Consider the following 72,089-nt stretch of genomic DNA (forward strand, 5'->3'; position numbering starts at 1 on the left):
TGGGCGTTTAACACCAGAAAGGGGCACCAGACTGGCGTTTAACGCCAGGAATGGGCAAGAAGCTGGCGTTAAACGCCAGAAATGGACACCAGCCCGGCGTCTAATGCCAGGATTGGCAGAAGGAGCATTTTTGCTCGCCACTTGGTGCCGGGATGAATTATCCTTGACACCTCAGGATCTGTGGACCCCACAGGATCCCCACCTACCCCACCACTCTCTCTCTTCTTCACCCATTCACCAATCACCTCAACACCTCTTCCCCAAAAACCCTTCACCTATCAAATCACACCATTCTCTTCACCACTCACATCCATCCTTCATAAAACCCCACCTACCTCACCATTCAAATTCAAACCACTTTCCCTCCCAAACCCACCCATACATGACCGAACCCTACCCCTCTCCCCACCCCTATATAAACCCATCTTCACCCCCTCATTTTCACACATCATACACACTACTTCTCTCCCTTGGCCGAAACACAAAGCCCCCTCCATCTCCTCTATTTTCTTCTTCTTCTACTCTCTTCTTTCTTCTTTTGCTCGAGGACGAGCAAACCTTCTAAGTTTGGTGTGGTAAAAGCATTGCTTTTTGTTTTTCCATAACCATTTATGGCACTTAAGGCCGGAGAAACCTCTAGAAAGAGGAAAGGGAAGGCAAAATCTTCCTCCTCCGAGTCATGGGAGATGGAGAGATTCATCTCAAGGGTGCATCAAGACCACTTCTATGAAGTTGTGGCCATGAAGAAGGTGATCTCTGAGGTCCCTTTCAAACTCAAAAAGAGTGAATATCCTGAGATCCGACATGAGATTTAAAGAAGAGGTTGGGAAGTTCTTACCAACCCTATTCAACAAGTCGGAATCTTAATGGCTCAAGAGTTCTATGCCAATGCATGGATCACCAAGAACCATGATCAAAGTGTGAACCCGGACCCAAAGAATTGGCTTACAATGGTTCGGGGGAAATACTTAGATTTTAGTCCGGAAAATGTAAGGTTGGCATTCAACTTGCCCATGATGCAAGGAGATGAACACCCTTACACTAGAAGGGTCAACTTTGATCAAAGGTTGGACCAAGTCCTCATAGACATTTGTGAAGAGGGCGCTCAATGAAAGAGAGATTCAAGAGGGAAGCCGATTCAACTGAGAAGGCATGACCTCAAGGCCGTGGCTAGGGGATGGTTGGAGTTTATCCAACGCTCAATCATTCCCACTAGCAACCGGTCCGAAGTTACTATAGACCAAGCTATCATGATTCATAGCATCATGATTGGAGAGGAAGTAGAAGTTCATGAGGTTATAGTCCAAGAACTTTATAAGGTGGAGGACAAGTCCTCTACCTTGGCAAGGTTAGCCTTCCCTCATCTCATTTGTCACCTCTGTTATTCAGTTAGAGTTAACATAGAGGGAGACATCCTCATTGATGAGGACAAGCTCATCACTAAGAAGAGGATGAAGCAAACAAGAGATCCCACTCATCATGAAATCCCTGAGATGCCTCAAGGGATGCACTTTCCTCCACAAAACTATTGGGAGCAAATCAACACCTCCCTAGGAGAATTGAGTTCCAACATGGGACAACTAAGGGTGGAGCACCAAGAACATTCCATTCTCCTCCATGAAATTAGAAAAGATCAAAGAATTATGAGAGATGAGCAACAAAGGCAAGGAAGAGACATTGAGGAGCTCAAGCACTCCATAAGATCTTCAAGAGGAAGAACAAGCCGCCATCACTAAGGTGGACCCGTTCTTTAATCTCCTTGTTCTTTATTTTTCTGTTTTTCAAAAATTATGCTTTATGTTTTATTTATGTTTGTGTCTTATGATCATTGGTGTCTTAGTGTCTATGCCTTAAAGTTATAAATGTCCTATGAATCCATCACCTTTCTTAAATGAAAAATGTTCTTAATTGAAAAAGAGAAGAATTGCATGAATTTTGAATTTTATAACAGATTAATTATTTTGATGTGGTGGCAATATTTTTTACTTCTGAATGTATGCTTGAACAGTTCATATGTCTTTTGAATTTGTTGTTCATGAATGTTGGCTCTTGAAAGAATGATGAAAGAAGGAGACATGTTACTGAGGATCTGAAAAATCATAAAAATGATTCTTGAAGCAAGAAAAAGTAGTGAATACAAAAAAAAGAAAAAAAACGAAAAAACAAAAAAAAAGGAAAAAGAAAAAAGAAAAAATATAATAAAGTCGTGATCCAAGGCAAAAAGAGTGTGCTTAAGAACCCTGGACACCTCTAATTGGGGACTCTAGCAAAGCTGAGTCACAATCTGAAAAGGTTCACCCAGTTATGTGTGTATGGCATGTATGTATCCGGTGGTAATACTGGAAGTCAGAGTGCTTTGGGCCACGGCCAAGACTCATAAAGTAGCTGTGTTCAAGAATCATCATACTTAACTAGGAGAATCAATAACACTATCTGGATTCTTAGTTCCTATAGAAGCCAATCATTCTGAATTTCAAAGGATAGAGTGAGATGCCAAAACTATTCAGAGGCAAAAAGCTAAAAGCCCCGCTCATCTAATTAATACTGATCTTCATAGATGTTTTTGGAATGCATTGCATACTCTCTTCTTTTTATCTTATTTGATTTTCAGTTGCTTGGGGACAAGCAACAATTGTTTTTAGTATGTTTTAGTGAGTTTTTATTATATTTTTATTAGTTTTTAGTTAAAATTCACTTTTCTGGACTTTACTATGAGTTTGTGTGTTTTTCTGTGATTTCAGGTATTTTCTGGCTGAAATTGAGGGACCTGAGCAAAAATCTGATTCAGAGGCTGAAAAGGACTGCAGATGCTGTTGGATTCTGACCTCCCTGCACTCGAAGTAGATTTTCTGGAGCTACAGAAACCCAATTGGCACGCTCTCAATTGTGTTGGAAAGTAGACATCCTGGGCTTTCCAGCAATGTATAATAGTTCATACTTTGTCCAAGATTTGATGGCCCAAACTAGTATTCCAAATCAGCTCAAGACTGCCCGGCGTTAAACGCTGGAACTGGCACAAGAATGGGAGTTAAACGCCCAAACTGGCACAAAAGCTGGCGTTTAACTCCAAGAAAAGTCTCTACACATGAAAGCTTCAATGCTCAGCCCAAGCACACACCAAGTGGGCTCGAAAGTGAATTTTTATGTCATTTACTCATCTTTGTAAACCCTAAGCTACTAGTTCTCTACAAATAGAACCTTTTGCTATTGTATTATAATCTTTTGATCACTTTAGATCTTAGGATCATCTTTGGACGTCTAGTTCTTAGATCATTGGGGGCTGGCCTCTCGGCCATGCCTAGACCTTGTTCTTATGTATTTTCAACGGTGGAGTTTCTACACACCATAGATTAAGGTGTGGAGCTCTGCTGTACCTCGAGTATCAATGCAATTACTATTGTTCTTCTATTCAATTCAGCTTATTCTTGTTCTAAGATATCACTTGGTCCTCAACTTGATGAATGTGATGATCCGTGACACTCATCATCATTCTCACCTATGAACGTGTGCCTGACAACCACCTCCGTTCTACCTTAGATTGAGTGCTTATCTCTTGGATCCCTTAATCAGAATCTTCATGGAATAAGCTAGAATTGATGGCGGCATTCAAGAGAATCCGGAAGGTCTAAACCTTATCTGTGGTATTCTGAGTAGGATTCAAGGATTGAATGACTGTAACGAGCTTCAAACTCCTGAAGGCTGGGCGTTAGTGACAGATGCAAAAGAATCACTGGATTCTATTCCAACCTGATTGAGAACCGACAGATGATTAGCCGTGCTGTGACAGAGCGTGTTGAACATTTTCACTGAGAGGACGGGACTGTAGCCATTGACAACGGTGATGCCCAACATACAACTTGCCATGGAAAGGAGGAAGAAGGGTTGGATGAAGACAGTAGGAAAGCAGAGAGACGGAAGGGACAAAGCATCTCTATGCGCTTATCTGAAGTTCTCACCAATGAATTACATAAGTATCTCTATCTTTATTTTATGCTTTAATCATTAATCCTCCATAACCATTTGAATCTGCCTGACTGAGATTTATAAGATGACCATAGCTTGCTTCATACCAACAATCTCCGTGGGATCAACCCTTACTCGCATAAGGTTTATTACTTGGACGACCCAGTGCACTTGCTGGTTAGTTGTGCGAAGTTGTGATAAAGAGTTGAGATTGCAATTGAGCGTACCATGTTGATAGCGCCATTGATGATCACAATTTCGTGCACCATCCACCCATCAAGTTTTATGGTGCCGTTACCGGGGATTGGTTTGAATTTGACAATGATTAAACTGATTGGAGAGCTAGATTAAGCATTTTTTTATTTTTATTTCTTCTCCTTAATTGTTTTCTTATTCATTTCCTAGTGTAACCTTTAAATTCCTTTCTAATCTCTGTTTTTCTTTCTTGTCTTTCTGAGATTTCTTTAGCTATTCATTGTTTATACTTTTCACTCTTCTAACTGTTTGATTAATTGCATCACTCAAGCTAATCACTAATTTTAACTAAGGAGATTCCTTCACTTGCTCTTTTCTTGCTGTGTGTTGACTGTATGACAGGTAGAAAAGGAGAGACTTCATCCTCTTTTGATAGTGAACCTGAGAGAACCTTCCTTAGATTGAGGAGGGAGGCTAGAGGCAAGGGTATAGTTGGAGAAGAACCAATAGAAGAAGATCTAACAACCACCATGGAAGACGAAGTGCACGAAGATGTTGGAGAAGGAGCTGGAAATCAAGTTGGGCAAGAGAGGAGAGTCTTAGGCTCCTATATCAACCCGAATCCAGGAAACTATGGCAACAGCATCCTCAAGCCAACAATCTATGCCAACAACTTTGAGTTGAAACCTCAACTCATCACACTAGTCCATAATAACTGCTCATATAGAGGAGGTGCTCAAGAAGTTCCAAATCAACATCTCAACACATTCTTGAGGACATGCGATACTGTAAAGTCCAATGGTGTACACCCTGACACCTACAAACTACTTCTGTTCCCTTTCTCGCTCAGAGATAAGGCAACAAAGTGGTTAGAATCATTCCCTAAGGAGAGCCTAACCACATGGGAAGATGTTGTGAACAAATTTCTAGCGAGATTTTACCCTCCACAGAGGATCAACAGGCAAAGAGATGAGGTGCAAACCTTCAGACAGCTAGATGGTGAAACACTCTATGAGGCCTGTGAGAGGTTCAAAGATCTAACAAGAAAATGCCCACCAGATATGTTTAATGAGTGGGTGCAGCTCCACATTTTTTATGAAGGATTAACCTATGAATCGAAGAAGGCTGTGGACCACTCTTCAAGGGGTTCACTCAGCAAGAAGAAGACCATTGAGGATGACTACTTCTATGCTTCAGAAAGAGATCAAAAGAAGGGAGTGCTGGAACTCAATTCTACGGATGCCCTGTTGGCATAAAACAAGGCAATTGCAGCACAATTGGCAGCCTTAACCAAGAAAATGGAAAACAATCAAGTTGCAGTTGTCCAAGCTCAATCACCACCCCAAGAAGAAAATGAACCAGAAGTTGAATGTGAGCAAGCAAACTATGTGCATAACCCTTCTCGACCACCATATGACCCTAACTCCAAGACATATAACCCAGGATGGAAGAACCACCCAAATTTTGGGTGGGGGAACCAACAAAATCACAACCAAGATCACAACAAACCATACCAAGCCAATCAATACCAGAATCACAATTCCAATCATCAGTCAAATAATAACAGACCTTACCACAATCCACCTCACACATCATATGCTTCCAACTAGCAAACACACCACCATCAAGACACACTAACCCCAACCTCACAACCGTGTGAAATCAAGGGTAAAGGCCGCAATAGCACAGCTATCATCACAGCTCAGAGAGGCCATTTCCACCCTATTGGAAAGGCAAGCACAAGCTGAAAAGAAGATAGATGCCAACCAAGAAGAATACAGGTCGAATTTGAAGAACCAAGGTGCAACAATCTCAAAGTTGGAAGCACAAGTGGGGTTCTTATCCAAGCAAATCCCGATGCCTACACACACATTTCCAAGCGACACCATGGCCAACCCAAGAGAGGAGTGCAAGGACATCACACTTAGAAGTGGAAAAGTGATAGAAAAAGCCACCCCAAACCAGGAGAACCACGAAGAAGAAGCTACAGAAAAGCCTGAAAACAGGAAGAAAGAAGAGGTCCCTAGCCCATCTTCACCAAAGCCAATCTTGAAGCCTTATGTGCCAAAGGAACCATACCCACAAAGGCTAAGGAAGGATGGGAAGGACAGCCAGTTTTCCAAATTTTTGGAAATCTTCAAAAAGCTCCAAACTAACATACCATTTGCTGAAGCACTGGAGCAAATGCCCCTCTACGCAAAGTTCTTGAAGGAGCTCATGACAAGAAAAAGAAACTGGGGAAAAAAGGAGACTGTAGTCCTAACTGAGGAATGTAGTGCCATCATACAAAAGAAACCCCCCCCAAAAAATGAGGGACCCAGGGAGTTTCCAAATCCCCTGCATCATAGGGGATATCACTATTGAAAAGGCTTTATGTGACTTGGGGCTAGCATCAATATCATGTCCTTGAACATGATGAGAAGGATGAGAATTGAGGAAGCCAAGCCAACAAGAATGGCACTCCAACTAGCTAACAGGACATTCAAGTTTCCACATGGAGTGGTGGAAGATTTATTGGTGAAGGTGGGAGAATTCATCTTCCCAGCTGACTTTGTTGTGCTGGATATGGAAGAAGAGGTAAACACTTCAATTATCCTAGGAAGGTCATTCCTAGTTACTGTTGGAGCCATTATTGATGTGCAAAAAGGAGAACTAGTCTTGAGATTACATGAGGAAAAGATGGTCTTCAATGTCTTCAAGGCAATGAGTTATCCCAAGGAAGCAATAGAAGAATGCATGATGATGGACACCATAGAACAAATAGTCCAAGGAGTTTTTGAAGAAGAGCAATATGAAGGAAGTATGGACTTGGAGCAACAAGCACCACGTGAAGAACCACCATAAGGAACCATGGAAAGTTCAATCATGACAAACCACAAAGACAACAATGGAGAAGAGGCACCAAAACTAGAGCTAAAAACCCTACCTCCAAGCTTGAAATATGCCTATCTAGGTAACAACAGCACCTACCCAATGATCATCAACTCAAGCTTGAGTAAGGAGCAAGAAGAGGAGCTCATCCAAGTGCTAAAACAACACAAGGATACTATAGGCTAGACACTCACAGACTTAAAAGGGATCAGCCCTTCAATGTACATGCACAAGATCCTACTTGAGGAGGGTGCTAAGCCCTCAAAGCAACAACAAAGAAGGTTGAATCTAACCATGAATGAGGTAGTCCAGAAGGAAGTGTTGATGTTGTGGCAAGCTGGGGTGAACTACCCCCCATCTCAGACAGCCCTTGGGTGAGCCTGGTACAAGTAGTTCCAAAGAAAGGAGGAATCACTGTTGTACCAAATGAGAAGAATGAGCTGATACCAACAAGAACAGTGACTGGTTGGCGCATGTGCATCAACTACAGGAAGCTCAATGAAGCCACCAGGAAGGACCACTTCCCCCCACCATTCATGGACCAAATGCTTGAGAGGTTGGCTGGACATGAATACTACTGCTTTCTTGACAGTTATTCGGGTTACAACTAAATAGTTGTAGACCTAAAGGACCAGGAGAAAACTTCATTTACTTGTCCATATGGTGTTTTTGCTTACAGGAGGATGCCCTTTGGACTGTGTAATGCACTTGTAACATTCCAAAGGTGCATGCTCTCCATATTTTCAGACATGATTGAGAGGTTTATTGAGATGTTTATGGATGACTTCTCTGTATTTGGTAACACATATTCTGATTGCTTGCATCACTTAGCCCTGGTACTAAAGAGATGCCAAGAGACCAACCTTGTTTTAAACTGGGAAAAATGCCATTTTATGGTTACGGAAGGAGTGCTCCTTGGTCATAAAATCTCAAAGAAGGGCATAGAAGTGGACAGGGCAAAAGTAGAGGTGATTGAAAAGTTACCTCCACCTTGCAATGTCAAAGAAATTAGAAGCTTTTTGGGACATGCTGGTTTCTATAGGAGGTTTATTAGAGACTTCTCTAAGGTTGCCAAGCCATTGAGCAACCTACTTGTCTCTAATGTGCCTTTTGTTTTGATAATGAATGCATGTTAGCCTTTGAGGAGCTTAAGAACAAACTTTCCTCTGCACCTATCATAGCACCACCATGTTGGGATCTACCCTTTGAGTTGATGTGTGATGCATCAGATTTTACTGTGGATGCTGTTTTAGGACAGAGGAAGGATAAATTGGTGCATGTCATTTATTATGCCAGCAAGGTCCTTAATGAGAATCAAAGGAACTACACCACTACAGAGAAGGAATTACTTACCATTGTCTTTGCTTTTGATAAATTTAGATCATATCTCATTGGTTCTAAAGTAATTGTATTCACTGATCATACAACACTTAAATACTTGCTTGCCAAACAAGAGTCCAAGCCAAGGCTAATAAGATGGATCCTGCTACTCCAAGTGTTTGACATCGAAATTAAGGATAGGAGTGGAGCAGAGAACAAATTTGCTGACCATCTCTCAAGGATCCTACAAGAAGAAGAAGGAGCACACCATCTTGCAGTAAATGAAAGCTTCTCGGATGAGCAATTGATGATGATACAAGAGACTCCTTGGTTTGCTGGCATAGCCAATTTCAAGGCCATTGGGGAATTACCAACCAATATCAACAAACACATGAGGAGAAAGCTCATCAAAGATGCCAAACATTATATCTGGGATGAGCCATATTTGTTCAAAAAGTGTGCTGATGGGATCTTGAGGAGGTGTATATCCCATGAAGAAGGACAATAGGTGCTTTGGCAATGTCATGGATCTGCATATGGAGGCCACTTTAGTGGAGAAACAACAGCAGCCAAGGTTCTCCAATGTGAATTCTACTGGCCAAGCATTTTCAAGGATGCAAAGGACTTGGTGTCAAGGTGTGATGAATGCCAAAGGGCTGGCAATCTACCCAAGAATAATGAAATGCCACAGAGATTTATAATGGAGCTAGAACTATAAAATATATGGGGGATTGACTTCATGGGCCTTTCTCATCCTCCTACTCAAATAGTTATATACTTGTGGATGTAGATTATGTGTCAAAGTGGGTGGAGGATATTGCCACCGACACAAATGACAACAAGGTTGTAATGAGCTTCTTAAGAAAGAACATTTTCAGCAGGTTTGGAGTTCCCAGAACACTCATTAGTGATGGAGGGACACATTTCTGCAATAAACAACTGGAAACACTCCTTCACAGATATGGAGTCAAACACAAGGTGGCAACCTCTTATCATCCACAAACCAACGGGCAAGCAGAGATTTCCAACAGAGAGCTAAAAATAATTCTTGAAAAAACTGTTGGAAGCTCAAGGAAGGACTGGTCTAAGAAGCTAGACGATGCTTTATGGGCTTACAAGACAGCCTTCAAGACCCCCATTGGGATGTCACCATACCAACTGGTATTTGGCAAGGCTTGCCATTTGCCAGTTGAACTGGAGCATAGAGCCTTCTGGGCTTTAAAACTACCAAACTTTGATGAGCGAGCTACTGGAGAAAAGAGGCTAAGGCAACTCAACGAGCTGGAAGAATTTAGGAACCAAGCATACGAAAATGCAAAGATCTACAAAGAGAACACAAAAAGATGGCATGATCAAAAGATAGCAAGGAGGGAGTTCACTAAAGGACAAAATGTGTTATTGTACAATTCTAGACTTAGGTTCTTCCCTAGGAAGCTTAAGTCTAGATGGTCTGGACCCTTCACCATCATCAAAGTGTACCCATATGGTCAAGTGGAGTTCATGAAGGACAAAACACAGAGAACCTTCACTGCAAATGGCCATAGACTCAAGAATTACCTGGGGGACTCATTAGATGAAAGTAGAGCGAGCTACCACCTCAACTGAAAAAGGAAGAACATCAAGCTAGTGACGATAAAGAAGCGCTAGTTGGGAGGCAACCCAACACTTTATATCCTTTTGATTTATTGCTTTATTAGAAGTAGATTGTGAATATTAGCTTAGGAAGTTAATTTTAGTTTTGATAGTTAAGATAGCTTTGTGAGTTAATTTGTCTTCTATTTTTGGAATTGCAGCTGGATGAAAGCATTTACTAATGATGATGAGTGATTAGGCAAAGAACTAGATAAAAAGCTAAGTTTGGTGTGGCCACTCACCAACTTGATCTAGGTTTACAACCATTTGGATAAATTAAATTTTTAAGGAGTAAGCCCAGAGATTAAGTTTGGTGTGGCCACCACCATACGAGAATCAATCAGCAAGCCCAATACCACTCAATTTAGAAGAATTTAATATATTGGTAGAGGCTTGAATGAGAATTTTAATGTATTAAGGGGAGATTAGAAGCAAAGAATGTGAAAGGATTGGAATTACTTCTTCCCCATGAAAACATTAAAAAACCCAATGATGAACCCAATTTATTGAGATGCAAATGAATTAAGTTTGGTGTCCCAAGGGACACCCATCAGTTGCAACTCCATTCACTAGCATTGAAAAGAAATGTGGAGGATCATTTTATCATTACTGATGGGGTTTTTGGTTTCTTTTTTTTCAGGAGATTGAAGGGGGTCCACTTGATAGATAACAAGGAGGTCAAAGTGTACTTACACTTTGGAACCCAACATATTCAGAGGGCATAGAGGGATAAGGGTTGGCGCCTCTTCCCATGCTAGGCGCCACTCCCCAAGTGGAAAACACTGAATTCCCTTTTTTTCCTACCATTCGAACCACACCCTTCACTCCTATAAATCCCCTACCCTTCCCATTCTTTCACACTTCAAAACCCATTCCATACACAAAACAAACTCACAAGAGACCATTTTTTTTCTTTTTCTCTTTTCTCGTTCTTCATTCTCTCTGTCTTTCTACTTGATTGGGACAATCAAGTGCTAAGTTTGGTGTTGGGGCAAAACTCTATTTTGCTTGTGTTTCTTTGCAACACTCCATTAATATCTCAGAACCCTCAAACACCCTCTCTCTCTCTCCATGCAATGGCACCACCAAGATCCTCAACCTCAAAGAAAAGAAAGACCAAAGAACCAACCTCAGGTTCCTCAAGCTCAAACTTCAATGAGTACAAATTCCTCTCAGTATTCAACCAAAACCAATTCTATGGTTAGGTGAGTCAGAGGGAGATCATCCCAGAGGTCGGCTTCTAACTAGGAAGGAATGAGCACCTTGAGATCAACAACAGGGGCTGGGCACTCTTCTGCAACCCACCAAAGAAAGTAGTGGAAGGAGTGGTAAGGGAGTTTTATGCCAATGCAATGCCACAGCCAGGGCAAACTTATGGGTATATTAGCTATGAGGGGGAAGTCCATTGACTATAGTCCTTCTAACATAGAAAGGATGCTGATGGTGAAAAGGATCAACTCTACTCGGAGTTATGAGGAAGGATGAAGCAACCAGACCTAGGATTTGATGAAATCCTGAATGAAATCTGTATACTAAATATGCAATGGATCAATGACAAAGATGGAAAACCCAACCAGCTGAAGAGGAAAGACTTGAGCCCCCAAGCTAGGTGAGAAGATCTTTGATCCCTACATCAAACACATCTGAGGTGACCAAGGAGAGGGCTGTACTTATATACAGTATAATAAAGGGAGATGACGTGAATGTTGGGGAGTTGATTACCAACAACATCAACAAGGTACTGAAAAGCACTAACGAGAGCACAAGATTGGCATTCCTCAGCATCATACAAGAGCTATGTGATGACGCTGGAGTGGAGATGGTGATTGATGAGGTGTTGGTGAAGCAAGATAAACCTATAACTGCCAAGAAGATGGCCAAGGTGTTGGCCGTCAATCCACTTCAAAGTGCTAGAGAGCATAGAGCTCATGCACATATGCCACAACCACAACAACGAGAGGAAGAGGAGGCAGAGGAGCAACCACAATTTCTGGCACTTCAACCACCACCATACGAACAATACCAACAATTTCATGAAGGAATGAACTGGGAGCAGCTGCAAGGAGACGTGCACCAAATGAGGGAGATCTGCATTAATTGAGGGAAGATGTCAACCAATTTCAAAGTAGCCAAAGGGAGCAATGGAACCAAGTGAATGAGAAAATACACAACCTCCAAGGAAGTTTTGAGCAAGCAAGGAAGGAGCAGCAAGAGGAGTTCGATTGGGGTGAGGTGCGAAGTGCACTTAACAAAGTGGTGGAGCAAAATAAATGGCAGCAGAGGAACCTTGCTGAGTTCAGGTATCTCTATGATGCCCGGATCATTTCAAGGAGACAATATGATATCAACACACAAGCAAAACTGAATCACTTGTGTAATGCTGTGGCCGCCATCAACCTCGGATACCCAACTTTCATGCAAGGGTTAAAAGAATTAAGTGCTAGACAAGAGGAGATCCTAGCTAAGCATAAGGAGGATGAAAGAGATTATATGGTAAGGCTGGGTTTCTGGAAGCCCAAGGACAAGAAAGCACAGGAAGGATCTTCCAAAAAGGGTGGAGATGACTCCTCCCCCTCCAAGAAGAAGGACAAAGGCAAGGGGCCAATGAACTAAAGAAGCTGCATAAGGTTGTTGAGTTCCATGGTTGACATTTCCCAAATTTCTGAATTCTGTTTAAGTTTTTATCTGTTTACTTTATGTTTGAGAATAATTGGTAATGTTAGGATAGTTTACATTCTATTTTGCTTGAAGTCTTTTGTGAGTCCTTTGATATGCAAGAAAGAAAATGCAATGATAACTGTAGTCTTTATTTACATCAATAAAGTAGAGTTTGTCTCCATAAGAGTTGTTGTGAGTATGTAAGAACAAGAGAAAATGAGACTAAGACCAAGAAAGCTTATTCAAAAGAACTAAGGAACAAAAGACTAAGTGAAGAACCTTGAATGAAGTGAAAATAAAATGAGTCATGAAAAGTAACTAGTCCTAGAAGGCATGACAAGTAGAAGTTGAGGGGTGTTCCTTGAATATCTATAGAACGAAGTAGTAAGCAACAAAGACCCAAGGCTCTGAGCATCGACTACTAGGGAGGGAAGAAAAACATTGAAAAAGAAAACTCAAAAAGAGTTAGAAACCCTAGTAGATGCTTGTGGTGAAGATGTGTCAAGAAGAGGCCTGGGCAAGTAAATTCTCAGGGGTGTTTCAACACCTAGCACCCTAAAGTCAACTGACTTGGGAATGTTGATTGAAAGCCTAACTAAAGGGTTGTCTTGAGACAAAACACTTAGATTCGTGGTCAATAAACAGAAAAGAAGCACAAAAGAAAAAAAAAGAGTTAACACTTACTACTTCAAGGTGACAATCAATGAAAAGGACACCTAAGAAACATACATGGAAAAACCCTTAAGGTTCTAGGAGCTCTTTGTGATATTCAAAGCATTCATGCATGTGTTGAGCACTTAGTCCAATTCCTAGTTATATTACATCCATTCAAGGTCAAGTCTCAATTCACCAAAAAGACCACTCACATTGATTTGCTTGGGACAAGCAAAGCTTAAGTTTGGTGTTCTGATGACTTACATCATCTACCTTTTTTTCTTGAATAAAAAGGACCATAAAAGGGACATAATCTCATTTGATCATTGCAATTCATGCCTTAATTGATGAATATCATAGTACATTGTTTTGAAATGAGTTTGTTCTAGATTTCAGGTGTAGAAGACATCAAAAATGGGAAAGAAAACAACAAAACAAGTGGGGCGTGTGAAGCAGGCGTGCCACTTGGAACAGACGCCACAAAGATGTATTGGTGTGGCACGCCAAAAGCTGGGCATGGCACGTTGGTACAACATTCCAGAGAGAAAAAATGAAGACCATCAAAGGGGGGTGGCACGCCAGAAGCAGGGCGTGACACGCAAATTTGTTACTAGAAGAACCATCACTATGGCGTGCCACTTTGTGTCGAAGGCGTGGCACGCCAGCCCCAGAGTTCACTAGGGCATGCCACCTGAGGACCAAGGCGTGGCACGCCAAGCCTATAAGACCCACAATTGAATGGGCGTGCCACTTGAGCAACAAGGCATGGCATGCCTGTGAACAAGGAGACAATGCAAAAGCTGGGCGTGCCACATGGTATCGAAGGCGTGGCACGCCAGCTCAAGAAGTCCCACTAAGGCGTGCTACTTGAGTGATGAGGCATGGCATGCCAGCACCTAAGGAGGCCAAATAAAGCTGGGCGTGCCACTTTGTATCGAAGGCGTGGCACGCCAGCTCAATCATCTCACTTTGGCGTGCCACTTGAACATCCAAGCGTCGCACGCCAACCTCTGGGACCATGGCAAATGAAGGGCGTGACACGCCAGTCTCGTGGCGTGGCACGCTGGTAGTGTTTTCCAGAGGAGGAATTAAAGGGCCAGTGAACTCAGGCGTGCCACTTGGAAGATGAGGCGTGGCACGCCAACAAGAAGATGAAGCAAATGAATGGCGTGACACGCCAGTCTCATGGCACGGCACGATGGTAGTATTTTCCAGAGAGGAAGAAGAGGAGCCAATGAACTCAGGCGCGCCACTTGGATGACGAGGCATGGCACGCCGGCAAGAGGGTGAAGCTTTAAGAAGGGCGTGGCACGCCAGACCCTGGGCGTGCTACGCTGGTTCAAATTTCTAGAAGCATAGAGATAAGGAAGATGACCTTGGGCATGCCACTTTGGCTTGAAGGCATGGCACGCCAGGTTACATGGCCATTTAAAATGTCCTGGGCGTGCCACTTTCGCTCGAAGGCATGGCACGCCAGGGGTTAAACAAAGGACAGCGTGCCACTTGAATGGAGAGGTGTGACACGCCAAATCAAAAACAGAAGGAGCGTGACATGTCAAAGAAGCGCCAGTCATATGCCAGCTGGAAGATCACGTTTGTTGAGTTTCTTTTCCCTCCAAATTGTAATTTTCTTTTCACTTTTGTCAATTTCTTTTATTTTCTAGATCTAGGAGTAGTATAAATATCCTTGGAAGTATTAGAAAAAAGGGGTTAGCAAGTCACAAAGTTGAGTTTTGGAATTTCACTTTTTAGTTTTCACACTTCATCTCTTCCATCTTTTGTACTTTCTCTCTGAGCTTTGAGTAGCTAAATTCCCTCTCATCGAGAGAGGGAGCTCTATTGTACTTGATGGATTAACGATAGTGAATTTCTTTTTCTCTTCATCTTCTCTTTGATTTGCTAGAAGGAGTTTCGATTTTCATGCTTAGTGTTCAATTAACTTGGAAAAGATATTGAATGTAAAATGGGTTTCATGGAAACCTTGGAAAAGGAAACATGAAACCATGCTAGAAATCCCTTCTCACACTTGAGTAGAATCTGGGTTTTGGTGTTTGGATATGGTGACATACAATCCTCCCTCTACCTGGACCTATGATGATATGTGGTATAATCAGGGACCAAGCATATCTCTCACCATGAGCAATTAGACCAAGGAATTGGATATTGATCAAGATTTGAGAGATTGAGTCACTAAGGGATTGGAGCTCAATCAATCATGATTGCCAAGAGGTCAATGAGTTGCATGATTGAAGAGGATATGAGCTGGATTTAATCCAAAGAGACAATATCTCCTAATCTCAATGTATTCCCACATTCTTATCTCTCCCATTCTTTTTTAGATTTACTTACATTATGCAAAATCCCATTCCCCTTTACATTCCTGTTATTTCCATTTATGCATTTTATTGCTTTCTTTTATTCCTTTGCCATTTATAATTCTGCACTTACAACTTATTCTGTTGAGCTTGACTAATTCACCAATTGATTAAAATTGCTCAAATCTACCAATCTCTGTGGATACGATCCTACTCCACTGTGGGTTAATACTTGACGATAATTTTGGTGCGCTTGCGAAGAGCGGATTCATCAATATTATTGGGAAAGGGTAGTGAATTCTGCCCATCAGTAGTTTTGAGCAATTTTAATAAATTGGTGAATTAGTCATGCTAAGAAAATAGATGGTGATTACAGAATTGTAAATGGGCAAAAAGTGTAAATGACTGAAAAGTAAAGAAAGCAGTAAAGTGCTGGAATTAAAATGGCAAGAATGTAAAGGACTGAAGATTAAATGACTTAATTGTAAATTGCATAATATAAACGAAAATATAAAGAAAGTGATAGATGAGACTAGTGGAATTCATTGAGATCAGGAGATATTGTCTCTTTGGATTAAATTCAGCTTACATCCTCTTCAATCATACAACTCATTGACCTCTTGGCAATCATGATTGATTGAGCTCCAATCCCTTGGTGACTCAATCTCTCAGATCTTTATCAATAGCCAATTCCTTGGTCTAATTGCTCATGAAGAGAGATAGGCATGGTCCCTGATTATACCACACATCATCGTAGGTCCAGGTAGAGGGAGGATTATATGTCACCATATCCAACACCAAAACCCAGATCATACTCAAGTGTGAGAGGGGATTTCTAGCATGGTTTCATGTTTTCTTTCCCAAGGTTCCCATGAAACCCATTTTGCATTCTCATATCTCTTTTCCAAGATAATTGAACACTAGGCATGAAGCACGAAATTCCTTCTAGCAAATCAAAGAGAAGATGAAGAGAAGAAAAAATTCACTATCATTAATCCATTAAGTACAACAGAGCTCCCTCTCTGAATGAGAGGGAATTTAGCTACTCAAAACTTAAAGAAAAGTACTCTAGATGGAGAAGATGAAGTGGAAAGTGATCTAACTGCTTAACCCCTTTTTCAGTACTTCTTGGGGTTATTCATACTACTCCTAACTCTCAAAATAAAAGAATTACAAAAGTGAAAATAGAAAATTACAATTTGGAGGGAAAAGAAACTCAATAAGCGTGACTTCCCAGCTGGCGTGTGGCTGGCGCTTCAGTGGCGTGCCACGTCCCCCTCCAATTCTGGCTTCGCGTGCCACGCCTAGCTCTTCAAGTGGCACGCCCTTCTTCACTAACATCCCTGGCGTGCCACGCCTTCGAGCCAAAGTGGCACGCCCTGGCCTTTGTCCTCTTCTTCTTGCCTCTGGAAACTTGAACTGGCGTGGGACGCCCAGGCTCTGGTTTTGGTTTCAGTAGCTGGTGTGCCACGCCCAGCATTCAAGTGGCACACCAAAGTGTGATTCTTGGACTGGCGTGCCACGCCTTCGATACCAAGTGGCACGCCCATCCCTTGCTTTGGCCTCTTTGTGCGTTAGCGTGCCATGCATGGTTGCTCAAGTGGCACTCCAAAGTGAGAATGAGAGCCTGGCATGCCACGCCTTTGATGTTAAGTGGCACGCCCAGGCCTTTTTAGGCTTTAACTTCCCTTCGGGAATCATGTACCAGCGTGCCACGCCATGTTGTTCAAGTGGCACGCCTATTCATTTTTTGGTTCTTCAAGCTTGGCGTGACACGCCTGACTCCTCAAGTGGCACGCCCAAGTGACTTTTGAAACTTGTGTGCCACGCCTTCGACATCAAGTGGCACGCCCTATGGTGAGTGATTGGCTAGGCGTGCCACGCCCCTTCAATGGCCTTCAATGTTACTTTCTAGAAAGTTGTATTGGCATGCCAAGCCCAGCTCCTGGTGTGCCATGCCCATGTGATTGTTTGAGGACTCCTCTAGACTTCAGTGTTGGCGTGCCACGCGCAACTCCTGGAGTGCCACGCTAGTGCAGTTTTGTGGCGTTTGCTCCAAGTGGCATGCCAGTTTCACACGCCCAGCTTATTTTGTTGTTTTCTTCCCATTTTTGATGTCTTTTTTACCTGAAATTCAGCACAACTCATTTCAAAGCAATGTTCTAAAATATTCATCAATTATTGCATGAATTGCAATGATCAAATGAGATTATGCTCTCTTATGGTCCTTTTTATGAAAGAAAAAAAGGTAGATGATGCAAGTCGTCACAACACCAAACTTAAGCTTTTCTTGTCCCAAGCAAATCATTGGGAGTAGTCTTTTTATGAATTGAGGCTTTGACCTCTAATAGATGCAAACATGACTAAAGGTAGGACTAAGTATTTAACACATGCCTGAATATTTTTGTCTTAATGTCATAGATAGCTTCTAGATCCTTGAGAGTTCTTTCAAATGTTGACTTCAGGGGTCCTCTTTATTGATTGTCACCTTGAAGTAGTAAAAGTTATTTCATCTTCTTCGTGGCTGTTCTTTTCTTTTTATTTATTGACCACGACTCTAAGTATTTTGTCTCAAGACAGCCCTTTAGTTAGGCTTTCAATTAGCATTCCCAAACCAGTTGGCTTTAGGGTACTAGGTGTTGAAACATCCCTAAGAATTTACTTGCTCAAGTCTCTTCTTGACACATCTTCACCACAAGTATCTACTAGGGTTTTTAACTCTTTTGAGCTTTTTAATGTCCTTTTTATCCTAGTAGTTGATGCTCATAGCCTTGGGTCTTTGTTGCTTACTACTTCTTGGTTCTATAGATGTTCAAGGAATACCTTTTAACCTTCACTTGTCATACCTTCTAAAGCTAGCTACCTATCATGACTCATTTTCCTTTCAATCCATTCAAGGTTCTATACTTAGTTCCTTATTCTTTAGTTTTTTTGAATGATCTCTCTTGTTCTTAGCCTTTTTCACTATTGTTCTTGCACAACTCACAACTCTTTATGGAGACAAACTATTCTTTATTAATATTGAAAAAGACTTGAAATTAACATTGAATTTTCTTTCTTGTAATTCAAAGGACTCACAAAAGACTTCAGTCATAAACAACTAAACATAAAACATAAACTACCCTAATGTTGCAATTTATTATCAAACAGAAAGTAAAACAGAGAGATAAAAACTTAGACATGATTCAGAATTTAGAGAGTGTCAACCATAGGACTTAACCTTGAGCAGCTTCATCCTCAGTTTATTGGCCCCCTTTCCTTTGTCTTTCTTCTTGGAAGGGGAGGAGTCATCTTTCTTGGAGGATCCTTCTTGTGCTTTAGTGTCATTGGGTTTTCAAAATCCTAGCCTTCGCATGTAATTCTTTTCATCCTCCTTGTGCTTGGCCAGAATTTCTTCTTGTCTTGCGATCAACTCCTCCATTCCTTGCATGAATGTTGGATATCCTGGGTTTAGAACGGCTACAGCATTACACAAGTGATTCAGCTTCGCTTGTGTGTTTATGTCATATTGTCTCCTTGAGATGGTTCTGGCATCATAAAGATGTCTGAACTCAGCAAAGTTTCTCTGCTGCCATTTGTTTTGCTCCACTATCTTGTTGAGTGCACTTTGCATTTCTTCTCAGTCGAACTGGTCTTGCTGCTCCTTCAGTTGCTCTATACTTCCTTGGAGTTGTTGCATGTTCTCATTCATGTGGTCCCATTGTTGTTGTTGTTGTCTGAGTTGGTTGACATCTTCTTTCAAGTGGTGGATATCTCCCTTCATTTGATGTATGTCTCCTTGCAGTTGTTCCCAATTGAATCCTTCAGTGAATTATTGGTATTGTTGATATGGTGGTGGTGGTTGGAGTGCTAGGAATTGTGGTTGCTCCTCTGCCTCTTTTTCTTCCCCTTCTTGTTGTTGAGGCCCTTGTTGGGGTACATGAGCATGAGCTCTATGCTCCATGGCCCTTTGAAGTGGGTTAACAGCTACCACTTTGGCCATTTTCTTAGTAGTTATAGGCTTGTCTTGCTTCACTAGCACTTAATCAATGATCTTTTCAACTCCAGCTTCAAAACACAACCTTTGTATGATGCTGGGGAATGCCAACCTTGTGTTGTTACTGGTGTTTTTTAGCACTTTGTTGATGTTGTTAGCAATCAATTCCCCAACTTTGACATTCTCACCTCTCATTATGTTGTAGATGAGCACGACTCTCTCTTTGGTCACCTCCGAAGTGGTAGATGTAGGGATTAAGGATCTTCTCATAAATTCCAGCCACCCTCTAGCTTGGGGGCTCAAATTCCTTCTTCTGAATTGGTTAGGTATCCCATCCTTGTCATTTATCCATTGCACATTCAACACACAGATTTCATTGAGGATTTTATCAAATCCTGGATCTTGTGGCTTCATCTTTTCCTCATAGCTCCGAGTGGAGCTTATCTGCTTCACCATCAACATCCTTTCTATGCTGGAGGGGCTATAATCAATGGACTTCCCCCTCACATAGCTAATATAGCCATAGGATTGTCCTGGCTGAGGCATAGTATTAGCATAAAACTCCCTCACCAAGTTCTCTACCACCTTCCTTGGTGGGTTGCATAGGAGTGCCCAACCCCTATTGTTAATCTCAATGTTGATCTCAAGATGCTCGTTCCTTCCTAGTTGGAAACCAACTTCTGGGATGATTCCCCTCTCACTCACCCAACCATAAAACTGGTTTTGGTTGAATGAGGAGGGGAACTTGTACTCATTAAAGCCCGAACTTGAGGATCCAGAGGTTGGCTCTTTAGTCTTCCTTTTTTTTGAAGCTGAAGTTTTTGGTGGTGCCATTAAGGTGAGAGAGGGTGTTTGAATTTAAAAAAATTGGGTAGTGTTGCAAGAGAAATGAAAGCAAAACAAAGTTTTGCTCCAACACTAAACTTAGAGCATGATTATCCCAATCAAGAAGAAGAAAAGGAGTAGGGAAAGAAAATTAAGAGAAGGATAAAAAAGATGAGAAGAAGAAAGGAAATGCTTGGGTTCTTTTCGTGTATGAAGTGGGGTTTGGAGTGAGAAAAGATGGGAAAGTGAGGGGCTTTTATAGGGGTTGAAAAGTGCTCCGGATGGTAGGAATTGAGTTAATTCAATGTTTTCCCACTTGGGGAGTGGCGCCTTGCGTGAGAAGAGGCACCAACCTTATCCCTCTTTGCTTCCTGCATGTTTTGAGTTCCCAAGTGAAAGTTCATTTTGACTTCTTTGCTTTATGTGCTATCAATCATGTTGGCCCCTTTTTCTCACCTGAAAAATGAAATTGAAACCCCATCAGTAATACCAAAAGAACCTTCCATATTCCTTTTTAATATGAGTGAATGAATTTGCAACTGATGGGTATCCCTTGGGACACCAAACTTAATCCCATTGCATCTTAATAAATTGGGTTCATCATTGGGTTTTTAATGTGTTCATATGAGGTAAAATGAAACTAGTCCTTCCATATTTTTCTGATTCTGACTTCTTATGAACATAATTAAACCACATTCATGCTCTTACCAATGTATTAAATGCTTCCAAATTGAGTAATATTGGGCCTGCTTAAGTGATCATTAGTGGTGGTGGCCACACCAAACTTAATCTCTAGGCTTACTCTTCAAAATTAATTTATCAAAATGGTGGTAAGCCTAGATTAAGTGGTTAAGTGGCCACATCAAACTTAGCTTTTTAGCTAGTTCTCAGCCCAATTACTCATCATCAGTAAATGTATTCATCAAATTGCATTTCCAGAATAGAAGGAATGAAGTGTAATGGTTTTCTAGCTATCAAAACTAACATTAAACTTCTTAATCTACCACTTGCGATCTACTTCTAAATGGCAATGCGACACAAATGTGAAACTGAACTAAACTATCTAAATAGACAAAATTAAGCTACTTCTAAGAAAGCAATAAATAAAAAAGATATAGGGTGTTGGGGTGCCTCTCAACTAGCGCTTCTTTATTGTCACTAGCTTGACACTCCTCCATCTTTAGTTAAGCTTATAGCTCACACTCTGCTCCTCCAAAGAGCCTCCCAAGTAGTGTTTGAGTCTATGATCATTGACAATGAAAGTTCTCTAAGTCTTGTCCTCCATAAGCTCTACATGACCATAGGGAAACACCTTGAGTATGGTAAAGGGTCCTGACCATCGAGACTTAAGTTTCCCCGGGAAGAACTTGAGTCTTGAATTGTACAACAACACCTTTTGTCCTTCAGTGAACTCCCTTCTCGCTATCCTCTGATCATGCCATTTTTTTGTGTTCTCTTTATAGATTTTTGCATTCTCATATGCTTGGTTCCTGAACTCTTCCAGTTCATTGATTTGCATAAGTCTCCTTTCTCCAGCAGCTTGCTCATCAAAATTTAGCATTTTTAGAGCCCTGAATGCTCTATGTTCAAGCTCAACTGGTAAGTGGCAAGCCTTGCCATATATTAGTTGGTATGGAAACATCCCAATGGGTGTCTTGTAGGCTGTCCTGTAGGCCCATAACACATCGTCCAGCTTCTTGGACCAATCCTTTCTTGAGCTTTCAACAGTTTTTTTAATAATTCTTTTCAGTTCTCTGTTTGAAATCTCGGCTAGCCCGTTGGTCTGTGGGTGGTATGGAGTTGCCATCTTGTGCTTGACTCCATACCTGAGAAGGAGTGTCTCAAGTTGTTTGTTGCAGAAGTGTGTCCCTCTATCACTAATGAGGGCTCTAGGAACTCCAAATCTGCTGAAGATGTTCCTTCTCAAGAAGCTTATCACAACCTTGTTGTCATTTGTCGCAGTGGCTATGGCTTCTACCCATCTTAAAACATAATCGACAGCCACTAATATTTAACTATTTGAGTAGGAGGATAGGAAGAGTCCCAAAAAGTGAATTCCCCATACATCAAATAGTTCAAGCTTTAGTATGAATTGCTGTGGCATCTTATTTCTCTTGGTTAGGTTACCGGCTCTTTGGCATTCATCACATCTTGACACCGATTCTTTAGCATCCTTGAACATTGTTGGCTAGTAAAATTCGGATTGAAGTACCTTTGCTGCTGTTCTTTCTCCACTGAAGTGGCCTCCACATGCGGATCCATGGCACTGCCAAAGCACTTCCTGCCGTTCCTCATGGGAATCAGCACACTTTTTGAATAAATAGGGGGTCATCCCAGATGTAGTGTTTGGCATCTTTGATTAGATTTCTCCTCATGTGTTTGTTGATGTTGGTTGGTAGTTTTGATAAACTACTATTTTATGGTTTATCTTGTGCTAAATTGAGTGGTTTTTATCAGCTTTTCACCCACTTATTCATATGAATTGCATGATATTACAATTCCCTCCCAAATTTATTCTATGATTGAAAACTTGCTTCCTAAAGCTTTAAATAGTGTATTTTAATTTCACTATAATACCATTCGATGCCGTGATCTGTGCGTTAAGTGTTTTAGGCTTTATAGGGCAGAAATGGCTTAGAGAATGGAGATGAAGCTTTCAAAAATGGAGGGAAACAAGAATTAAGGAGATGACCAGCGAGAAGCGACGCGGATGCATGGCTCATGCGACCGCGCAAAATGGAGGAAATCGCAGTGACGCGCTCACGTGCCTGATGCGAACGCATGGACAGGAAGCTGCACGAGTGATGTGAACGTGTGGATGACACGTATGCGTGTCAAGGAAAAACACTAAATGACGCGCACGCATGGACGACGCGTACGCGTGACATGCGCGATCTGCAAAATTAACTGAAAATGCTAGGGGTGATTTTGGACCGCGTTTTGACCCAGATTTCGGCCCAGAAACACATATTAAAGTCAGGGAACATGCAAAGACTCAAGATATCAGATCATACACATAATCTTAGGTTTTAGATGTAGTTTTTAGAGAGAGAGAGGTTCTCTCCTCTCTCTTAGGATTTAGGATTAAGATTCCTCTTAAAGGAATTAGGATTTCTTCTCAATTTTCAGGTTCAATGTTCCTTTTATTTATTTTCTCAATTTAGTTTATGAACTCTTTATGTTTAGATTGATTTCCTTTTATTAATGCAATCTGAGATATTTCAGATCTATGATTTTATTTAGCTTTTTACATTCTTAGCTTTGGTTGATTAATTAGAGACACTTGAGTTATCAAACTCAGCTGTTGACTGAAATTGGAATTACTGATTGATCTGGATCACTCTAAAGCTAGTCCTTCCATAGGGATTGACTAGGACATGAGGAACAAGCTAATTAGTCTGCTTGACCTTCCTTTGTTTAGTAAAGGCTGACCAAGTGGGGTTGAAACCCAATTCTCATCATACCTAGTAAGGATAACTAGGATAGGAATTCCAATTCTCATACCTTGCCAAGAGTTTTTCAATTATTAATTTATTTCCCTCACAATTTAATTTCCTTGCTCAATATTTCAAAAAACCCAGAAACACTATTTTCCATAACCAATAATAAAACACACCTCCTTGCAATTCCTTGAGAAGACAACCCGATGTTTGAATACTTCGTTTATTTATTTTTATATGGTTTGCTTAGTGACAAACAAAACTTTTGTACGAAAGGATTTTCTGTTGGTTTAGAAACTATACTTACAACTCGATTATATTTGTGCAATTCTTTACCGATAGAAAATCCGATAGTCAAAATGGCGCCGTTGCCGGGGAATTGCAAACGTGTGCCTTATTATTGGTTATTGTAAATATTTTTTCTTTTGCTTGTTTATTTGTTTTTGTTTTTAATTTTTATTAGCTACTATGAATTCTCACCCATGTCGCTATGAGTTTGGTTCCAATGTTGTTGTAGGGAATGGACGCTATAAGGAGAACATGCATCAAGGATGGAACAATCAAAGATGGGAGGAGCCACAAGGATTTGATCAACCCTCTTGGCAACAACCACCTCCAATGGACTATCAACAACCATTATGTGATGCATATCAAGGCAATGGCTCTGGTGAGCACTCTTTTGATTATCAACAACCACCGCCATATGCTTATGAACCACACCCTCAATACAACTCTTGACCACCATACTCACAAGCCCCCTACTACCAAACACCATCACATGATTCTAACCCTTATCCACAATATCAACCACCCTATGAGCCATATGAGCCATACATAGATCCACCCCAATTCCAACCCAGTTACTCCCAAGGACCACCACCTCCATATACACCACATCCATATCTATCAATCCAAGAGCCTTATGATCCTACTTATGATATCCGAGCAGAACAAGAGTCAAGGGATCGTCTCAAGGAAACAATGGATCAATTTCAAGCAACCCTGCATCAGTTAGACCGAGCGGTAAACCGAATAGCACCCGAAGCTTTCATGGATAAAGAATCTCAACTTGAGAATAAGGAATTGAAGTGTGTTGTGCAACAAGTGAAAAAGATGGAGAGTGATGAACCACCACATTCTTATGATAAACCACCCTTTAATCATGAACCTTTTCTCCCAAATAATGAGCCCTCACATCCACCTCAACCTTCAATGCATGAGACTATTTGTGTTCTTCTTCAAGGGCAAAGAGAGATGAAACGGGGAGTACTAGAATTCGCGACTACCTTGACCGAGGTAGTAAACTGATTAGCTTCCCAACATTTGAACACTCAAAGTACTCCCATGACTACATGTGGAGAATCAAAAGAAGAGCGTAGCATGAAGGAGACACTAGAAACTCCGGTGGACAATGAGGAACATGGCTTTGTATTGGAACAAGTGGAGGAAGCCATAATAGTTACAGAGGAAGAAGTGGATGGGATATTCCTTATGAAGACTTAGATGGGATAGATCCAGAAGTAAGTTTCATTGGTAATGAGGATCATGCCTCAAGTCCTCCCAGTAATAAAACTACATCCGCAATTGAACTTCTTGAATATGAAGCCTCTTCTCTGATTGAGTCTGAGAATGATGTGGAAGCGGAAATCCTTAGAAAAGAGCGGACGGGAGTTGAGTACGCTTTGTCAAGAACGTTGGAGACTTCTCCACCTAGGTTGTCGTCTGATGCTACGATTTTAGGAAATTGCACGATCGGCAAAAATTCCTTCCGGCAAGTGCACCAGTTATCGTCAAGTAAAAACTCACAATAGAGTGAGGTCGAATCCTACAAGGATTGGTTGAGTGAGCAATTTGGATTAGAAGTGTGTTCTAGTTGAGCGGAATCAAGATTTAGATGAGAATTGCGGAATGTAAAATTGGCGGGAAACGTAAATGGCAAGAAATTGAAATTGCGGAATCTTAAATTGCATGAATTAAAGAGCGAGAAGCTAAATTGCTGAAATTAAAAAGGGATCGGGGTGATTGCATGAATTTAATTGCAGAATGTAAAGAGAAAGTGGTTGATCAGAAATGGGGAATTCATTGGGTTTCAGAAGATATTGAGATTTCCGAATCAAAACATTTTTATCCCTTCCTCAACCAATGCATTCATTGAATTTTGCTTGGCAATCTTATATGATTGGATCCCAATCCCTTGGCTCACTAATTCTCTCTAAAAACAAACAAATTCCCAATCCCTTGGTTTAAATGTTCATAAGAAGAGATGATGCTCGATCACTGATTATACCACACAGTTTCATGAACCACAATTTGGTAGGATTACATGTCACAATATCCATCCAAACCCCAATCCAATTCACTGTGAGAAAGCTTCTCTAGCATGAATCCTTCATTCCTTTCCCAAGGTTCCGAAGGATTCCAATTATGGATAGTTTCTTTCCCAAGACAACTAACCAATGGAATTAGATCGAGAAGCTTTCTAACAAAAATTCAAGAGAAAAGATTGAAGAAGAAGATAAAAACTATTATTGATTCATTGAATTGCAATAGAGCTCCCTAACCCAATGAAAGGGGGTTTAGTGAGTCATAGCTCTGAATTCAATTACAAAAAGTATGAAAACTAGAAAAATGATCAAAAGTCCTTTTTACTAACTTAAATTCTATCCTATTTATACACTTTCTAAATTGAGCTTCTGTTGTGTTTCTTGGGCTTTGAGGCCTTTCCCTGATTTCCTTTTGTTTTGGGTTTATGATCCATAATCCTGATGAGGCTGCTGATCCAACTCTGTAACATTCATTGAGCCAACTTAGTGATAATCAAGTAATGACACATGACTCAACAAATTGAAATTCCAGACTCATCAATTCTTCAGGCCCAATCCCATAAACCATGATATTCAATTGGGTTTCATACCAGAGTACGTTTAAGTTAATGTTTGTGCTCAAATGCTAACTTAAAACTGCAATATCTTTGGCCCAGAAACCTTTTCAAATAGTGGCGTTTAAGTTGCAGTTTAAGCTTAAACTGCAACTTAAACGCCAGACACTTCCAGTGATGCCTTTTGTGGAAGCACGTTTAAGTTCCAGTTTAAGCTTAAACTGGAACTTAAACGTTGGACACTCCTTGAGGTGGTATAACTCAAGCACGTTTAAGCTTCAGTTTAAGGTTAAACTGAAGCTTAAACGTGGAAATGGAAGAAAGCAACCATGGAGGGTAAAGTAGTCGAACACGTTTAAGCTTCAGTTTAAGGTTAAACTGAAGCTTAAACGTGGAAATGGAAGAAAGCAACCCTGGAGTGTGGAATGGTCGAACACGTTTAAGCTTCAGTTCAAGGTTAAACTGAAGCTTAAACGTGGAAATGAAGAAAGCAACCCTGGAGGAGAATTTTGGTCGAACACGTTTAAGCTCCAGTTTAAGGTTAAACTGGAGCTTAAACGTGGAAATGGCTCCCTGGTGCATTTCTCATTTCTGGCGTTTAACTTCCAGTTTAAGGTTAAACTGGAGGTTAAACGCCACTTTCAGCTTTTCCTCAGCTTTCATGATTTTGGCGTTTAAGCTCCAGTTTAAGCTTAAACTGGAGCTTAAACGCCACTGATAGTTCCCAGCATTATATGGCTTGGCAGTTTAAGTTCCAGTTTAAGCTTAAACTGGAACTTAAACTGCACATGTGATATTCAAGCTTCCTTTATTGATTTTGTTGCTTCCTTGCCTAGCCTCTTCTTCCCTGAAATCATCCAAACAACTACATCAAAGTCTTGCAAAATTTCATGAGAAATCTTCCATTCATAGCATTCAAGTAATATAACTAAAAACTCATGGAATTTGCATCAAAATCATACTGTTTGGATGGTTCATTGCTTTGTTATTCATTTAACCATTCTTGGTTACTTTAAGCTCAAGAAAATGCATAAAACAACTAAAACTAACAGAAAAATGCTAGTGAAACTAGCCTAAGATGCCTTGGCATCACAACACCAAACTTAATACTTGCTTGTCCCTAAGCAAGTCCTGAGTTATTTGAGAAGAAAGTATGAAACAGAAAGCAATTACATTGGCTATATTAGCAAGCATTTGAAGTTCATCAGAAGGGTTTTATGCAGAAAGTTGCAGCATCACTTTTTCATTCTTATCAGGTAAGATTATCACTTTTTCATTGCATCCATCAAACACTTCTATGGCCTCTTGTTATTCTTATGTCCTTGGCACTTTTCCCTTCTTTGTTTTTCTTTTTCTTAGAGCTCCTTTGCTCCTTGTTTGCTCAGTGTCATGTGTTGCACAAGCCTTTGGCATTTTCTTTTTCTTATCAGTGCACTACACATATCCACTACAGGCATTTTAGTTCACATTTCTTCTTGAGACATTGGTGCCCAGCACCTCTTTGTGTGACTAAATGTTTTGTATTTAGGTTGCTCTTGATAATGGACTTTTGGTTGATAATCCCGGGTTAGTTAACCCAAGTTACCAAGTGTTGAAACACTCCTCAGAACCTATTCATCCAAGCATATCCTTAATACATAAACACCACAGGCATTTGTCTCAGAAGTTCAAACCATTGGTGCCTAGCTTATTTTCTCAATTTTTTTGCTTTTTGGTTGCCCTTTTTCAGTGGCTTTTTCTTCTTTTTTTTCTTTCTTTTTCATGGACAAAGACATTTATTCATCAAGATCCATAGACAGTATTCAAACTTCTACACAAAATGATAATTCTACACTCAATTTCAAGTGATCTGACTAAACAATCAAGCATGCATACCACCACTTAATTTTACTTGATTTGTCACTAATTGAGCAAAGTTACTTTTGTTCAAACTTTTCTTTTATTTTTGGAAACAGAACAAACATGGCAAGCATTTGTTTAAGAAGGTGAAGTTATATCCAAACATCTAGGCATTCACTTTATTCAAAGCATTAAACAGACAAACATAATAGAAATTTCACATAAAACTTAAATGACTTAAAATGAAAGAAAGCTCATAAAGACAATTCACAAACTATTATTTGATTATTAAGGAGCAAGACCACCTCTCATTTGTTGCTTGGTTTTTCTTGATTCTTGGGGTCCTGCTTCTTCTTGCTTCTTGCCTCTTTTTGACCACTTGTACTTACTTTGTCTTTTCTTATGAGCTTTGTCCAGAATCCAGCTTTTTTCATTGTTTCTTCCACTCTTTCTTCAAGGATCACTGCCTTGTTCATTTCTCCTTCTTTCCTCCCCTTGAAATACTCATCAAAAGCTGGGAATGCTGGGTCCATCTTGTGTAGATGTTCCCCTATGTAGTTAAGCTTGATTTGAGAACTGATGTTGTAATCAGCTTGAACTGCATATCTTGCATTCTGCAAAGTGGTGGCTTCCTTGATTGCCAAGATATTGTCATCTTGGTGTTGGCCTATGTGGCTGAGGGATTCCTGTAATTGTAAATTCTGTTCCCTTTGCAGATCTAGGAATCTTGATTCAATGTTCCTTTGCATGTCCATCATTTTTGGGTGAAAGTCCTCTTGCTTCTCTTGAGACCTCATGTATTGTTGAGACATTCCTTCTATGATTTCCTGCATTCTGCTCATATCCATGGGGTCTCTGGGAACTTGTTGCCTTCTTTCTGGATTTCCTTGCTCTTCTTACTCTTCTTCTCTTTCTTGCTCTGCTTCTTGCTCTTCTTCTCTTTCTTGCTCTGCTTCTTGCTCCCCTTCTGCTTGTTGCCCTTCTTCATTTCTTCTTTTTGTATGTCTTGGAGCAATTGGGCCAAGAGTTTTCATGATTGCCTTGGGGCTGAAGTCAACTTCCACCCCTCTCACATAGCTTTTGTATGTGGGTTCCTCGGTTGGATCCTCCCTCACTGCATTTGCATGAAACTCCTTCACCAGGTTGATGTTGATTCTAGTGATTGGCTTAGTCAGGAGCTCCCACTTCCTCTTTTTGATCTTCTCCCAAACACTTGGGAACTCCTCCTCTCCAAGGTCAAAGGGAATCTCAGCTAGTATCCTTTTAGGTTTCATCCATTCGGCCTGAATCTCATGGAAAACTGATTTGTATTTCCATGCATCAAATTCCCTTTCCTCTTCCATTGGATGCTTGTCTTTTCTTCTTTTGTGGCTAGATGAGGCTGCCATTGGTTCTTTAGTTTTGGCAAGTGACAAGCTAAGGTTGACAAGGTTAAGTAAGAAAATGTTGTTAGAAGTGTGGTGAGGTTGTTTTCGGCAAGAGGTAGTTATGCTATGATGAAAGAATATGTGCAAGAAGGAGATTTGGTGGTGTGGAACTCGTTCCCCAAGTGGTTCTTTATAGTGCATGCAAGTGAAAAATGGATGGCTAGGGTGATTTGTGAAGGATGGCTTGATGGTAAATATATGAATTAGGGAGAAAGACGAATTGCTTTTCCCTTTCTTGGAAGTATTCTGGGTGCATTAAATTGTACATGTAGCTATCTTTTCATGCAGAACTTCCTTTTGTACCTGCACAAACAAACAACTTTGCTATCATTTTTTTTTCGGTCCATGTGAATAATGAATAGTACTTGCACATGTTTTTTCCTTCTTTTTGAATTGTAAATCAATGATTAACTTCATGAGCTTATAGCCGTGACCCTTGTATGTATGCGCACTTATTTCTGGACACCAAACTTAGTGTTTGGTAATGTCTCCTGATGACATGAAATCCATGTTGGTTGTCCTTAATGAATGTGCATAATTCTAATAATTCATAGTCACTTTGGCTCTTTGATCCTAAACAATTTTACTACCTAAAGTAATTGAAATCAAAGTATTAAAACATGCAAATGGTATACTTGTCATGAATTTCTAAATCCAGAGGAACTTCTTGCTTTTCATTAACTGTGTTCAAAGAGGAACACCAAACTTAATGTTTGGTTGTGCCCTTGAATGAAAGATTGAATACAATTTGAATAAGATTTGGGGTGCCTTCAGGCACACCAAACTTAGAGACCAATTGTATTTTACATGCAATGTTTAGTGCACCTTATCAACAGTTGTCCTGAGGATTCAAGTTCATGCATAAGAAACCATGCTTTATTAGATGCAAAGCAAAACAATAAAGAGTAAGGATACTAAAACATGGGTTGCCTCCCATGAAGCGCTTCTTTAACGTCACTAGCTTGACGGTTGTCCCTTGTTAGGGTGGATTGTAGTGCTTGATGTCCTCTCCTCTCACTATGAAAACGTCCCCATTTGATTCCTTCATGATTTCCAAATGTTCCATAGAAAGAACTTTCCTGATTGTGAACACTTGAGGGAGCTGGGAAGGAATGGTTTTGAGGCCAGGTGGGATTGGCAGATAATGACTTGATATCACTTTATCTCCCAGAGAGAAACCTTCAGTGGGAATTTTCTTGTTTCTCCACCCTCTTGGCAATTTCTTTACAATTCTTCCCTCTCTCTTGAGGATTTCTTCATTGACCCTTATGCCAGGAGGATCCTTCTGATCTGTTTCTATTGATTCTTGTGGCTTTAACTCTTGCAATTCTTGTTTGCCTTCCAAGGACTGTTTCAGAGTTTCAGCTGCTGGATTGCTTTCCTCCAAACACAGATGGCTACTATCATCCTTAGGCTTTTCAGGTTCTGGTTCAGGCTCAGATGCAGGTTTGAAAACATGGAAAATGAGCTGTTCATCATGTATTCTCAAAATTAGCTCTCCTTGTTCTACATCTATGAGCGCTCTAGCAGTGGCTAGAAATGGCCTTCCCAGAATGATAGGGTGTAGGTAGCTTTCCTCCATGTCCAAAATGACAAAGTCTGTGGGGAAGAAATAATTTTCCACTTTCACCAGCACATTCTCAACTACCCCTTCAGCTTGCTTCTGAGTTTTGTCAGCCAGTTGTATGATTACATCAGTGGATCTCACCTCATTCAGTTGTAGCCTCTTCATAAGAGTCAGAGGCATCACATTTATGCTAGCTCCTAGATCACAGAATCCTCTGTCAATTTTTGTTTCCCCTATGATGCAGGGGATATGAAAACTTCCTGGGTCTATTTTCTTAGAGACTATGTCCTTCTTGATGAGGGCACTGCATTCTTTATTCATTATTACAGTTTGTCCTCCCTTCAAAACTCTTTTCTTGCTCAGCAATTCCTTCAAATACTTGATATGTGTAGGCATCTGCTGGAGAATCTTAAGAAAGGGAATATTGATATGGAGAGACTTCAATGTCTCTAAAAACCTTGAATATGTTTTCCCTTTTTCACCTCCTCCTAACCTCTGAGGAAATGGTGCTTTTGGTTGGTATGTTTCCAGCATGCCTTTATTTTGCAGTTCCTTGGCTTGCTCAATTTCACTTTCCTGCTTAGTTTCTTCCACACCTTCCTTCAAGATTTCTGGCTCCTGTTCTGAGGGTCTGATTCCTTCTTCTTCTGAGACTTCCTTCAATATGGTGATGGCCTTGCATTCTTCCCATCTCACTCCCTTTTGTTCCCCTTTAGGGTTCTTTTCTGTGTCACTAGGGAACACTGCAGTTGACTTGGGGGCCTGTTGAGATAGCTCTCCTACTCGAGACTCCATCCTCTTGAGTTTTTCACCATGGTTCCTTAAGGTAGATCTCACATCATCCCTAAAGCTTTTCAACTCACTTATGTCCTGACCCATGTTTGCAAGCATTCCTTCTATCCTGTTTAATTGATCTTGAAATTGTTGGTTCGGATTAGGTTGGGTAGGTTGATTATTTTGGCCATGATATGATGGTTGGGAGTAAGTGTTTTGTGTGGCTTGGTATGATCTTTGGTTGGAGTTTTGGTATGTGGAATTGTTATGTTGGTTGTGGTTGTAAGGTTTGTGGTTTTGTGGTTGGGTTTGTTGGTTTCCCCACCCAAAGTTTGGGTGGTTTCTCCAGCCTGGGTTGTAAGTGTTGGAATGTGGATCATATGGTTGCCTTTGTTGATTTCCCACATAGTTGGCCTCTTCCCAATCACCTCCTTCAGTGCTTACCTCCTCTTGATCTTGTGTGTGTATTGCAGCCACTTGCTTTGTTTCTAATTGCCTGGTAAGCTCTGCTAGTTGCTTGGCAAACACCTTGTTTTGGGCTAGAATTGTATCAACATGGTTCAGCTCCATGACTCCCTTAGTGTTGTGCCTCTCTGATGCATAGTAGTACTCATTCTCAGCCACTGTCTCGATCACTTCAATGGCTTCTTCCACAGTCTTTTTCCTGTTCAATGAACCTCCTGATGAATGGTCTACAGCCTTCCTTGATTCATAAGAGAGCCCATCATAGAAGATGTGCAATTGCACCCAATCATGGAACATGTTTGGTGGGCATTTCCTTGTCAAGTCCTTGAATCTCTCCCATGCCTCGTAGAGAGTTTCACCATCTTGTTGTCTAAAAGTCTGAACCTCAGATCGAAGCCTATTGACCTTTTGTGGAGGGTAGAAACGTGCCAGAAACTTGCTTTCCACCTCATCCCATGTTGTTAGACTCCCCCTTGGGAATGATTCCAGCCACTTAGCTGCCTTGTCCCTAAGTGAAAATGGGAACAAGAGCAGTTTATAGGCATCTTCCTGGACTCCATTGGACTTCACAGTGTCGCAAATTCTCAGGAATTTTGTGAGATGTTGGTTTGGATCTTCATTAGCACTCCCACCAAATGAACAATGATTCTCCACCAGTGATATTAGTTGTGGTTTGAGTTCAAAATTGTTGGCCTGAATGGGTGGTTTCTGAATGCTGCTACCACAATTCCCAGAGGTTGGGTTTATGTATGAACCAAGAACCCTCCTCTCGGGAATGGCATTATTTCCATCAGCTCTCTCATGGTTGTGAACTTCTCTATCCATGTTGAGATCTAGAGCTTCCTCAAACTTGTCCTCAGATTCTCCTTCAGATTCTTCTTCTACCAGTACTCTCTTCCCTCTTGCTTCCCTTCTAAGTTTATGAAGGGTCCTCTCTGGTTCGGTATATGGAGGAGTTGATGTCTCTCCTCTCCTACCTGTCATACAAGAACACAACACAGGCAACAAACAAGTGAAATACTCTTGGTTAATGGAAGAGTATGGTTAGAGCAGTTGAGGAATTAATTCAAATAGTTAGTGAGTCAGTGAGTTAGTTGCTTGAATTTAAAGGCATAAAGAAAGAAAGCAAGTAATCAGAGTGCAGAAATTAAAATTCAACAAGTAACTTGAACTGAATTAACAAAACAAGAAAAATGCTCAATCTAGTTAACTTCCAATTTGAGAATTGTCAATTGGTGCGCGAAATTGTGATCACTACAACTTCACACAACTAACCAGCAAGTGCACTGGGTCGTCCAAGTAATACCTTACGTGAGTAAGGGTCGATCCCACGGAGATTGTTAGTATTGAAGCAAGCTATGGTCATCTTGTAAATCTTAGTCAGGCAAACTCAGATGTATATGGTGATGAACGAAAATAACATAAAAGATAAAGATAGAGATACTTATGTAATCCATTGGTAGGAACTTCAGATAAGCGCATGAAGATGCCTTCCCTTCCGTCTCTCTGCTTTCCTACTGTCTTCATCCAATCCTTCTTCTTCCTTTCCATGGCAAGCTCGTGTAGGGTTTCACCGTTGTCAATGGCTACCTCCCATCCTCTCAGTGAAAGCGATTGCATATGCTCTGTCACAGCATAGCGGAATTCAGCTGTCGGTTCTCGGTCAGGCCGAAATAATATCCATTGATACTTTTGCGTCTGTCACTAACGCCCCGCCTGCTAGGAGTTTGAAGCACGTCACAGTCATTCAGTCATTGAATCCTACTCAGAATACCACAGACAAGGTTAGACCTTCCGGATTCTCTTGAATGCTGCCATCAGTTCTAGCTTATACCACGAAGATTCTGGTTAAGGAATCCAAGAGATAACTACTCAATCTAAAGTAGAACAGAGGTGGTTGTCAGGCACATGTTCATAGTTGAGAATGATGATGAGTGTCACGGATCATCACATTCATCAAGTTGAAGAACAAGTGATATCTTGGACAAAGAACAAGCGGAACTGAATAGAAGAACAATAGTAATTGCATTAATACTCGAGGTACAGCAGAGCTCCACACCTTAATCTATGGTGTGTAGAAACTCCACCGTTGAAAATACATAAGCATAAGGTCTAGGCATGGCCGAATGGCCAGCCTCCAAATGATCTAAGATAGCATAAAACGAAGATAGCTACCAAAGTCTTTTATACAATAGTAAAGGTCCTACTTATAGATAACTAGTAGCCTAAGGTTTACAGAAATGACATAAAAATCCACTTCCGGGCCCACTTGGTGTGTGCTTGGGCTGAGCAATGAAGCAATTTCGTGTAGAGACTCTTCTTGGAGTTAAACGCCAGCTCTTATGCCAGTTTGGGCGTTTAACTCCCATTTGGGTGCCAGTTCCAGCGTTTAACGCTGGGATTTCTTGAGGTGACTTTGAACGCCGGTTTGGGCCATCAAATCTTGGGCAAAGTATGGACTATCATATATTGCTGGAAAGCCCAGGATGTCTACTTTCCAACGCCGTTGAGAGCGCGCCAATTGGGCTTCTGTAGCTCCAGAAAATCCACTTCGAGTGCAGGGAGGTCAGAATCCAACAACATCTGCAGTCCTTTTTAGTCTCTGAATCAGATTTTTGCTCAGGTCCCTCAATTTCAGCCAGAAAATACCTGAAATCACAGAAAAACACGCAAACTCATAGTAAAGTCCAGAAAAGTGAATTTTAACTAAAAACTAATAAAAATATACTAAAAACTCATCTAAAACTACCAAAAACATACTAAAAACAATGCCAAAAAGTGTATAAATTATCCGCTCATCACAACACCAAACTTAAATTGTTGCTTGTCCTCAAGCAACTGAAAATCAAATAAGATAAAAAGAAGAGAATATGCAATGAATTCCAAAAACATCTATGAAGATCAGTATTAATTAGATGAGCGGGGCTTTTAGCTTTCTGCCTCTGAACAGTTTTGGCATCTCACTCTATCCTTTGAAATTCAGAATGGTTGGCTTCTTTAGGAACTCAGAATCCAGATAGTGTTATTGATTCTCCTAGTTAAGTATGATGATTCTTGAACACAGCTACTTTATGAGTCTTGGCCGTGGCCCAAAGCACTCTGTCTTCCAGTATTACCACCGGATACATACATGCCACAGACACATAATTGGGTGAACCTTTTCAGATTGTGACTCAGCTTTGCTAGAGTCCCCAATTAGAGGTGTCCAGGGTTCTTAAGCACACTCTTTTTGCCTTGGATCACAACTTTATTCTTTCTTTTTCTTTCTTTTTCTCTTTCTTTTTTTTTTCTTTTTTTTTTTTACTGCTTTTTCTTGCTTCAAGAATCATTTTTAATGATTTTTCAGATCCTCAGTAACATGTCTCCTTTTTCATCATTCTTTCAAGAGCCAACCTTCATGAACCACAAATTCAAGATACATATGCACTGTTTAAGCATACATTCAGAGAACAAGAGTATTGCCACCACATCAAAATAATTAAACTATTATAAAATTCAAAACTCATGCAATTCTTTCCTTTTTTCTCAATTAAGCACGTTTTTATTCAAGAAAGGTGATGGATTCATAGGACATTCATAACTTTAAGGCATAGACACTAAGACACTAATGATCATAAGACACAAACATGGACAAACATAAAGCATAATTTTCGAAAAAAAAACAGAAGAATAAAGAACAAGGAAATCAAAGAACGGGTCCACCTTAGTGATGGCGGCTCTTTCTTCCTCTTGAAGATCCTATGGAGTGCTTGAGCTCCTCAATGTCTCTTCCTTGTCTTTGTTGCTCCTCTCTCATGATTCTTTGATCTTCTCTAATTTCATGGAGGATGATGGAGTGTTCTTGGTGCTCCACCCTTAGTTGTCCCATGTTGGAACTCAATTCTCCTAGGGAGGTGTTCAATTGCTCCCAATAGTTGTGTGGAGGAAAGTGCATCCCTTGAGGAATCTCAGGGATCTCATGATGAGTGGGATCTCTTGTGTGCTCCATCCTTTTCTTAGTGATGGGCTTGTCCTCATCAATGGGGGTGTCTCCTTCTATGTCAACTCCAACTAAATAACAGAGGTGACAAATGAGATGAGGAAAGGCTAGCCTTGCCAAGGTGGAAGACTTGTCCGCCACTTTATAGAGTTCTTGGGCTATAACCTCATGAACTTCCACTTCTTCTCTAATCATGATGCTATGAATCATGATGGCCCGGTCTAGAGTAACTTCGGACCGATTGCTAGTGGGAATGATTGAGCGTTGGATGAACTCCAACCATCCTCTAGCCACGGGTTTGAGGTCATGCCTTCTCAATTGAACCGGCTTGCCTCTTGAATCTCTCTTCCATTGTGCGCCCTCTTCACATATGACTGTGAGGACTTGGTCCAACCTTTGATCAAAGTTGACCCTTCTTGTGTAAGGATGTTCATCTCCTTGCATCATAGGCAAGTTGAACGCTACCCTCACACTTTTCGGACTGAAATCCAAGTATTTCCCCCAAACCATAGTGTTCCGAGGGTTACCTGAAACGTGCAGCTCGGTCTTCCGGCAAGGCCCGAGGTGGTGGGTCTGAGACCCGAGCTGGTTGTGCTGAACGGCGGGGGGTTGTACCTGCAATGACACTCCGATGCTTAAGTTAGCATGGGTCCAAGCAGATATCAAGTAGAATTAGAGTATGAGTTATACCTGGGTGCTCCAGTGTATTTATAGTAGTTGGCTGCGATCATCCCTGGATAAGATATTCTTATCTTATCTTATCTTTTGGGAGATTCATCTCTATCTTTGCGGAACCGCCTTTCCCAGGCCCTTTCGGCCTTTAGGTTTTGGGCTTAGTTCCTTCTGATGGGCCTTTCTTTGGCCTGTTTGTCCGAGGTCCGACCTCGAACGTGGGCCTTGGGTCGAGGTCGGGCCTTCTATCAGCTTTACCGAGTTTGGAGAGCTCGGTCAGGGTATGAACAGTGCCCCTGCCCGAGTTCGTCTTTTTTCGGAAGGTCGAGCTCGGGCATAGTAGTTTTTCAAAATTTGAAAACGGTCATTTCAGCATTTATTGCTTGTTACCGTTTCTTCCTCGATTTCCGTGCGGCGCTGTGGAGGCTTTATTTATTTGCCCCTTCTTCATTTTTCTTTGTTTATTCATCACTTCTTTTCGAGCATCTTCTCTTCTTTCTCTCTGTTCTTCGTCTTCCATTTTGTGCGTTTTTTCAGAGTTCTTTTCTGCGCCGCCGTTTTTCCTTTCGTCGGAGCTCGTCGCTTTCTTCTTTTCCAGGTTTGCTTTTTTCGCTTTTATTCTTCGTACGCTTCTTTTTCTGATATCTTCTATGCCCGGGTTGCCCCGAAAAGAGGCGCCGCTATTGCTTTGCATGTGTGTGTGGGGGGACTCTTTTCTCCGATCCATTTTTGTTATTCGAGTTGCTGCCTTCTTGTTTGTAAAAGAACTTTGCTTTCTTTTGTTTTTGTTGAATTTGGTTTTTCTGCCTTTGTGTGATTTTGTCTTGCTGTTGTATTCTTTCTTTGTAGGCAAGATTTTTTTATGTCTCGAAAGGTGTTTCAAGCAATGTCGACCAAGATTCCGAGTGGTCTAGGTTGGGTAGATCCTGCTCCTTTAAGGGTCCCGTCTGTTGTAGATTCTGAGTATCTGATTAGGTTCCGTAGGGAGTGTAGTATTTGTGAGAACAGGGAGTCTGAGCGGGATTACGAGTTAGCAGCCCCGGAGTCCGAGGAGAGGGTATGTTTTCCGCCGTTAGAGAGTTCCGAGAAACTTTTCTTCTATGCTTATGATTGTTTCTTCTCCAAGCTAGGTGTCCGTCTTCCTTTCACCGACCTGGAATCCGAGGTCCTTTGGTCTTGTAACCTTGCCCCTACACAACTCCATCCGAACTCTTGGGCGTTTTAAAGCTTTTCCAACTTTTGTGTCAGATTTTAGGCGTCTCCCCTTCTGTTTCTCTTTTTCTTATCTGTTGTACTGACGAAGCCGGGGTCGGGTGCTGGGAAGGTGTCCTGGGTTTCGTTTAGGGCTAACCAGGGTAGGAAATTTTGCACTTTGTATGATGAGTCGTTTCACGATTTCAAAAACTATTACTTCAAAGTCCGGGCTGTTGGAGATGTCCGACCTTTTTTCTTAGATGAGAGTGGGGAGCCTTCGTTTCCTCTTTGTTGGCAAGAGAGTGTGGTGTCGGTTAAGTACACTTTCGAGAGTCTAGATGAGTGGAACAGGCTTTCGTTGGTGTGTTGAGCAGTCTATGGGGTCGGGCACCTCACTTGGATACGAAGAAAATGTTGGGAGATCCAAGCCTTCTCCGTTCCGAGTTAGGTAGTTCCCGACCTCTTTTGAGATTTCATTTTCATATTTTGACTTTGTTTGATCTTTCTGTTTGATAACCTCTTTGTTTCGTTTCTGCAGAGATGTCTTCTCAGGCTGATTCTATGAAGTTTCTCCGTCGAGCGAAGAAATCTGCGGCATCTCGGAATATCGAGGCTGAAGCTTCTCCCCGACCTTCTCCGCAGAAGACTACAATTGGTGTTCAGACTCGGTCGAAGACCATTCCGGTCCCTCAGTTCCGAGCTATAACTCAGGATCCTCCGACCTCCGGACCCGGTCAGCTTTCCCCGACCTCGACCTGGGTCCTCCCCCCAAGAAACAGAAGACTTCCCGAGAGCCTGCTGGTTTCAATGACAAGGATTTCGATGCTCTCGGTTGGGTTGAGCAGCACATTCTTCCTCAGACTTTTATTTCTACTGATGATGCGTCCATGGAGCATCACTTTCAGTATATGGCGCGGAGTTGTGTTCGGATGGCTAGCCTTCATGCCGCCATTGCTCGGGAGTTTAAGAAAGCTCCCCTTGGGGCGACCAGCTCCCGACTTGAGAAGGCCCGGTCCGAGCTTGATAAGGTTAGTCAGCTGAAGGATGCTAGGATTGCCGAGCTGGAGGAGTCTTTGGAGGAAGAGAAGACTAGGGCTACCGCGGCTGTGGCGGTGGCGAAGACGTCTGAGGAGATGGCGAGGGTGGCGACGGAGAACTATACCAAGCTGTATGCTGAGCTTGTGGAGACGAAGGAGAAGCTGCAATCTGCTCGGGATGACTTTTATGAGCTGGAAGATAATGTGGCCAAGGGTATGGATGCTATGTTTGTGAATTTGAGGGATCAGGTCCGGGTTCTTGCTCCCGAATTGGATCTCAGTTTGTTCAGTACGGATAACATGGTTGTGGAGGGGAAGATTGTTCCTGCCCCTGTTGAGGATGAGGTTCCGATGTCCGACCCCAAGGCTCCGGTGTCCGACCCCGAGGCTCCGGTCGTGAACCCGACTTCACCTTTGGCCGAGGATAGAGTTGGTATGGAGGTTCCAAGCGATGGTGCTGTTCCTGCAGTCCCGATATCCATGTTTCAGCCAGGTGTTGATGCGGAGTCTGGAAAGGGCCTTGATCCTCTGTAATTTTTTGTACTTTTTGTGCTTTTGCCCGAATTGTGGGCTTTTTGTTTTTTGGATGTTTTCTGCAAACATTTTGGACACCTGTTCTGCTATTTTAGCTACTCTTGTAGCTTTATTATGCCATGCTTTGTGTTTCGATTGTCTTCGTTCCGCTTTTATGCTTTTTAGTTGTTCTCGGGTAACAACTTTTTAGCTAGCGTTTTGACTTCTCGCTTTTTGCTTTTTTAGTTGTTTTTGGGTAACAACTTTTTAGCTAGCGCTTTGACTTCTCGCTTTTTGCTTTTTAGTTGTTTTGGGTAACAACTTTTAGCTAGTGCCTTGACTTTCTCGCTTTTTGCTTTTTAGTTGTTTTTGGGTAACAACCTTTTAGCTAGCGCCTGACTTTCTCGCTTTTTGCTTTTTAGTTGTTTTTGGGTAACAACTTTTTAGCTAGCGCCTTGACTTTCTCGCTTTTTGCTTTTTAGTTGTTTTTGGGTAACAACTTTTTAGCTAGCGCCTTGACTTTCTCGCTTTTTGCTTTTAGTTGTTTTTGGGTAACAACTTTTTAGCTAGCGCCTTGACTTTCTCGCTTTTTGCTTTTTAGTTGTTTTGGGTAACAACTTTTTAGCTAGCGCCTTGACTTTCTCGCTTTTTGCTTTTTAGTTGTTTTTGGGTAACAACTTTTTAGCTAGCGCCTTGACTTTCTCGCTTTTTGCTTTTTAGTTGTTTTTGGGGTAACAACTTTTAGCTAGCGTTTCTCGAAGTCCTGGTTCTTTGCCAGCTTCTTTCTTGGGTCCGAGTTTACTCTCGGACATCGGGATCCTTGAGTACCCCTTTGGTCAGGTCCGACTGTTGTTTGGTCGGCCTTTTTTAAGTTATTTTTGTAACTTCTTTTCTATTTGGCTTTTGAGCCATTTCAGAGTTACGTTTATAACTTCTCACATTAATTGAACCTCGTCGCTTCATCTTTGCCGACCTCGTATGGCCTTTGGCAAATGATTTTTTGCGTTTTGCCGAGCATAAATTAATGCGCCTTGGTGGGGTACTTTTTAGGATATGCTTTATAACGAGAAAGAGAAAATAAAGAAATTTGATTAGTATTAAAAAGAAGAATATGTACAAAGTGTTTACCCTTTTGACTAGGTCGGGTGTCCTACTTAACCGGGTGTCTCATTAAAAAACCCTCGTGGGGAAAAAGAGTACACCTCGGGTTAAGTTTTCTTGCTGTAGTATCGTCTTAGGTTACAGGCGTGCCAGGTTCTGGGCAGCTCATTGCCTTCTAGGTCGGATATCTTGTAGTAGCCTGTCCCTAAGACTTCTGTTACTTTGTAGGGCCCCTTCCAATTGCGGCTAGCTTTCCTTCTCCCGATTTTTGTGTTCCGATATCGTTTCGGATTAAAATCAGGTCGTGAGTGGAGAAGCTTCGTTTTATCACCTTTCGGTTATATCTGAGGGCCGTTCGTCGTTTTAAGACTTCTTCTCTGATTCGGGCTCTTCTCGGACCTCGGGTAGGAGGTCGAGTTCTTCCCTTTGTGCCTGAGGGTTACTCCTTCGTTGTAGAAGATGGTTCTGGGTGATCCTTCGTCTATTTCGACGGGAATCATTGCCTCCATTCCGTAGGCTAGTCGGAATGGGGATTCTCCTGTTGTAGAGTGCGGGGTTGTCCGATATGCCATAATACTGGGGGAGTTCATCGGCCCATGCCCCTTTGGCCTCTTGGAGTCTTCGTTTTAACCCGGCCAAGATGACTTTATTTGCGGCCTCTGCTTGTCCATTGGCTTGCGGGTGTTCGACCGATGTGAACTGCTGTTTGATTTTTAGCTCGGCCACCAAGTTCTGAAAACTTGTGTCTGTGAACTGTGTTCCATTGTCTGTTGTGATGGAGTAGGGGACTCCGAACCTCGTGACAATGTTTTTGTATAGGAATTTATGGCTTTTCTGAGCCGTAATAGTGGCTAAGGGTTCAGCCTCGATCCACTTTGTGAAGTAGTCGACCCCTACTATGAGGTACTTGACTTGCCCCGGTCCTTGTGGGAATGGGCCGAGTAGGTCGAGTCCCCACTTTGCGAAGGGCCATGGTGCGGTGATGCTTATGAGGTCTTCGGGCGGTGCTTTGTGAAAATTGGCGTGTTTTTGGCAGGGGGGCATATTTCACAAACTCTGCCGCGTCTCTTTGCAAGGTCGGCCAGTAGAACCCGGCTCTGACTATTTTCTTGGACAGGGCCCGGGCTCCGAGATGGTTCCCACACATGCCTTTGTGGACTTCTTCGAGGACGCTCTTGTTTCTGTGGTCGGGACGCACCTCAGGAGGGGGTTTGAGAATCCTCTTCTGTATAATACGTCGTGGATTAACGTGTAGTTCTGGGCGTCTTTTGTAAGCCTTTTAGCTTCTTTTCTTTCGGGGGGAGAGTTCCCGATTTCAGATAGTTGAGTATGGGGGTTATCCATCCTTGTTGTTGCCCGGATATATTTAGTATTTCTTCCTCCCTTAACACGGAGGGGGATTGTAGAGTTTCTTGGAGGAGACTTCTTGTTGTTCCCTCCGGGCTTGGTGCTAGCAAGTTTTGAGAGGGCGTCTGCCGGGCATTTTGCTCCCGGGGTATGTGCTGGATTTGTATTTCCGGGAAGTGTCGTAATTGCGCCTGTGTTTGGTCTAGGTATTTTTCATAGTAGGGTCTTTGGCCTGGTAGCTTCCATTTACTTGTGATGTGACGACCTGGGAGTCGCTGAAGATCGTGATCCTCTTTGCTCTGACCTCTTCGGCTAGTTTAGTCCGCTAGTAGGGCTTCGTATTCGGCTTGGTTATTTGAGGCCTGGAACTCGAATTTTAGGGATAGCTCAATCCGTGTTCCTTGATCGCTTTCGAGTATAACACCGGCCCCGCTTCCTGTTTTGTTTGAGGATCCGTCGACATACAGATTCCATGAGAGTGGGGTTCCCGGGGTCTCAGTGTATTCTGCGACGAAGTCGGCTAGGTATTGAGATTTTATGGCAGTCCGGGCTTCATAGTGGAGGTCGAACTCGGACAATTCCACCGCCCATTGTAGGATTCGTCCTGCCATGTCTGTCTTTTGTAGGATGTGTCTCATGGGTTGGTTTGTCCGGACTTTGATGGTGTGGGCTTGAAAGTAGGGGCGGAGTCTCCGAGCTGTGAACACTAGTGCATAGGTGAATTTCTCTATTTTCTGATAGTTTAATTCGGCCCCTTGTAGTGCTTTGCTTACGAAGTATATGGGGTGTTGCCCCTCCTCATTTTCTCGTATTAGTGCCGAGGCGACTGCCCAATGTCCGACCGACAGGTATAGTACGAGCTCTTCCCCTTTTAGCGGTCGGGTTAAGATTGGTGGCTGCCCAAGGAATTCCTTGAATTCTTGGAAGGCCTTTTCGCATTCCGGGGTCCAAGAGAAGGGTTTCCCTTTCTTTAGGAGTGAGTAGAGAGGGAGTGATCTTATCGCTGATCCTGCCAAGAATCTTGATAGGGCGGCTAGTCTCCCATTTAGTTGTTGTACTTCTTTGACACACGTCGGGCTTTTCATATTGAGTATTGCTTGGCATTTGTCCGGGTTTGCTTCGATGCCTCTCTGAGTCAGCATGAAGCCTAAGAACTTCCCGGCTTCTGCGGCGAAGGTGCACTTTGTCGGGTTAAGTTCATGTTGTGTTTCCGGAGGGTGTCGAAGATACTGCTGAGGTCGGCGACCAAGTTTCTGTCTCTTGTGTCTTTACTAGCATGTCGTCGACGTACACCTCTAGCTGTAGCCGATGTGTTCTGAGAACATTTGTTCATTAGCCTCTGGTAGGTTGCCCCTGCGTTCTTCAGCCCGAAGGGCATTACTACGTAGCAGTAGTTTGCCCTTGGGGTTATGAACGAGGTCTTTTCTTGGTCGGGTCCATACATCGGGATTGATTGTATCCCGAGTATGCATCCATGAAGGAGAGGTATCTGTAGCCCGAAGCGGCATCGACTAAGGCGTCGATGTTCGGTAGTGGTATGGATCTTTGGGGCAGGCTTTGTTGAGATCCGTGTAGTCGACGCACATCCTCCATTTTCCATTGGGCTTCTTCACTAGGACCACGTTTGCGAGCCATAGGGGGTACTTTACTTCCCTAATGAACCCTGCATCAGGTCGGGGCTTATGCCTGGTATATCGGAGGCTTTCCAGGCGAAGAGGTCGGAATTCTCCCTTAAGAGGGTTGTGAGTTCCTCCTTTAGGCCTGCTTCGAGGTTTGCCCTATGTTTGTTACTTTCTCGGGTGTGTTCCCGATCTGGATCTTTTCGGTCTCTCCTTCTGGTTGTGGCGAAGATCTTCTCGGGCTTGGACTCGCCGAGTTCTATTGTGTTGACCTCTTTCCCTTTTAGGCTCAGGTTTTCGTTGTAGCATTGTCGTGCTAGTTTTTGGTCGCCTTTTAGGGTAGCGATTCCCTTTGCGGTAGGGAACTTCATACAGAGGTGTGGGGTCGAGACTATAGCCGCTAGTCTGTTTAGGGTTGGTCGTCCGATGAGGGCATTGTATGCTGAAGTGACGTCGACTACAATGTAGTCGATGCTTAGTGTTTGGTTTGCTCGCCTTTTCCAAAGGTAGTGTGTAATGAGATGTATCCCAAGGGGCGGATCGGGGTATCTCCTAGTCCAAACAGGTCAGTGGGATAGGCTTTTAGCTCTTTTCTTCGAGTCTGAGCTGTCGAAGGCTGCTTTGAACAGGATATCTGCTGAGCTTCCTTGGTCGATCAGGGTTCGATGTAAGTTGGCGTTGGCTAGGATGATGGTGATCACCATAGGGTCGTTGTGTCCGGGTATTATTCCAAGAGCATCTTCTCGGGTAAATGAGATAGTAGGTAACTCGGGTAAGGGGCTGTCTTCTCGGACATGGTAGACTTCTTTGAGGTGTCTCTTCCGTGAGGATTTGGATGTCCCTCCCCTGCGAAACCTCCGTTTATCATGTATGTGCCTTTCAGGAGTTCGCGGGGTTCGTGTTTGCTCGGCCGATCTTCGTTATCTCCCCGTCTTCTTTCTGGTTTCTCTCCTTTCTCAGCTATGTATCTGTCGAGTTTTCCCTCTCTGGCTAGCTTTTCTATAACATCTTTAAGTCGTGGCAGTCGTTAGTAGAGTGGCCGTAGAGTCTGTGATATTCGCAGTACTCGGACGATCTTTCCTGCTCTCTTGTGCTTCAGAGGTTTGGGTGGTGGGATCTTCTCGGTGTGGCATACTTCTCTGTAGACGTCTACCAGGGAGACTCGGAGGGGAGTGTAGCTGTGGTATTTTGTGGCTTGTCCGAGTTGGATTCTTCTTTCTTTTTCTGTTCCCGATCTCGATCTCGGGGGGGTAGGTTGACTCCTTCTGGAAGAGTCTCTCAGCTGGGAGGTTTCTTCCATGTTGATATACTTTTCTGCCCGTTCTTGTACTTCGTATAAGGAGGTCGGGTATCTTTTGGATAGGGATTGGCTAAACGGTCCTTCTTTTAGGCCGTTTGCTAGTCCCATGATGGCTGCTTCCGTGGGCAAGTGTTGTATGTCCAGGCAGGCCTTGTTGAATCGTCCATGTACTCTCTGAGAGTTTCTTGGTTGCCTTGTTTGATCCCGAGTAGGCTGGGGGCATGTTTGCCTTGTCCTTTTGAATAGAGAACCTTGTTAAGAATTTTTTGGTCAGGTCTTCAAAGCTGGAGATTGATCCTGGTGGCAGGTTGTCGAACCACTTCATGGCGGACTTAGTGAGAGTGGTGGGGAAGGCTTTGCATCGAATCGCGTCGGAGGCGTTGACTAAGTACATTCTGCTTCTGAAATTGCTGAGGTGATGACTTGGATCGGTGGTGCCGTCGTAGAGGTCCATATCTGGTGGTTTGAAGTTTCGCGGTACTTCTCTTTCATGATCTCTTGTGTGAAGGGATCATGGTTGCTTTCGGGAGTGGTGCCGTGTTCCGTCCGATCTTTCAGGTTGGCCTCTATCTTCGCAGTTTTTCTTCCAATTCTCTGCGTTTGCGAGCTTCCCTTCTCAGATCCTGTTCAGTTTCCTTCTGCTTCTTTACGTCCTCTTCGAGTTGTCTCAGCCGGCTTTGTTGTGCCGAACTGTTTCCAGAATCTCCGAACTTTTTTCTCTTTCGGGATTTTGTGGATCTTTGTCTGGGGTGATGTCTTTGGGCGATTCTGTTTGTTTCCTCCTGGAGTGTGTGGTGATAGAGGGCTGTCCGGCCGTTCTCCGGTGTCAACTTCCTCTTCTTTGTTCTGATGTAGCGTGGTTATTGTTGGGAGGGTCGTCCGCCATGCTAAAGGGATGACTTCCAGGTCCCCGGCAACGGCGCCAATGTTCCGAGGGTTACCTGAAACGTGCAGCTCGGTCTTCCGGCAAGGCCCGAGGTGGGGGTCTGAGACCGAGCTGGTTGTGCTGAACGGCGGGGGGTTGTACCTGCAATGACACTCCGATGCTTAAGTTAGCATGGGTCCAAGCAGATATCAAGTAGAATTAGAGTATGAGTTATACCTGGGTGCTCCAGTGTATTTATAGTAGGCTGCGATCATCCCTGGATAGATATTCTTATCTTATTTATCTTTTGGGAGATTCTCTCTATCTTTGCGGAACCGCCTTTCCCAGGCCCTTTCGGCTTTAGGTTTTGGGCTTAGTTCCTTCTGATGGGCCTTTCTTTGGCCTGTTTGTCCGAGGTCCGACCTCGAACGTGGGCCTTGGGTCGAGGGGGCCTTCTATCAGCTTTACCGAGCTTCTATGAGAGCTCGGATCATGGTTCTTTGTGATCCATGCATTGGCATAGAACTTTTGAACCATCAAGATTCCGACTTGTTGAATGGGTTGGTAAGTACTTCCCAACCTCTTCTTCGAATCTCATGGCGGATCTCCGGATATTCACCCTTTTTTGAGTGAAAAGGGGACCTCGGGGATCACCTTCTTCAAGGCCACAACTTCATAGAAGTGGTCTTGATGCACCCTTGAGATGAATCTCTCCATCTCCCATGACTCGGAGGTGGAAGCTTTTGCCTTTCCCTTTCCTCTTTTTAGAGTTTTCTCCGGCCTTGGATGCCATAAATGGTTATGGAAAAACAAAAAGCAATGCTTTTACCACACCAAACTTAAAAGGTTTGCTCGTCCTCGAGCAAAAGAAGAAAAAGAGAGTAGAAGAAGAATGAGGGAGAAAGGGATGGCTTTGTATTCGGCCAAAGAAGGGGAGAAGTGGTGTTTTAAGGTTGTGTGAAAATAAAGGAGTGAAGGAGGGTTATATAGGAGAGGGGGAGAGGGTGTTCGGCCATTGGGTGGGTTTGGGTGGGAAAGTGGTTTGAATTTGAATGGTGGGGTAGGTGGGGTTTTATGAAGGATGTGAGTGGTGAAGAGAAAGATGGGATTTGATAGGTGAAGGGTTTTTGGGAAGAGGTATTGAGGTGATTGGTGAATGGGGGAAGAAGAGAGAGGGTGTGGGGGTAGGTGGGGGTCCTGTGGGGTCCACAGATCCTGTGTGTCAAGGAAAAGTCATCCCTGCACAAATGTTGCTCAAAATCACGTTTTGAGCCATTTCTGGCATTAAACGCCGGGCTGGTGCCCATTCCTGGCGTTTAACGCCAGGTTCTTACCCTTTTCTGGCGTTTAACGCCAGTCTGATGCCCTTTCTGGCGTTAAACGCCCAGAATGGTGCCAGACTGGGCGTTAACGCCCAACAGCTAACCTCACTGGCGTTTAAACGCCAGCAACATCTTCCTCCAGGGTGTGCTGTTTTTCTTCCTGTTTTTCATTTTGTTTTTGCTTTTTTTATTGATTTTGTGACTTCTCATGATCATTAACCTACAAAAAAGATAAAAAACAAAGAGAATAGTAATTATAAAACATGGGTTGCCTCCCAACAAGCGCTTCTTTAATGTCATTAGCTGACAGAGGACTCTCATGGAGCCTCACAGATTCTCAGAGCCATGTTGGAACCTCCAACACCAAACTTAGAGTTTGAATGGGGGTTCAACACCAAACTTAGAGTTTGGTTGTGGCCTCCCAACACCAAACTTAGAGTTTGACTGTGGGGCTCTGTTTGACTCTGAATTGAGAGAAGCTCTTCATGCTTCTTCTCCATGGTGACAGAGGGATATCCTTGACCTAAACACCAAGGATTCTTTATTCACTTGAATGATCAGTTCACCTCTATCACATCAATCACAGCCTTTGCTGTGGCTAGGAAGGGTCTGCCAAGGATGATGGATTCATCCATGCACTTCCCAGTCTCTAGGACTATGAAATCAGTAGGGATAATGGTCTTCAACTTTTACCAAAACATTTTCTACAAGTCCATGAGCTTGTTTCTTGAGTTGTCTGCCATCTCTAATGAGATTCTTGCAGCTTGTACCTCAAAGATCCCTAGCTCTCCATTACAGAGAGAGGCATGAGGTTCACCTTGACCCTAAGTCACACAGGGCCTTCTGAAGGTCATGGTGCCTATGGTAAGGTACTGAAAACTTCCCAGGATCTGTTTCTTTTGAGGTAATTTCTGCCTAGAAAGTCATCCAGTTCTTTGGTGAGCAAAGGATGTTTCATCTTCCAGTCTCATTTCCAAACAAATTGTCATTTAGCTTCATGATTGCTCCAAGGTATTTAGCAACTTGCTCTTCAGTGACATACTCATCCTCTTCAGAGGAAGAATACTCATCAGAGCTCATGAATGGCAGAAGTAATTCCAATGGAATCTCTATGGTCTCATTTTGAGCCTTAGAGTCCCATGGTTCCTCATTGGGGAACTCAGAGGAGGTTGGTGCACGCCCATTGAGGTCTTCCTCAGTGGCGTCCACCTCCTCTCTTTCTTCTCCTGATTCGGCCATGGTTATGGCCTTGCACTCTCCTTTTGGATTTTCTTCTGTGTTGCTTGGAAGAGTACTAGGAGGGAGTTCAGTAATTTTCTTGCTCAGCTGACCCACTTGTCCTTCCAAATTTCTGATGGAGGACCATGTTTCATTCATGAAACTTTGAGTGGTTTTGATTAGATCAGAGACCATTGTTGCTAAGTCAGAGGTATTCTGCTTAGAACTCTCTGTCTGTTGCTGAGAAGATGATGGAAAAGGCTTGCCATTGCTAAACCTGTTTCTTCCACCATTATTGTTATTGAAACCTTGTTGAGGTCTCTCTTGATTCTTCCATGAGAAATTTGGATGATTTCTCCATGAAGAATTATAGGTGTTTCCATAGGGCTCTCCTAGTGATGCAAGTGCATATTTGCTTTATTAGTTAGTTAGTTTAGTTAGTTTTAGCTTAATTTCACTCATTTTCTCTAAATAAACAAGTCCTTTTATGAGTTTTGTTTCCATGCATGAGAGTACTTAGGAATGTGTTGATTCTAGCCAAATTCATGCACATGATTTAAGGAATGCATACATGAATGAGTATGAATGAATCTCATGAAATTTATTGCATGAATTGGTAAGACTTTGAAGCTATTTCCCTTGTTGATGATAGGTGATGAAACAAGGATGCATGGAAGCAAGAATGATGCAAGCTGGGCAAGAAGTTGGCGTTGCCAACTTGGACATAAGGGGCGTTGTCTTGCAACGCCAGGAAGAGGAGTTGGCGTTGCCAACTTGGAGGATAAGGGGCGTTGTTCTTGGCAACGCCAGGCAGCCTTGGAAGCAAAGTTGGCGTTGCCAACTCTAGAACCAAGTTGCCAACGCCACACACAAGCCACAAGCAAGCAAGCTTGGCCCTGGAGGAAGACAAGAAGCAAAGTTGGCGTTGCCAACTTGAGAAGGGCGTTGCCAACGCCACACACAAGCCACAAGCAAGCAAACTTGGCCCTGGAGGAAGAGCTGGCGTTGCCAACTCTAGAACCAAGTTGCCAACGCCCACACAAGCAAGGAACTTGAGCCATGAAGGAGTGTCGAGGGCGTTGCCAACGCCAAGAACCATGGGCGTTGTTGAAGGCAACGCCACACACACAAGCTTGGCCCTGGATGAAGTGAAGCACGTTGCCAACTTGAGGAGGGCGTTGCCAACGCCACACACAAGCAATTTTGGCACCAAAAGGAGCTCGAGCACGTTGTTGGAGCTAGGAAGCATTGGCGTGTTTGGCAACAACGCCAGGAATGGTTGCTTGGCTAGGCACCAAGTCTTGGTGCCAGCCAAGTTGCCAACGCCCAATGGCCTCACCATTCACGTTGCCAACGCCAAGCCTTGCCAACCAAGTTGCTAACGTTCCCAAGCCTTGCCAACCAAGTTGCTAACGTTCCCAAGCCTTGCCAACCAAGTTGCTAACGTCCCCAAGCCTTGCCAACCAAGTTGCTAACGTTCACAAGCCTCACCATTCACGTTGCCAACGCCAAAATCAAGTTGCCAACGCCAAGCCTCACCATGCACGTTGCCAACGCCCATAGGCCTTGCCATGCACGTTGCCAACGTGGGAAGCATTGTTTAGAGCCTTGGAAAGGGCTCGAGCACGTTGCCAACGTGCTGAAGAGAAGGAGTTATCCACAACAACGCCAGGAAATTGTGGTGCACGTTGCTAACTTGGAATATAAGGGCGTTATCCACAACAACTCCAACAAGGCAGCCTGAACATGTCCACTTCAATGGAAAATATCTTGAGCTACAGAGATCCAAATTGAGTGCTTCCAGTTGCGTTGGAAAGCTGACATTCAGAGCTTTCCAACCATATATAATAGTCTATGATGGAGCACAAAATTGAAGCCAAACCAGAGTCATCTTTAGACCCTAAAAACAAGAACATGAAGTGAAATTCAAGGGAGCTAGAGATGAGCCTTGGATGTGGGATCGAGCACGTTGCCAACGTGCATTAAGGGGGCGTGTTTTGCAACAACGCCAGCCTCAAGCCCCTGCCTTGGGAGGCTAGGCACGAGCACGTTGCCAACTTGGGGTTGAAGGTGCGTTTTTGGCAACAACTTGGCAGTTTGACCTTACCTTCTTTGAGGAAGCATAACTTGAGCTAGGAAAGTCCAAATGAGGTGATTCCAGTGGCATTGAAAAATAGACATCAAGAGCTTTCCAATGATGTATAATAGTCCATATTGAGGCAGAAGGTTGACACTCAAATTCTGGGCTACATTTAGCATGAAAGTAGAGCCAAGAAGAGGAAAAGCAAGTTGTTTGCAACAACTTGGGCTAGCAACGCCCAAGTCTCAAACTCACTTCCAGGAAATTGTCATCCACGTTGCCAACGTGCACTAAGGCCTGAGTTATTGCCAACAACGCCCCTCAATGGGCCAGAATTGGTGTCAACTTGCTCTACTTCCCTATTCATCACAAAGGCCAAAACTTCTTCAATGGAGCCAAGAATTCAACAAAGAGGAAGCCCATATTGCCAACCCAATTCAAGATCTTTGAAAGAGTTTTGGGAACTAGTATAAATAGAGATTGAGTTTGTACTTGTAGAGGACTTTTACACTTTTACTTTACTTTTTGACACTTAGACATTTTTACACTTTTGAGCACTTGTATTGGAGAACTCTTTGGTACTTCCGGGAGGATACCCGAGAGCATTTTTCTTGATTCTTATTGGAATTTTTCTTCTTCAATTTCAAGTTCTAAGCATTTCATTCTTCTTCTTCTTCCTTTACATTTAGTTTAATTCTTGTTGATGGCAATTGTTGTTGAAATTGGAGCAATGACTCACTAAACCCACTTTCATTAGGGGGAGGAGCTCTGTTTGTTGGAATGGATTGATGAACCCATCTTTCCTCCTCAATTCTAGTGGTTGATTTAAAGAGGGAACTCTTGATCTTCACAGATTCAACCACCATCGAGAGAGGGGTTAATCTATATGAATTATGTGGTGAGTTTGAGGAATGAGCCACATAATTCAGTTTAGAGTTCATCCTTTCATGATTTCTTTAATCAATATACCTTGGTTAGTATGTGAGATGTAACTCTCCTTGGTTGAGATTATAGAAATTGTGTGGTTGGATAATATATGAGCTTCATCTCTTCTCATGAACAATTAGATCACGAGAGTGGCAATTGGTTATGTTGAGAGAGATTGAATCACCAAGAGATTGGGGTTCAATCACCCACTTGCCATAGATCTATACCCATGATTGAGAAGGATTTGACTAACATCAATTCATGAAAACTAGCATCTCTGATCCCTAATGATCCTCTCTATCATTAATTCTTATTTCTCTTGTTCTTAGTGTTTGAAAACCCATTGCCCAACTCCCTTCTACATCCTGTCAATTTACTATTCTTGTTATTACATTCTGTTCCTTTATTTCTTGCCATTTACTCTTATGTTCTTTAAATTTCTGCAACCTTTAATTCCTTGCAATTTATCTTTGATGTCATTTAAGTTTCTTGCACTTTAAGTTTCCGTCATTTACTTTCATTTTATTTCTCTATTCTAGTTCTTTACATTTTGTGTCATCTACATTCTTGCAATTATGTTCAAAAATCAAAATGCTCATGAAATCAAAAATATGTTTGCTTGACTAAATTTACCATTAACTAAAGTTGCTTAATCTACCAATCTTCGTGGGATCGACCTCACTCTTTGTGAGTTTTATTACTTGATACGACCCGGTATACTTGCCGGTTATACGTAAATTCTAATTTTTACGTATCAAGTTTTTGGCGCCGTTGCCGGGGATTGGAAAGATTGACAATGATTAAGTGAAAGGTGGTTTAGATTAAGCATTTTTTTTTAGTATTTTTGTTAAGCCCACTAACTGTTTGATACTTTGTTTCACTAACTCCAATTCCACTCTAGTTTTAGAATATTTCACTTGTGATTTTGGTTTTGTTTGTGTATGTCAAGAGCTAATAGACATAATATTGAGGACGAGAGAACCCGCCGAAGGATAAGGAGAGCAGAAAGAGGAAAGTTCATAGTTGGTGAAGAAGGGTCAGAGGAATCAGAGGGAGAAGATCAAGTCATGGAGGATGAGATGCACAATCCTGGAGGGGTCAACAATAATAGTGGACAAGCTAGAAGGGTGTTATCCTCGTACACTATCCCTGATCCAAGACATTGTGGGAGCAGTATTGCTACACCAAATGTTCAGGCCAATAACTTTGAGTTGAAACCTCAGCTCATCACTTTGGTACAGAACAATTGCTCTTATGGAGGGGGACCTCTTGAAGACCCAAATCAACATCTATCTGTTTTTCTGAGGATATGCAATACAGTGAAGACAAATGGAGTGCATCCAGATGTCTACAAGTTGTTGCTATTTCCATTCTCTTTGAGGGATAAAGCCACTCAATGGCTAGAGTCATTCCCCAAGGAAAGCCTCAATGATTGGAATGAAGTGATGAGAAGATTTCTAGAAAAGTTCTACCCACCTCAAAAGATCATCAAGTTGAAGACAGAGGTTCAGACTTTTAGGCAAATGGATGGGGAGTCATTATATGAAGCCTGGGAAAGGTACAAGGCACTAATGAGAAGATGCCCACCTGACATGTTTAGTGATTGGGTCAAACTCCAAAACTTCTATGAAGGCCTAAATCCAGAAGCAAGAAAGGGACTAGATTATTCATCAGGAGGATCACTCAACATGATGAAAACTGCTGAGGAAGCTCAAGACCTCATTGAGATTGTGGCAAACAATCAATATTATTACTCATCAGAGAGGCAGCATAATCCGACCCCAAAGAAATGTGTAATGGAGCTTGAAGGTGTTGATGCTATCTTGGCACAAAACAAGTTAATGCACCAACAAATCCAACAACAAATGGAGATGATAACAAAGAGAATGGATGGTATGCAACTTGCATCAGTGAACACAACAAATCAACCATCACTTGAATGGGGCCAAGGTGAAGGGACCACGGTTGAACAACCACAAGAACAAGTTCAATACATGCAGAATACTTCAAATTCTCAGGAGGAATTCCATGGTGATACATACAACTCATCTTGGAAGAATCATCCCAATTTAAAGTGGGGAGAAAACCATTGGCAAAAGAACAACAACCACAATCACACCCGTACCACAAACAACCAAAATCACCATACCAACAACACTAACCAATATAGAAAAACACAAAACACATATCAACACCCCCATCATAACTCACAAACTCACCAAAATAACTTCTCTGCGCCATTATCCAACTCACAAAATTTCCACACTAATCCGCCCAACAACTTCCAACAACAATCAACCCCCATCATACCTCCAATTGACCATCATGAGGCCAGAATCTCAAGTCTGGAAGCAACCTTGCAAGCACTTGCTCAAACCACTCAAGCTTTAGCTAAGGGACAACAAGAACAAGCGGTCACTATGAAGAACATTGAGAGACAAGTGGGACAACTAGCCAAACAAGCCGAGAAACCAACCCATGTCCTCCCAAGTGACACAATACCCAACCCAAGAGAAGAATGTAAGGCTTTGCAGTTAAGGAGTGGCAAGGTAGTTGGTGAAAGTTCAAATAAAGAGGCAATAAAATCCAAAGAGCAAGACACAGAGGAAGTACATGTGGAAAGGGAAGATGAAGAAAAGGGTTCAACATCTAACAAAGGCAAAGAAGTTGTCAAGCCACAAAGCAACCCACCTGGACAAAGAAGCAACCGTGATAGCAATGGGAGTGTGAACCCACAACAAGAAAACAAAAATGAAGGGGTAAAAGCTTATGTACCCAAGCTTCCATACCCAACTAGGATACACAAAGGAGAAAAGGACCAACAATTCCCAAGGTTCTTAGAGATCTTCAAGAAACTTGAAATCAACATCCCATTGGCAGAGGCTCTAGAACAGATGCCATTGTATGCAAAGTTTCTTAAGGAGTTGATCACCAAGAAGAGGAGTTGGCAAGAAAAAGAAACCGTGGTTCTCAATCAAGAGTGTAGTGCCATCATTCAACAAGGGTTACCTCCAAAACTCAAAGACCCTGGCAGCTTTCTCATACCTTGCACGATTGGGAGCATGGCCGTTGACAAGTCACTTTGTGATCTGGGAGCAAGCATTAACTTAATGCCCCTTACCATGATGAAGAAAATGATGATTGAAGAGCTCAAACCCACAAGGATGTCACTCCAACTTGTTGACAGATCCATCAAAGTACCAAATGGAGTAGTTGAGAACCTCTTGGTGAAGGTGGGAAACTTCATATTCCCAGCCGATTTTCTGGTCCTAGACATGGATGAAGAGGGGAACAATTCAGTCATTCTTGGTAGACCCTTTTTGGCTACAGCTAGAACAATCATTGATGTGGAAAAGGGAGAGATGATTTTTAGGGTGCATGATGAGCAAATGACCATAAATGTCTTCAAAGCAATGCAACACCCTGTTGAGAAAGAAAATTGCATGAGGATTGATGTAGTGGACTCTTTGGTTGAAGAAGTACTAGACACAAACCATCAAATGCAACAAGAGGAAGTCCGTAACATCAAGGACCAAGAAGGGAACAATTGGAAGCATCAAAGGAACCAAGTGAAGCTACCAAAGAAGAGGCACCACAAAAGAGTTGAAACCACAACCCCCTCATCTTAAATACGCATTCCTTGGTGAGAAGGACAGCTTCCCAGTGATCATCAATGCCACATTGAGTGTAGAGGAAGAAGAAAAGCTCCTTGTAGTATTGAAAGCTCACAAAGAGGCGTTGGGGTGGACCATTGATGACTTGAAGGGCATAAGCCCTGCCATATGCATGCACAAGATACTCTTGGAGGAGAATTCCAAACCAGTGGTACAACCTCAAAGAAGATTGAATCCCACAATGAAGGAGGTTGTTCAAAAGGAAGTTCTGAAGTTGTGTAAGGCTGGGATCATCTACCCTATATCTGACAGCCCATGGGTCAGTCCAGTGCAAGTAGTTCCCAAGAAAGGGGGGATGACTGTCATTGTTAATGAGAAGAATGAGCTTATCCCAACACGAACAGTGACAGGGTGGAGAATGTGCATAGACTATAGAAGGTTGAATGATGCTACACGAAAAGACCATTTCCTCTCCCTTTCATTGATCAGATGCTTGAAAGGTTGGCTGGCCATGCCTACTACTGTTTTCTTGATGGATATTCTGGATATAACCAGATAGTGGTTGACCCCATGGATCAAGAGAAGACCTCCTTCACTTGTCCCTTTGGAGTTTTTGCATATAGGAGAATGCCATTTGGACTGTGTAATGCCCCAGCTACCTTTCAAAGATGCATGCTATCAATCTTCTCGGACATGGTAGAAAAATTTATTGAAGTCTTTATGGATGATTTCTCTGTTTTTGGTGATTCCTTCAATACTTGCTTGCACCATCTTACCTTAGTCTTGAAAAGGTGCCAAGAAACCAATTTAGTTTTGAATTGGGAGAAGTGCCATTTCATGGTACCCGAAGGCATTGTTCTTAGTCATAAAATTTCAAGAAAAGGTATAGAGGTTGACAAGGCAAAAGTAGAAATTATAGAAAAACTTCCTTTGCCAACTAGTGTGAAAGCTGTTAGAAGTTTCTTAGGACATGCTGGATTTTATAGGAGATTCATCAAAGATTTTTCCAAAATAGCAAAGCCACTAAGCAATCTGCTGGTGGTAGAAAATCCTTTTATCTTTGATGATGAATGCAAACATGCTTTTGAAACTCTAAAAGCTAAGCTCACCACAGCACCAATCATCACACCCCCAACTTGGGGACTACCTTTTGAACTCATGTGTGATGCAAGCAATCTTGCAATTGGTGCTGTGTTGGGGCAGAGGAAGGAAAAGAAGCTTCATGTTATCTACTATGCAAGTAAGGTATTGAACGAAACTCAAAGAAACTACACCACAACAGAGAAAGAGTTACTAGCCGTGGTATATGCTTTTGATAAGTTTAGACAATATTTGATTGGATCTAAAGTCTTAGTGTATACTGACCATGCTGCTATTAAGTATCTTATGTCAAAACAGGATGCCAAACCAAGGCTAATCAGATGGGTGCTACTCCTACAAGAGTTTGACATTGAGATCAAAGATAGAAAGGGCAGTGAAAATCAAGTTGCTGATCACTTATCAAGGGTGCCACAAGATGCATGCCAAGACAACCTTCCATCAATAAATGAAGAATTTCCAGATGAACACCTCTTGCACATTCAACATGTCCCTTGGTTTGCAGATATGGCTAACTACAAGGCGGGGAGAATCATCCCACAAGAGTACACAAAACAACAAGTCAAGAAGCTGCTACATGAGGCTAAGTTCTTCTTCTGGGATGAACCATTCTTGTTCAAAAGATGCCCAGATGGAATGATAAGAAGATGTGTGCCAGAAGGTGAGATGAAGGACATACTATGGCATTGTCACAACTCAAGCTATGGTGGTCATTTTGGGGCTGAAAGAACTGCTGCAAAGATCCTTCAAAGTGGTTTCTATTGGCCTTCAATCTTCAAGGATGCTAGGGAGTTTGTGAGCCAATGCAATGAATGTCAAAGAACAGGGGGTTTGTCAAAGAAAAATGAGATGCCTCAAAAGTTCATTTTGGAAGTGGAACTCTTTGATTTGTGGGGAATAGATTTCATGGGACCTTTTCCTCCATCCTACACGTTCAAATACATCCTGGTAGCAGTAGAGTATGTCTCCAAATGGGTAGAAGCAATAGCAACCACCACATGTGATACCAACGTGGTCTTGCAATTCCTCAAGAAGAACATCTTCACTAGATTTGGAGTGCCCAAAGGACTCATAAGTGATGGGGGAAGCCACTTCTGCAACAAGCAACTAAACTCCTTACTCCACAAATATGGTGTCACTCACAAAGTAGCCACACCATATCACCCTCAAACCAATGGGCAAGCTGAACTTGCCAACAGAGAGCTAAAAAGGATCTTGGAGAAAACTGTGGGAACAACAAGAAAGGATTGGGTTAGGAAGCTGGATGATGCACTTTGGGCATATAGGACAGCTTTCAAGACACCCATAGGAAAATCTCCATATCAGCTGGTGTATGGAAAGGCATGCCACCTCCCTGTGGAGCTTGAACATAAGGCCTTTTGGGCCACCAAACTTCTGAATTTAGATGCTCAAGCAGCAGGAGAGAAGAGGTTGTTACAACTCAATGAACTTGAGGAGTTCAGATTGGAGGCATATGACAATGCCAAAATATACAAAGAGAGAGCAAAGAGATGGCATGATAAGAGGATCTCTCAAAGAACATTCGAACCAGGCCAAAGGGTGTTGTTATTCAATTCAAGATTGAAGTTCTTCCCTGGGAAGCTGAGGTCTAGATGGACTGGTCCATACACCATCACCAAAGTATCACCTCATGGCTATGTCGAATTACTTGATGAAGCCTCAAAACAAACCTTCACAGCTAATGGACATAGGGTGAAGCACTACTTTGGTGGCCCTTGGAGCAAGGAAGAGAGTGTGCAACTCTTAACATGAGCAAAGAAGCTGCATTGTCGAGCTAAGGACAATAAACAAGCGCTTCATGGGAGGCAACCCATGCACAGGGAGTCTTTTATTTTCATACTTTAGTGACCAATAATGATTAAGTAGACTAGTACATGGTGTATGCAAGGCACTAAGTTTGGTGTGGCCAATCTTGAAGTAATGGCAAATGTGTGTTCTACAACACTTAGCCACAAACTAAGTTTGGTGTCCATACATACACGAAAATGCTAGACTATGAAAGTATAGTAATCTATTTTAGTTAAAAAAAAAAAAAGAGAAAAACGTGAAATAGCATATAATATAGGTAAAATACTAAGTTTAATGTGGCTATCTTTGGAATTAATTCCATAGAACACTTAGTCACAAACTAAGTTTGGTGTCTTTACTTACATTACTAATGCTAGAAAAAATTAGATTAGGGAATCAAATCATAAATTTCAATGTTAGTTTAGTCAATTTTGCATAGGAATATCATCATAAGCTTTTAGCTATTAATGTCACTTTAAGAATCTCAAGCTTTTGGAATTTTGTTGCAGAAAAGAAAGAAAGAAGTGATGGGGAATCTTGGAAGCATATAATGAAAGAAAGAAAGAAATGATGGAGAATCATGGTGAATGAAGTCACGGATACACAAGGATGGGAAGTCACATGAGTATTAAACTTTGTGCATTGGAAAGAAGTGAACTCAACATGCATTGGGCACAAGGAAGCATGCTCCCCATGCCATGACCGAGCCTTATATGCTAATAGAACCATGCCTCCCCACCAACTTTCACATTAAATACTTCAACCATATTCATCAAACCTCATTCTTCATCATTCATTCCTCTACCCCCATAACCTCACTTAAGTACCCGAACTCATATTCAACCTCCAACATATTCCATGTTTCACAAATTCTAGCCTTGAGCCTAATCTTTACCCAACAAAACTCATGAAGCACCACATCTCCTCCACATAACCGAAACACTCAACCTCCCATCACCATCATTTTCTCTCTTCTCTAAGTCACCGTGCTCATCATATACCTCTCTCATTCACAACTATTTTCTTTATGCTTGAGGACAAGCATTGATCTAAGTTTGGTGTGGAAGATTCAACCCTTGCAAGTGAATCTCAATGGCCTCATCATCAAGGGATAGGAGAGAAGATGCCTATGATGAAAGAAGATTCAAATCCAAACACAATGAGCGGATCTTTAGTTGGATGTCAAGCAAAGATGTTGTTCCAGAGCTACCATTCAAGCTTAAAAAAGATGAATATCCTAAAATACAAAAGATAATCAGAAAAAGGGGATGGGAGCTTCTCTGTGATCAACCTCAAGAAGTGAGCATGCTTCTCATCCATGAGTTCTACACTAATGTGATAAGAGAATATGAAGATGAAGAACCTTACATGAGCTATGTAAGAGGTGTGGATGTTGATTTTAGCCCGGACACCATCAATAGGGTGCTAAAGGTCAAGGCAAAACAGTTCAAGCGAGCTAGCTATGAAGAAAGGGTTGAAAATGACCCAAAATACATGGATGTGGTGAGCGACTTATGCAGGGTAGGCACGGATTGGGTGCTGGATTCACATGGACAACCACTCAAACTTCGGAGAGGTGATCTCATACCTCAAGCAAAAGGATGGCATGACATAGTGAGGAGATCATTGATGTCCACTTCAAATAATTCTGAGGTCACGGTGAATAGAGCAATAATGATCCATTGCATAATGAAAGGAGGAGAAATCAATGTTGGAGACATTATAGCCAAGAACATCATTGACATAGCTCAAAAAGTCAAACAGGACAGCTGGCTAGGATATCCTAGTACCATTCTGCGCCTATGTGAAGAAGCTGGAGTGCCTCTGGAAGAATTTGGAGAAACTGATTTAGTCTCTGTTGGAAAACCTCTTACTCGAGAAAGGTTGGAATTCATCACCACAACCCAATTGGAAAGGCAACCTTTAGCAAGAAGGAAGAAAAGGAAAGAAGCAAGACAAGAGGAGGAGCCTCAAGAAATGGAAGAACCTCATACCTTGAACATGAACCAACTCCAAGCCGCCTTGGAAGGGATTTCTGGGCAATATTCACAAATTCAAAGAAGCCAAGAGGAACAAGCACAACAACAAAGGGACCTTTGGCAATTGATGGATCAACAAAGAGGGGTTCGAGTTCAATGGATGAACCAACAAAATGAGTACCAAGCATACATGATGGAACTACAACAAGAACAATATGCCAAGATGCAGGAAGCCATCAACAATTCAACTATGGAACATGAAAAAGCCATGGAGAAAGTGATACAAGAACAAGCTCAACTAAGGATAGAGCAAGCTCAGCAAAGAGAACTTCTCCATAGGTTGGATGCTAGACATGAAACACTCTACAGAGATTTCAATGAAAACAGAATGTTCAGGAAAGCCAGGCACAAGGACAGACTTGACTATGACATATGCACCCAAGAAAAGCTCAGTTACCTCTGTTCCACACCTCCATTGCTCAACCCACAAATCAAAACCTTTAATGAAGCTCGCAAGATATTTGAAGAGCAGGAACTTGCAAGGGTGAGATTTAATCAACGGAGGCTAAAGGAGACAATGATAAGCTCAGGAATTTGGCAAGAAGAGGGGGATGCAACAACAATGCAACAAGGAGAACGGAGAAGCAAAAAGAAAGAAGATCCAAAGGAGGATTCAACAACAAAGCAACAAGGAGAGTTAAGAAGTAAAAAGAAACAAGATCCAAAGGGCAAAGGAAAGCAAGGAGAATCAAGCAAAGGAAAAGGGACATGAAGACTAAAGGTGGTGAAGTTCCTTTGTCTTTCTTTATGTCTTTATGTTTTATTAAATAAAGAAGATGTATGTCTGAAATATGGTATACCTTCTAGGATGCATTTTCTTTTTGAAGCATTGTCTTTTATGTTGCCCATTCCATGCATCACCACTCACAGATTTGGAATGGTTGCTTGTCTTTAATATTTTTACTTGTCATTGGAATAAAAGATGTAGTTTGAGCAAGAACAGAGAGAAATCTAGCTTAAAAAGGATCATGTTGTCCCATAAGAAAAGTGCTAGCATACATGCATTTATTGTGAAAGAATCAAGGTTCAATGAACTCAAAAGAATGCTTGCTATACAAGACTAGTTTGGTTAAGGATCACAAAGACTTTAACAGTAAAAGCACAAATAACCTTGACAATAAAGAAAATAGAGTACAAAGAATGAAAGGCTAGGCATCAATGACAAAATTTGGATATGTGTCTGTGGTGATTGATGTTAAGAGACATACTTGGGCTAGTAAATCCGAGGGGTGCTTCATCACCCGGTAACTTGAGTTAACTAACTCGGGATTATCGATTGAAAACCCACAATCAAGAGTAGCTCTATAACAGAACATTTAGCAACCCAAAGAGGTGCTGGACACCACTATCCAAACAAAATTTCAATGTTATATGCCTGTGACTGAATGTGTTAAGGAAAGAGGCTTGAGTGAGTAAATCTTTAAGAGTGTCTCAACACTTAACAACTTGAACCAACTGGTTTGGGATTGTTGATTTAAAGCTTATGCTAAAGAGCCGCCTTAAGACAAGATTTCGAGCTTAATTGAAAAAAAAAAGGAAAAAAAAAGAAGGAAAAAGAAATAAGCAGAAAAAATTGGTTCAAGGATCATGTGCTAAGGTATGAAAGAAGTCTAGTGAAGTTAATCAATTTAGTAGTGAAGCAAGCATTTTAATTGAAAAAGTTGAATAGTTGTGTTCAATTACAATAAATTAATGACCACACAAGTGAGGATGACATGCTCAATGAGAAATTACTCTCTGGAAGAACATTAAAGTCTTACATCTTAAATTCTTGTGACAAAGTCCATTATATTTTGCTTGAGGACAAGCAATACTTTAAGTTTGGTGTTGTGATGCAAGTGCATATTTGCTTTATTAGTTAGTTAGTTTAGTTAGTTTTAGCTTAATTTCACTCATTTTCTCTAAATAAACAAGTCATTTTATGAGTTTTGTTTCCATGCATGAGAGTACTTAGGAATGTGTTGATTCTAGCCAAATTCATGCACATGATTTAAGGAATGCATACATGAATGAGTATGAATGAATCTCATGAAATTTATTGCATGAATTGGTAAGACTTTGAAGCTATTTCCCTTGTTGATGATAGGTGATGAAACAAGGATGCATGGAAGCAAGAATGATGCAAGCTGGGCAAGAAGTTGGCGTTGCCAACTTGGACATAAGGGACGTTGTTCTTGGCAACGCCAGGAAGAGGAGTTGGCGTTGCCAACTTGGAGGATAAGGGGCGTTGTTCTTGGCAACGCCAGGCAGCCTTGGAAGCAAAGTTGGCGTTGCCAACTCTAGAACCAAGTTGCCAATGCCACACACAAGCCACAAGCAAGCAAGCTTGGCCCTGGAGGAAGACAAGAAGCAAAGTTGGCGTTGCCAACTTGAGAAGGGCGTTGCCAACGCCACACACAAGCCACAAGCAAGCAAACTTGGCCCTGGAGGAAGAGCTGGCGTTGCCAACTCTAGAACCAAGTTGCCAACGCCCACACAAGCAAGGAACTTGAGCCATGAAGGAGTGTCGAGGGCGTTGCCAACGCCAAGAACCATGGGCGTTGTTGAAGGCAACGCCACACACACAAGCTTGGCCCTGGATGAAGTGAAGCACGTTGCCAACTTGAGGAGGGCGTTGCCAACGCCACACACAAGCAATTTTGGCACCAAAAGGAGCTCGAGCACGTTGTTGGAGCTAGGAAGCATTGGCGTGTTTGGCAACAACGCCAGGAATGGTTGCTTGGCTAGGCACCAAGTCTTGGTGCCAGCCAAGTTGCCAACGCCCAATGGCCTCACCATTCACGTTGCCAACGCCAAAATCAAGTTGCCAACGCCAAGCCTTGCCAACCAAGTTGCTAACGTTCCCAAGCCTTGCCAACCAAGTTGCTAACGTCCCCAAGCCTTGCCAACCAAGTTGCTAACGTCCACAAGCCTCACCATTCACGTTGCCAACGCCAAAATCAAGTTGCCAACGCCAAGCCTCACCATGCACGTTGCCAACGCCCATAGGCCTTGCCATGCACGTTGCCAACGTGGGAAGCATTGTTTAGAGCCTTGGAAAGGGCTCGAGCACGTTGCCAACGTGCTGAAGAGAAGGAGTTATCCACAACAACGCCAGGAAATTGTGGTGCACGTTGCTAACTTGGAATATAAGGGCGTTATCCACAACAACTCCAACAAGGCAGCCTGAACATGTCCACTTCAATGGAAGATATCTTGAGCTACAGAGATCCAAATTGAGTGCTTCCAGTTGCGTTGGAAAGCTGACATTCAGAGCTTTCCAACCATATATAATAGTCTATGGTGGAGCACAAAATTGAAGCCAAACCAGAGTCATCTTTAGACCCTAAAAAGAAGAACATGAAGTGAAATTCAAGGGAGCTAGAGATGAGCCTTGGATGTGGGATCGAGCACGTTGCCAACGTGCATTAAGGGGGCGTGTTTTGCAACAACGCCAGCCTCAAGCCCCTGCCTTGGGAGGCTAGGCACGAGCACGTTGCCAACTTGGGGTTGAAGGTGCGTTTTTGGCAACAACTTGGCAGTTTGACCTTACCTTCTTTGAGGAAGCATAACTTGAGCTAGGAAAGTCCAAATGAGGTGATTCTAGTGGCATTGAAAAATAGACATCAAGAGCTTTCCAATGATGTATAATAGTCCATATTGAGGCAGAAGGTTGACACTCAAATTCTGGGCTACATTTAGCATGAAAGTAGAGCCAAGAAGAGGAAAAGCAAGTTGTTTGCAACAACTTGGGCTAGCAACGCCCAAGTCTCAAACTCACTTCCAGGAAATTGTCATCCACGTTGCCAACGTGCACTAAGGCCTGAGTTATTGCCAACAACACCCCTCAATGGGCCAGAATTGGTGTCAACTTGCTCTACTTCCCCTATTCATCACAAAGGCCAAAACTTCTTCAATGGAGCCAAGAATTCAACAAAGAGGAAGCCCATATTGCCAACCCAATTCAAGATCTTTGAAAGAGTTTTGGGAACTAGTATAAATAGAGATTGAGTTTGTACTTGTAGAGGACTTTTACACTTTTACTTTACTTTTTGACACTTAGACATTTTTACACTTTTGAGCACTTGTATTGGAGAACTCTTTGGTACTTCCGGGAGGATACCCGGAGAGCATTTTTCTTTGATTCTTATTGGAATTTTTCTTCTTCAATTTCAAGTTCTAAGCATTTCATTCTTCTTCTTCTTCTTCCTTTACATTTAGTTTAATTCTTGTTGATGGCAATTGTTGTTGAAATTGGAGCAATGACTCACTAAACCCCACTTTCATTAGGGGGAGGAGCTCTGTTTGTTGGAATGGATTGATGAACCCATCTTTCCTCCTCAATTCTAGTGGTTGATTTAAAGAGGGAACTCTTGATCTTCACAGATTCAACCACCATCGAGAGAGGGGTTAATCTATATGAATTATGTGGTGAGTTTGAGGAATGAGCCACATAATTCAGTTTAGAGTTCATCCTTTCATGATTTCTTTAATCAATATACCTTGGTTAGTATGTGAGATGTAACTCTCCTTGGTTGAGATTATAGAAATTGTGTGGCTGGATAATATATGAGCTTCATCTCTTCTCATGAACAATTAGATCACGAGAGTGGCAATTGGTTATGTTGAGAGAGATTGAATCACCAAGAGATTGGGGTTCAATCACCCACTTGCCATAGATCTATACCCATGATTGAGAAGGATTTGACTAACATCAATTCATGAAAACTAGCATCTCTGATCCCTAATGATCCTCTCTATCATTAATTCTTATTTCTCTTGTTCTTAGTGTTTGAAAACCCATTGCCCAACTCCCTTCTACATCCTGTCAATTTACTATTCTTGTTATTACATTCTGTTCCTTTATTTCTTGCCATTTACTCTTATGTTCTTTAAATTTCTGCAACCTTTAATTCCTTGCAATTTATCTTTGATGTCATTTAAGTTTCTTGCACTTTAAGTTTCCGTCATTTACTTTCATTTTATTTCTCTATTCTAGTTCTTTACATTTTGTGTCATCTACATTCTTGCAATTATGTTCAAAAATCAAAATGCTCATGAAATCAAAAATATGTTTGCTTGACTAAATTTACCATTAACTAAAGTTGCTTAATCTACCAATCTTCGTGGGATCGACCTCACTCTTTGTGAGTTTTATTACTTGATACGACCCGGTATACTTGCCGGTTATACGTAAATTCTAATTTTTACGTATCACCTAGGTAATTCACCTCTTCCATTGAAGGGTTCTCAGGATCATAGGCTTCTTCCTCAGATGAAGCATCCTTAGTACTGCCAGGTGCATTTTGCATTCCAGACAGACTTTGAGAAATCAAATTGACTTGTTGAGTCAATATCTTGTTTTGAGCCAGAATGGCATTCAGAGCATCAATCTCAAGAACACCTTTCTTCTGACTTGTCCCATTGTTCACAGGATTCCTTTCAGAAGTGTACATGAATTGGTTATTTGCAACCATTTCAATGAGTTCCTGAGCCTCTGTAGGCGTCTTCTTCAGATGAAGAGATCCTCCAGCAGAGCTATCCAAAGACATTTTGGATAGTTCAGAGACCATCATAGAAAATACCTATGATGCTCCATTCAGAAAGCATGTCTAAGGGACATTTTCTGATTAATTGTTTGTATCTTTCCCAAGCTTCATAGAGGGATTTGCCATCCTTCTGTCTGAAGGTTTGGACTTCCACTCTAAGCTTACTCCATTTTTGAGGTGGAAAGAACTTTGCCAAGAAGGCATTGACTAGCTTTTCCCAAGAGTCCAGGCTATCTTTAGGTTGTGAATCCAACCATATTCTAGCTCTGTCTCTTACAGCAAAAGGGAATAGCAGTAGTCTGTAGACCTCAGGGTCAACCCCATTAGTCTTGACTGTGTCACAGATTTGCAAGAACTCAGCTAAAAATTGATGAGGATCTTCCATTGGAAGTCCATGGAACTTGCAATTCTGTTGCATTAGAGAAACTAGTTGAGGCTTAAGCTCAAAGTTGTTTGCTCCAATGGCAGGGATAGAGATGCTTCTCCCATAGAAGTCGGGAGTAGGTGCAGTAAAGTCACCCAGCACCTTCCTTGCATTGTTGGCATTGTTGTTGTTTTCGGCTGCCATGTGTTGTTCTTCTTTGAAGAATTCGGTCAGGTCCTCTAAAGAGAGTTGTGCTTTGGCTTCTCTTAGCTTTCTCTTCAAGGTCCTTTCAGGTTCAGGGTCAGCTTCAACAAGAATGCCTTTGTCTCTGCTCCTGCTCATATGAAAGAGAAGAGAACAAGAAGATGTGGAATCCTCTATGTCACAGTATAGAGATTCCTTGAGATGTCAGAGGAAAAGAAAATAGAAGAAAGAAGGTAGAAGAATTCGAACTTGATGAGATAAAGTTCGAATTGTGCATTAAGAAGGAGTAGTACTCCATAAATAGAAGGATGTGAGGAGGAGGGAAGAGAATTTTCGAAAATTAATTAGAAAGATGTCAAAAACATTTTAAAAATTGATTGATAATTTTCGAAAATTGAAAGTGGAGAAGAAATCAAGTGATTTTTGAAAAAGATTTTGAAATTAGAAGTTAAAAAGATTTGATTGAAAACTGATTTTGAAAAAGATGTGATTAAAGAGATATGATTGAAAAGATTTGATTTAAAAACAATTTTAAAAGATATGTTTTGAAAACAATGTTTTAAAAGATTTGATTTTGAAAATTAATGACTTGCCTAACAAGAAAAGATATGATTCAAACATAAAACCTCTCTCAGCAGAAAAGGCAACATATTTGAGATGTTCAATCAAATCATTAATTGTTAGTAAGTATCTTTGAAAAAGGAAAGAAATTGACTTTGAAAACATTTGATTGAAAAGATATGATTTGAAAAAGATTTGATTTTGAAAAACTTTGAAAACTTGAAAAAAATAGATTTTGAAAACAAAATCTTCCCCCTAGCACCATCCTGGCGTTAAACGCCCAGAATGGTATACATTCTGGCATTTAACGCCCAAAATGCTACCTCTTTGGGCGTTAAACGCCCAACCAGGTACCCTGGCTGGCGTTTAAACGCCAGTCTGTCTTCTTCACTGGGCATTTTTGAATGCTCAGCTTTTTCTGTGTAATTCCTCTGCAGTATGTTCTGAATCTTCAATTCTTTGTATTATTGACTTGAAAAGACACCAATTAAAAATATTTTTGGATTTTTAATAATCAAAATGCAACAAGAATCAAATAACAATGCATGCAAGACACCAAACTTAGCAGTTTGTATACTACTGACACTATATGAGACACATAACACTCAAGCCAAAAGAATTCAAAGATCAGAGTAAGAAATCATCAAGAATTACTTGAAGATCCTTAAGATATATGAATGAATGTATGCAATTGACACCAATCTTAAGATGAGACTAGTGTCTCAACAAGGAACATGACATATTTTTGGTTTTTATGATCTTTTTGAATTTTTTTTTGTGATTTTCGAAAGTTAAGTGGAAAAAGATATCAAAATTCTTAATGAGAATTCCAGGAATCAGTGCAATGCTAGTCTAAGGCTCCGGTCCAGGAATTAGACATGGCTTCACAGCCAGCCAAGCTTTCAAAGAAAGCTTCGGTCCAAAACACTAGACATGGCCAAAGGCCAGCCAAGCCTTAGCAGATCACTGCTCCAAAAGCAAGATTGATAAAAATCAACAAGCTCTTGTGATGATAAGTTGAAACCTCGGTCCAATGAAATTAGACATGGCTTCTCAGCCAGCCAGATTTCAACAAATCATCATGAAACTCTAGAATTCATCTTCAAGAATTTCGAAAAAAAAATACCTAATCTAAGCAACAAGTTGTACCGTCAGTTGTCCAAACTGAACAATCCCTGGCATTGTTACCAAAAGCTTGCTCAAAACTTGAACAATCCCCGGCAACGGCGCCAAAAACTTGGTGCGCGAAATTGTGATCACTACAACTTCACACAACTAACCAGCAAGTGCACTGGGTCGTCCAAGTAATACCTTACGTGAGTAAGGGTCGATCCCACGGAGATTGTTAGTATTGAAGCAAGCTATGGTCATCTTGTAAATCTTAGTCAGGCAAACTCAGATGTATATGGTGATGAACGAAAATAACATAAAAGATAAAGATAGAGATACTTATGTAATCCATTGGTAGGAACTTCAGATAAGCGCATGAAGATGCCTTCCCTTCCGTCTCTCAGCTTTCCTACTGTCTTCATCCAATCCTTCTTCTTCCTTTCCATGGCAAGCTCGTGTAGGGTTTCACCGTTGTCAATGGCTACCTCCCATCCTCTCAGTGAAAGCGATTGCATATGCTCTGTCACAGCATAGCGGAATTCAGCTGTCGGTTCTCGGTCAGGCCGGAATAATATCCATTGATACTTTTGCGTCTGTCACTAACGCCCCGCCTGCTAGGAGTTTGAAGCACGTCACAGTCATTCAGTCATTGAATCCTACTCAGAATACCACAGACAAGGTTAGACCTTCCGGATTCTCTTGAATGCTCCCATCAGTTCTAGCTTATACCACGAAGATTCTGGTTAAGGAATCCAAGAGATAACTACTCAATCTAAAGTAGAACAGAGGTGGTTGTCAGGCACATGTTCATAGTTGAGAATGATGATGAGTGTCACGGATCATCACATTCATCAAGTTGAAGAACAAGTGATATCTTGGACAAAGAACAAGCGGAATTGAATAGAAGAACAATAGTAATTGCATTAATACTCGAGGTACAGCAGAGCTCCACACCTTAATCTATGGTGTGTAGAAACTCCACCGTTGAAAATACATAAGCATAAGGTCTAGGCATGGCCGAATGGCCAGCCTCCCAATGATCTAAGATAGCATAAAACGAAGATAGCTACCAAAGTCTTTTTATACAATAGTAAAAGGTCCTACTTATAGATAACTAGTAGCCTAAGGTTTACAGAAATGACATAAAAATCCACTTCCGGGCCCACTTGGTGTGTGCTTGGGCTGAGCAATGAAGCAATTTCGTGTAGAGACTCTTCTTGGAGTTAAACGCCAGCTCTTATGCCAGTTTGGGCGTTTAACTCCCATTTGGGTGCCAGTTCCAGCGTTTAACACTGGGATTTCTTGAGGTGACTTTGAACGCCGGTTTGGGCCATCAAATCTTGGGCAAAGTATGGACTATCATATATTGCTGGAAAGCCCAGGATGTCTACTTTCCAACGCCTTTGAGAGCGCGCCAATTGGGCTTCTGTAGCTCCAGAAAATCCACTTCGAGTGCAGGGAGGTCAGAATCCAACAGCATCTGCAGTCCTTTTTAGTCTCTGAATCAGATTTTTGCTCAGGTCCCTCAATTTCAGCCAGAAAATACCTGAAATCACAGAAAAACACACAAACTCATAGTAAAGTCCAGAAAAGTGAATTTTAACTAAAAACTAATAAAAATATACTAAAAACTCATCTAAAACTACCAAAAACATACTAAAAACAATGCCAAAAAGTGTATAAATTATCCGCTCATCATCAATCGAAAACCAATCCCCGGCAACGGCGCCATAAACTTGATGCTACGATTTTAGGAAATTGCACGATCGGCAAAAATTCCTTCCGGCAAGTGCACCGGTTATCGTCAAGTAAAAACTCACAATAGAGTGAGGTCGAATCCCACAAGGATTGGTTGAGTGAGCAATTCGGATTAGAAGTGTGTTCTAGTTGAGCGGAATCAAGATTTAGATGAGAATTGCGGAATGTAAAATTGGCGGGAAACGTAAATGGCAAGAAATTGAAATTGCGGAATCTTAAATTGCATGAATTAAAGAGCGAGAAGCTAAATTGCTGAAATTAAAAAGGGATCGGGGTGATTGCATGAATTTAATTGCAGAATGTAAAGAGAAAGTGGTAGATCAGAAATGGGGAATTCATTGGGTTTCAGGAGATATTGAGATCTCCGAATCAAAACATTTTTATCCCTTCCTCAACCAATGCATTCATTGAATTTTGCTTGGCAATCTTATATGATTGGATCCCAATCCCTTGGCTCACCAATTCTCTCTAAAAACAAACAAATTCCCAATCCCTTGGTTTAAATGTTCATAAGAAGAGATGATGCTCGATCACTGATTATACCACACAGTTTCATGAACCACAATTTGGTAGGATTACATGTCACAATATCCATCCAAACCCCAATCCAATTCACTGTGAGAAAGCTTCTCTAGCATGAATCCTCCATTCCTTTCCCAAGGTTCCGAAGGATTCCAATTATGGATAGTTTCTTTCCCAAGACAACTAACCAATGGAATTAGATCGAGAAGCTTTCTAACAAAAATTCAAGAGAAAAGATTGAAGAAGAAGATAAAAACTATTATTGATTCATTGAATTACAATAGAGCTCCCTAACCCAATGAAAGGGGGTTTAGTGAGTCATAGCTCTGAATTCAATTACAAAAAGTATGAAAACTAGAAAAATGATCAAAAGTCCTTTTTACTAACTTAAATTCTATCCTATTTATACACTTTCTAAATTGAGCTTCTGTTGTGTTTCTTGGGCTTTGAGGCCTTTCCCTGATTTCCTTTTGCTTTGGGTTTATGATCCATAATCCTGATGAGGCTGCTGATCCAACTCTGTAACATTCATTGAGCCAACTTAGTGATAATCAAGTAATGACACATGACTCAACAAATTGAAATTCCAGACTCATCAATTCTTCAGGCCCAATCCCATAAACCATGATATTCAATTGGGTTTCATACCAGAGTACGTTTAAGTTAATGTTTGTGCTCAAATGCTAACTTAAAACTGCAATATCTTTGGCCCAGAAACCTTTTCAAATAGTGGCGTTTAAGTTGCAGTTTAAGCTTAAACTGCAACTTAAACGCCAGACACTTCCAGTGATGCCTTTTGTGGAAGCACGTTTAAGTTCCAGTTTAAGCTTAAACTGGAACTTAAACGTTGGACACTCCTTGAGGTGGTATAACTCAAGCACGTTTAAGCTTCAGTTTAAGGTTAAACTGAAGCTTAAACGTGGAAATGGAAGAAAGCAACCATGGAGGGTAAAGTAGTCGAACACGTTTAAGCTTCAGTTTAAGGTTAAACTGAAGCTTAAACGTGGAAATGGAAGAAAGCAACCCTGGAGTGTGGAATGGTCGAACACGTTTAAGCTTCAGTTTAAGGTTAAACTGAAGCTTAAACGTGGAAATGAAGAAAGCAACCCTGGAGGAGAATTTTGGTCGAACACGTTTAAGCTCCAGTTTAAGGTTAAACTGGAGCTTAAACGTGGAAATGGCTCCCTGGTGCATTTCTCATTTCTGGCGTTTAACTTCCAGTTTAAGGTTAAACTGGAGGTTAAACGCCACTTTCAGCTTTTCCTCAAGTTTCATGATTTTGGCGTTTAAGCTCCAGTTTAAGCTTAAACTGGAGCTTAAACGCCACTGATAGTTCCCAGCATTATATGGCTTGGCAGTTTAAGTTCCAGTTTAAGCTTAAACTGGAACTTAAACTCCACATGTGATATTCAAGCTTCCTTTATTGATTTTGTTGCTTCCTTGCCTAGCCTCTTCTTCCCTGAAATCATCCAAACAACTGCATCAAAGTCTTGCAAAATTTCATGAGAA

The 72,089-nt window shown here is 41.8% G+C and overlaps 1 protein-coding gene and 1 non-coding gene across 2 annotated transcripts; both read left to right on the forward strand.

Annotated features, from left to right (window-relative positions):
* Window positions 1–6,558: 6,558 nt before the first annotated feature.
* Window positions 6,559–7,002, forward strand: LOC130966297 (uncharacterized). Its single transcript, XM_057891084.1, has one exon. The coding sequence runs from the start codon at window positions 6,559–6,561 to the stop codon at window positions 7,000–7,002; it is 444 nt and encodes a 147-aa protein (XP_057747067.1).
* A 26,092-nt stretch (window positions 7,003–33,094) lies between these two features.
* On the forward strand, window positions 33,095–33,198 carry LOC130971238 (small nucleolar RNA R71). Its single transcript, XR_009082468.1, has one exon. It is a non-coding gene; the product is annotated as a small nucleolar RNA R71 (small nucleolar RNA).
* The last annotated feature ends 38,891 nt before the right edge of the window (window positions 33,199–72,089 follow it).

The sequence above is a fragment of the Arachis stenosperma genome, chromosome 3, assembly GCF_014773155.1.
Source record: "Arachis stenosperma cultivar V10309 chromosome 3, arast.V10309.gnm1.PFL2, whole genome shotgun sequence".
NCBI classification, from domain to species: Eukaryota; Viridiplantae; Streptophyta; class Magnoliopsida; order Fabales; family Fabaceae; genus Arachis; species Arachis stenosperma.

Bases quoted from the DNA above. Each gene is read 5' to 3' on its own strand.
- LOC130966297 (XM_057891084.1), top strand. From the start codon at position 6,559: ATGTCCTTGAACATGATGAGAAGGATGAGAATTGAGGAAGCCAAGCCA.